Source organism: Papaver somniferum, chromosome 3, assembly GCF_003573695.1.
Source record: "Papaver somniferum cultivar HN1 chromosome 3, ASM357369v1, whole genome shotgun sequence".
Lineage (NCBI taxonomy): Eukaryota > Viridiplantae > Streptophyta > Magnoliopsida > Ranunculales > Papaveraceae > Papaver > Papaver somniferum.
The window spans coordinates 191,282,351-191,354,439 of record NC_039360.1 but is presented as its reverse complement, the minus strand read 5'-3'; the positions used below and the strand labels follow the sequence as shown (position 1 = coordinate 191,354,439).

Here is a 72,089-nt window from a genome sequence, read left to right as displayed (position 1 = left end):
AAAAGTTCATCGATCTTGTATGAATACATGCATATCGACATGTGAAAGAGATAACTTTTGACATCGTATGGGACAATAATAGTTCACGGATGCAAACACACATATCCCATAACATATTGCAATATATAAAACCATAAGGATTAATACTGCAAACATCATCTTTCAAATCACTTTAGAATTTAAATAAATAAATCTAAAAACATTGCAAGATGAAAACGTTGGACATAGCTATGTGTACTCACAATAATGACTATTCGAAATCCTACGTATCCTTCTTAAACAAAAGAATAAAAATTCTCTTAAGAAGTTTCCTATAAAAGAATAAAATCAATTTTCTTTGATGATTTCATACCTTTGAAATGGTCCATCATAAAAGTATCATTGATATCCTTGATTTTCTTGACTGTAGAAACACCATGTTCATGAGTTAGAACGTTAATTTTTCGGTCAACGATGCGGGCAAGGTGCCTGGATTTGATGCAATCAAGGATGACTTTCTTCTGGTTCCTGATCAGGATGTTTTGATTATCAAGAATCTTTGCTTTTCCATCAATAAGATGGTTTATCTGCAATTGTAGGTTAGCAAGCTCGTTCTTTACTTCATTCTGAACGAGAATTAAATCCTTGACAGATTCTCCTATCCAAGAGTTATACTCTTTTCTTTCAAGAATCTTTTTCAGGATTAGATCTTGAGCTGAATCACATCCTTTGAAGTCTTCTTTCATCACAGTGTTCACTTCTTCTTGAGGCTCAATAGAGGTTCCCATATAAATAATTTTCTGGGAAGGGGATAAATACATACTAGAAGTATATACATGTGTAATCAATCAAGAGAGAAACACCTTTAGGTGAAAACCCTAGAGTTTCCTATAGAAGACTTGGACGTTCGTGAGCTCGAAACGGATACCAGAAGATCAAGAAGGACCCAAGAGTAAATACATATTGTTTTTCACAATGTCTCTTTCAAACTGGGCTCAATATCTAACCAGAATAGGTAGATCAAAAAAAGATACATTAGATACAGTGAGAATAATAAACAGAAATCTCAACCTGTAAAACAGACATCAGACTTAGAACAGATGGTAATCGACCTAAGACTTGAGAATCTCATAAACAGACATCCTTGTGACTCTCAAGTTAGACACAAGGATGAGAATACCTAAAGTTAGGTAGTAGGATGAGATATAATCTCACCATGAGTATTGAGAGACGATTTGGGAGTACCACCTGACAGTCCGACTTTTGTATTTCTTACCTCTTTTTGACTGTTTTCAACTCCATAACAAGTTTTTACATCCCTTTTTGAGATTCCATTAAACGGATCTCCTATTAGGATGAGATATAATTTCAAAGAAAAGAAGGAGCAAATGGAAAGAATGAATCCAAAGAAAAAATCCCCTAGTAAGTTTTCTCCTATTAAGCTTGTTCCTGGTAACTTTGCCACTGAAGATGAAGATGGAGAATTTTATGTGGATGGAGATGAAGATATGTTGGGTAATTATGCTTTTGATACGGATATTATGGCTGAAAGTTTTTCCAAGAGCAAATCGTATAGAGTTGGTAGCAGCAGAAATAAATTGAAAGGGGTTGGCTATAAATATAGGTAGCTTCTTTTAATTTTCTAGTTTGAGGTTATTACTTTAATTATTTTATAGAAGTTATTTAGACCCATTTGGTTTATGGGGGTAGGGAGTTTTGTGCTCCAAATTTGTAATTCTTGTAATTACGTTTTTTTGTTATAATAAACTTTGGACTTAACAAAAAAAATACATTAAATGGAGCTTTTTGATAACTAAGTCTATGGCCTCTAGAGATTGGTTCTAGAGGATTTACTGAGATAAGTCTCCACCTTTCAGACTTAGATCTACCAGTCATGTTCTCATAGACACTGGGAAACTTTGTTTTTGTGGTATAGTTTGCACCATGAGAATAAACACGATCCCTCTAAAGATTCTGAATGAGTGATCATTAAACATCTTTTTATGAGAGTTCTGGTTTTCTGTGGGAGTGAAATCCATTGTTGATGCCGTCAGATGATTAACTTGGTTGACGGTAAATAGAAGAAGATTTCGAAGATCGGAGATCTGTTTCTTCCTATCAAAACAATGTTTAGCACCATGATTCCTTTTCCCACAGAAGGAAAAATTTCGTGGAAGAGAATTGTTGAAAGGCATCTGTTTCAAACCCGTATCCCGTTTGGAAGCCTGCCGTTTATTTTCTGCAAGAACTTTCTTTGATGAGTTTTTCTTTATGATAGGAAACTCACATTGAGAACCAGCCCGTGATATAGAAGAATTTCTCACTACAATGTTTTCCTAAGTTAAGGAGATCGACTGTTGTTGGGCAAGGTGAAGAGATACATCAATGTTCTCTGTTTCAACATGAAGGTTGTTAAGATTTGATGAATGTATCTCAATCAAACGTTTTTATCTAATTGTCCCTTATTTAACAGTATTCTCAAGGATACTAATCTTCTCTTGTTGAAGCGTATTTTCTTGAGTGAGTTTTTTAATATTGTTAGAGAAGGACCCAATGATTTTGTAGAGTTCACGTTCTCGACCAAGAGACTTTTCAAATTCATCCAAGAGTTGAGCATGATTGCGAAAGTCAATCGTATCAATTAGTTTTTCTTTATTTCTGGTGACCTTCCTTTCTACTTATGACATTCTGTCAACTGTCTCATTTCTTTCTCTGGATTCATAAGAATCAACTAAGGAGTTATCCTTTGAGGAAGGACCAAGACATTTGACATGGTTAGAAGTATTGGAAGACATAGACTATGCGTAGATAGGAGATACTACTTTTGCCCACAGAATCAGATTGCTACAAACACAAACTTTTGAGGCCTTGAACGTGTTTTCCTTCTCTGATACCAATTGAAAAAGCGGGGTTCTAACAACCTCACCCAATATTTCGATTAGCAATCTGTATGGACTAACTCCAATGTACTTTCTATAGAATCAACTAGACAGTCAGACTCAATTTAGATAAAAGTATATCAAAGGGTCTTTATAAAATACTAGAGAGATAAACTTGGATAGTACCAAAGACCAATATTCAAGTGTCAATCAATTTAAATCAACAACCAAAGGTTGAATATTCTAATTGATTGATCTTCATGCACAACCTGTGATATTTCAATTATATAACAAAATTTAATGCGGAATAGAAATAACACAGACACCAGAAATTTTGTTAACGAGGAAACCGCAAATGCAGAAAAACCCCGGGTCCAAGTCCAGATTGAACACCACACTGTATTAAGCCGCTACAGACACTAGCCTACTACAAACTAACTTCGGTATGGACTGTAGTTGACCCTAATCAATATCACACTGATTCAAGGTACAGTTGTGCTCCTTACGTCTCTCATCCCAGAAGGATACTACGCACTTGATTCCCTTAGCTGATCTCACCCACAACCAAGAGTTGCTACGACCCAAAGTCGAAGACTTTAATAAAAAAATTTGTATCACACAGAAAAGTCTATGATGATAGATAAATCTGTCTCCCACAGACAAACCTAAGAGTTTTATTCTCTATTTTGATAAAATCAAGGTGAACAGAAACCAATTGATAACCCGGACTTATATTTCCGAAGAACAGCCTAGAATTATCAATCACCTCACAATAATCTAAATCGTATGGTAGCGAAACTAGATATTTCGGAATCACAAACGATGAGACGAAGATGTTTGTGATTTCTTTTTATCTTGCCCTATCGGAGATATAATCTTAAGTCAATTATTCAATTGAACTCGTACGATAGAAAATGGAAAGATCAGATCGCTCAACTACAAGAGAAGTAGTTTCGTCTGGCTTCACAATCCCAATGAAGTCTTTCATTCGTTAACCTACAAGGTGTCGAGAAGAAACCTAAGGTTAAAGGAGAATCGACTCTAGCAAAACCAACTAGTATCACACAGGAGGTGTGGGGATTAGTTTTTCCAGTTACTAGATGTCTCCTTTATATAGTTTTCAAATCAGGGTTTGCAATCGAAGTTACCTTGGTAACAAAGCATTCAATATTTACCGTTAGATGAAAAACCTGATTTAACCAAGCTAATATCTTTCAACCGTTAGATCGAAACTTAGCTTGTCACACACAAATGAAATGTATTTCATTTAGGTTTGACTAACCGTACCTAAACGTGTACACTTAGTTGGTTCCAAATATTTTACCAATGGTTAGCCATATGAGCACTTTCATATTAACCGTATTCATCTTCTTCACATAACTAGTTCAAATGACTCATAAGAAATAGTTGAAGAGTTGTTCAATTGCTTAGGTCTTTATGAATAGACACAATTGAAACAAAATCGGTTTGGTTCACTTGAATCAATTCATGAACAATATAGCCACGGTTTGCAAAGATTGCATTCCTTATTGATTTATTGATTAAGTTCATGATCTTCCGATTTGAGAAATATAACCAGCTTGGGTATGCGTACGGGCACGTGTACTATAGCTACCGGATTTGAGTTTAGAAACTCAGCAGAAATTTTCGGTCGAAAACTTCAGTGGGTACGCGTACGGGTATGCGTACCTAAGGTGACTGGTTTAACAGTTTGCAAACTTACAAACTCAGCTGAAGTTTTCGAACCAACCTGTCTCCTTCACCAATACCGTATGCACACATATGCACACACTTGGTTTCTGGCACATGGATCTATACACTAATGTGCGAACACACTATATATGCTTATATCCATAGTTGGTTACATAATTTCAACTCTACATTTCAATCGTTGAAACATTCTTCTATAATGTTATAACAGTCGTTATTCACAACTATCGTCATCAAATCTATTTTCAAGATTGAAACGTCATCATGAATTTTGTCACGGGTTAAGATGAAAAGTGGTTAAAGCGAAAGATTACCAACACATATTTCGAGAAAAGATAGGCGAGTAAACTCGGCTCGAAATAGCAAATGTGTATGTATGAAAACTATCATACTTATACGACTTTGTCTCAAGAGTAGGAGATAGAGTAGATAGACTCTTGAGTTATAGATAAGTTCAAGTCTCCACATACCTTTTAGTCGGATGAAGTTCCACTAGTTCCTTAAGTATTTTTTCGTCTTAGTAAGATGATCGCCATGGAGGCTGGAGCTCAACTACACTAAACTGTCCTAAACCGAGACTTAGCTACAAGTAGTCTAGAAATCAAGACATATAGTTTTGACAACTAAACTTGACAAACATGCTTGAGATAGTAACGCATGCGAGTTCGACCGAGCAATGCTCTAACATGATCCTTTTCCAGCCGAAACAAGTTTTGTGCACACCAAAGATTATGAACCCAAATATCTTCTTTGTATTCAAATCTTCTTTGATCTTCAATAAACACCTATACACAATCAACTTTAATATCTTGTGATCAATCACACACAGAACGAAGTCTGTTAACAATGGATTATCACAAGACGTCTTTAGAACTAAAAACAGTCTAAAGATCCCCGTCGAAACTTCGATCTAGTTTGAGTGAATCATATATCAGAAGAGAAGATTCTCAAGGATAAACAAATTAGGTGCAATCAAAGTTCAATAACCATTAGTCAATCAAATCAATCGAAAACTAATAATAAACTGCAATTATCTAGTTTCCTACCAACGATACTCGCAGAGCTTCCCAATCCCAAAGAAGTCTTTAAAACGAGCGGTCGTAAGAGATTTCGCCTAATTAGGGTACTTTCCTCTCCGAATAGACGACTCCACCAGTAACAACACAACTAGGTAGTTTTGCTGGCTCTATGGATTAGTTTGCTTGAAATGCAAACTTCAATAATTATAGACCAAGGAAGTTTGGACACCAAGGAATTTCCAAAACCGAATATTCTCAAAGATATGCAATAAAGCCAAAAACGGTTTTCATAATTCCTGAAAATGCTCTGTCCAATTAATGACCGAAATCTCAGTAGAAAATCGCCAACTAGTAAATGCACATTACTAATTTTTTTCCTAAAGATATGCATTTTAATTGCTGGAAATGATAAGAGTTACTGCAAATGTTCAAAGTATGTCGACATCTTTACTTTGTAAATCCTTTTTAATATTTACAATCTTGGAACCGATTTGCCACACTTCCAAACATGTTTAGAATTGGTTCATCTGACTTCCAAGAACTATGTGATTGATTATCCTATCAAATCACAAATCATGGGTTTCACGGTTCTACCAAAACAAGTTTCGGTTCTACCTCCATGTGGGTACTAGAATTATTCAAGTTAATTATCAAAACTTGGTTGACTAGGTACTAAGATCGGTTCCCACATATATATGGTATATAACTTGTATTTGTTGCACATGTTCATATGATCGGTTCCCCAATTACTAAAAAATTGTTGCACCTCTTACAAGGATCGATTCCCCTTTTGTGATCGGTTGCACCTCTTACTAGGATCGGTCCCCCAATATCTAGAGTTGGTCATACCAATTACAACAAATCGGTCATACCATCTCAGGTGATTACTTAAGATCGGTTTCACTAGTAAAAGTCACACCAATACAAAAGTCAGGCCTTGTGAATAGTTTTACCAAGATACATAAACAAGTTGTGAGCGATTATACTAAACACACATATTGGTAATACAAAGATTTGCAATGAATAAAAATACCAATAAGTCTAGCGATTTCCCTTTCGATTCATAAAACAAGTTTATGAATTGTACTTCCTTTAAACGAATGTAAAACATTATTTCCTAGGACGAAATCTTCACCCATACCCATACATAATCACAATAACATTCATACGATTATGTCGATGTCTTATATATGAAGCTCAAAAGATAAGCGTTATACTTCATATTGTATTCCTTAATACTATATCTAACTAGAGTATAATCATTCACAGCTTCACAGTTATGTTTTCAATATGCACGACTTGAAAGATACGTTAGAGAATGAAACAGTTCAAGTAAAATATTAGTAACCTCAAGTGGAAGGATGATGTCGTCGTTGTAGCTCCTTACTTCTTCATATTCTTCAAGTCTTCACGTAATACTTGTAATGTCTCATATCATAATACTTTCAAGCCAACCTATACGAAGTTGACTCTAGTAAATAATCAAGCGACTCTTTAAATGAGTTTTGGTTCACTAAAATATGACAACCAAACTTGACATACCAACGCTTGGTGGGTTCAACCGAGCTATGCTCTAACAATCTCCCTCTTTGTCAATTTTAGTGACAAAACTCTTATATCATATGGATAAACAAATTACAAGAATTCATTACACATACACTTTGATTCCCAAATTCAACAGCACAATAACCTGTATACATTCAATTCATAAATGTCGTTGTTGACATTATAATAACAAATCTAATACCCCCCCCCCCCCAAAGGTAAGATAGGTATATTTTCAATCTGCACGTCTTTGTTATTCCCATCATCATATGATATGTTACTCCCCCTTAGTCTATGCTTTATTCTTTTGTTAGATATAACATTTAAGCACCATTGTCCTTTCCTTAGTGATACCAAATCAAAAAAAAATCAATATCAGTATCACTTGTTTACTCCATATATTTCTCCCCCTTTTTGTCACAAAATGACAAAGGTACAAACAAATAAAAGACAAACCGAAAGGATCTTACAAATCTCAAAAGACTTGCAACCTATAAGAGTTAAGCACGAGGGTTCCACATACCATTTTTGATCACCAATATCAAAACCGAAAATACAAAGTAATTTTGTTTTGATATGTTACTGTTGATGGTGGATTTTAGTTAAGGGATAAAATTGTAAAACCAAAAATTAATATGCTGACATCCTGCAAAGGATGAGGCTATCTGAGTGATGAATACTTCTTCACTTTACTAATTCACCTAGAATGGAGCATGTGGCAACAATCCCAGTATTCTGTGAATTAAATACACAAAATTCATCCAGGTCGGAGCATGTAGCAACAATCCCATATATCCTGTGAATTTATAGCATTATTGATTAATGCGCGACCAACCTTGTATTTCCTGTGCTGTTCCCGCAGAACTCTCATTATTAGTGCGGCATGACGACTGAGTATTGCTCTCAGCAGAGTAACACGAATCTCCAAGTGTTAATAGTGAGGCATGCACGAAATACCCGTACATGCTACATCTCTCGGTGTGTTATACTAGCCCGATTGAGCATACATCTCTCGGTGTGTTATACTAGCCCGATTGAGCATACGTCTCTCGGTGTGTTATACTAGCCTGATTGAGCATATTTGAATCTGGACTGTCCATATCAGTCTCTGAAACAATCACGACCACGCAAGTTGGCCGCATGATTTAACCAGCCTAGACGATCCTCAACAGGATCATGCTACCACCTTAATGACCACCAGCGGGCCCGTTTATGCCCTGGTCAATCGAATACGTACCACTCCTCCCAAACAACCACCAAACACCAGCCTGAAGTTGCATGTCCAGGATGCTATGGAGCGGCTTGGAGGAGCTCGTACGAGCAAAGGCTTCCTACGGCAGTCTCAAATCTATCATGTCCGTCCAACTTTACTAGGATGTTTGGACGGCGTGGATCATCCCATGACCGGTTGGACAAGCGTTGTCCTGTACACCGGCGGGCCCACTCTCTCCTTACCTGACATACTTTCTCACGACCTAACTAGGGAGGAGCAAACGCTCGCCCAAAGTTCGTCCGGCGTGATGCTTTAAGGGTCGCAGGAAATTCCACTAAAGGTCTTAAATTGATCACGACCATCCAACTTCACTAGCATGTTTGGATGGCTTAGATCAGACCCAAAGCTTTCAGGCAGGTATTGGCATGTTCACCACCGGCCCAATGTGGGGCCCACATGGTCGGCCTCCCCTAATTAGGGTTTACGGCATAACACATGTGTCGCAAATCAAGCGCGACCATCCATCTTCGCAGGCATAGATGGAGGGTGCAGATGTTGATTCAAAGGGTCCCAAGCATGTCAACACGATCACCGTGGGCCAGTCTACATGCGTGACCAATCATCAAAGGATGACCGTGGATAGATGCCTCGATTTGTGCGCCCAAACTAGGCATGGTCGCGGTTCCAATTGCAAACCGATCTCGACCACTCAACCTTGCCAGACAAATCGAGTGGCTTAGATCACATTTCTATGGGACAGTGAGGTAGGGACGTGTACACCGGCAAGCCGTCTACACGCAGGCCCGGTCGGTCTTTCCAAAAACATCTCCCATGCATGGATTCGACCAAGCTGAAAGTAGGTACTTGCGCACCTCCTAAACCCTAATCCGACGGTCGCAGATGTGGGTCGCAAGTCATCTCGTCCGTCCAACTTTGCCAGCTTGGACGGACAGCCTAAAACAGGAGTTAGGCGACCAGTGAGGCATCACCACGATCACCGTCCACCACTCTTCCACATGGGGTGATCGGACAAATCAGGGATTGCTTGTATAGCCTCCAAACGATCACTCGAACATGGCTGGACGTGATGCTATTTTAAGACGCTTAAATTCGTGACTTACTCCGTTAAGCCTTAAAACAGCGATGCTTCATACATGCTGAATGTATTCGATGCATTACATGCATAGAATACACACGATATTTCATAAATATCGACTTCCTAAATAAGTTATTTAATCTAGCATCACATGCTACTACTTTCTGTGGGTCCCACGATCCACACATTCGAGACATCAAACATGTCACAAACTGGGGGATACTTACCGGGGTATTGGTCTGGTGGTTTTCAGCGTGCAGCGCACAACGTGCCATCACAAGAACGTGTCAGGAAGTCATGGACGGTTAGTGATGACGGGAGAAGTGGGCAAGACCGATCGTGTGGCACTAACACACGACTCCGCTACTCCACTTCCTCCATTTCCCACGAGATACGAGGTTTAGGCTCAATGACTTGTATAAATAGGTTCTCCTCCCTATTTCCAGAACAGGACAAGACAGAAACCAAGTGTTGATACAATCGTATCCAAACACCAGAACTGATAGCTTACACTCTGCAAGCCAGTTCATCTTTCTGATACAAGTCATACACAGCCAACACCTTCACAATCTCAACACCTTCTTCGTTTCCCTCCCTAAGATCAACCCATCTCCTTCACTTTGTGACAGAAGCAAGTCTGGAACAACCATTTCTTGGTATAGGCCAGAGTTGTACAGATTGATTTCTCGAATCACAAGCACTCCCGTGCAGTGCATTTTTTTAGGGTTTAGATTCATTTCTCATCCACACACCCCAAATTACCAAAACCAGCAGCAAAGTTTTCACCCATAAACAGTTACCAAGGAAACAATTTCCCAAAGCAATTTTCCCTAATAGTTTAGCAAACCAAAAATCGACTAAGCACCTTAGTTCCTTTGCTAAACCGATTGCACACATACAATCGCTTGTTCGGTAAGACCAAAATAAAGATCAGAATTAACTCTATTTTTCTCATCAGGCTCTAGTTATTCTCATCAATAACTTAGACCTTTCACTGTTAAACAAGACAAGTACTAGGTTAGTTAAAAAAAAGTTGATAAGTCAAAAAATTGTATTGATCAAAAAATATATTTACAAGATAGCTTGTGAGAAAAGAGGTCACAACAACCCAAAAAACTCACAAAACTATTTAAAACGATAATAAATTACTTTTGGAGATTCAATCAAATTCAAGAAAATAGGGCGCCAACAAAATGCGTCCCCACTCCATTGTCTAAAAAACATCCACGCTTCGCCATGCTATCTGCTGCAAAATTTGCTTCACGAAAAGTGTGCACAAATATAATAGAATCATACAAACTCTTCACATTTGTCCATCTTTGAAGAGCAAACCAAGGGACCGAATCCTCCTCCAAAGCTCTAATAACACTAGACGAATCGGAACGAATCACAATCTGCCTAAACCACCATTGCACCGCCCATTCAAGACCCACAAGAATTACATACAGTTCCGCCAGATAGATTGAAGCTACACCAAGGCCAATGCACAAAGCGCCAACTACTTCACAGCTTGCGTTTCTTGCTACTACTCCAGCTCCCACAACCCCTGGGTTCCCCCTTGAAGCGCCGTCAGCACATAACAAAAGCTCGTTTTGATTTGGAGGTGATCAATAACACTCCTTAGGATATTCAGTCTTCACCTTTCTATAGCTGACGCGAAAGAAATCCAACATCCTTAAATCTTCCATCGTGTTATGCATAAAGTTCTTTATTCTCGCAGAATATTCATGGATCAAATTGAACACCCGTTTTTGAAAGAATGACCAAAAAGGAGTCTTCTTCTCATAAACGTTCTTATTTCTAGAAAACCACAACTCAGATCTCACCACTAAGTTTGCCACCAGCCACAAATCCTGACCATACCACTGCGCCTTGCAGCTTCTTTGTTAGAGATAAGTAAATTGTAATGAGGTTTAATATTGAAGATACCTGCAATCCAGTCCCAGGCTTTTTTCGTAAAGTTAAAGCTCCATAGAACATGCTCTAATGACTCCTCAGTGTTTTGGAATACACAACACTTTGACGCTAACCATATCTTGAATCTACTACGCACCTTGTCTAAGGTAGCACATGCTCCACGGACAAACTTCCAGTTCTGAGCAGCTAACGATGGGTGAACAAGCTTTCTCCAAAGCAATTTCGCCTCCTCCATAATAGGATATTTAGTTCGAATAAGCTCTCTTGCAGACCTGACTGAAAACTTCCCCTTCAGATCCGGCATCCAAATTTTCTTGTCCAGGCCATTGCGAATTCTAGGCAGCTCCTCCAGCACCACGCCAGCATTAGTGAGGTCCTGCAAATATACTCCTTGTATCTGCCACTCACCCTGCACAATGATATCACTAACCCGAGCATTCTTATCCATGTCAGTACGGTTTAAAACTTCCACCAAAGCCTCAGTTCCATACAAAATATCATAAAACAAAGAGGTCGTCCTACCATCACCAATTAACGATTTTGTATTCCTAAGCATATCCTGGTGCACCCAACAAATGCCAGGTAAAATCGTTGATTTAACGCTAGCTAACTTTATACGCCCATCCCTGCAAGTGTATTTAGTTGCCAAGTACCGAGCCCACTTCTTTTGATATTTAACTCCACCAAAGTTTCATTAACAATGCCTTGTTCATAGTCCTCAAACTAGTGAGACCAAGACCTCCACTCTTTCACCGGACTCCAGATCTTATCATAACCCACCACAAAAGCCTTAGAAAGATTCGAATCCCTCGACCAAAGAAAAACGAATCACACTTGACATTGATGGATAAATTTTACTGGCCACTTATAGCCATGTTGTGTATTGAGTAGCTAGAAAGAATAGTTTTTATTAGCACCAATCTATCTTGGAAGGAAAGCATCTTACCTTTGTAGACCGAAGTTGATCCTTGAGCTTGTCAACAACATTGTTGATATGCTCATATTTAACCACACCAGGAATCACTTTAACACCCAAATAACGATCAGGGAAATAAGTGATTCCCATTCCCAAAAATCAGCAATGGATTGTCTCCTAATTAAAGACCCACCACCATAATAAATCTTTCTCTTCTCTCTACAAACACGTTGCCCAGAAGCACACTGATAATCATCAAGGAGCTTCACCAAATTTGTCACACTTTTCATATTTCCTTTGCAAAAAATCATAATATCATCAACAAAGAATAAATGAGTAGGAGCAACACCATTACGCTTTACCATATAAGTCATGTCCTTATTTTGAAAGAGTTTGGTGATGTCTCGACTAAGAACATCTTCTATCAAAACAAAGATTAGAGGCGAGAGAGGATCCCCTTGTGGTAAGCCTCTATTAATATTGAAGAAACCTTCCGGGCTACCATTAAGAATAATAGATATCGAGCTGATTTCAAAAAGATTGTGGATCCAGCACACCAATTTTCTGAAAAGCCATATCTCTGAAACACTCCATAACAAAGGGCCAACTAACTGTATCAAAAGCTTGAGAAATATCCATCTTAAGACCCAAATTACCATCCTTTCTTTTAATGTGAAGCTCATTAACCATCTCGGATGCTAAACTAATGTTTTCATGAATATTCCTCCCTTTCATAAAAGCTACTTGTTCTTCCGAAACCAAGTTCCCCAAGACCTTACCAAGTATAGTAGCAAGAATTTTAGTGAATATCTTGAAGAAAAAATTACTTAGACCAATAGGTCTAAATTTCCTTAAGCTATCAGCTCCTCTTACCTTTGCAAGCAAAAGAATAAGGCTAGAATTATCCCCATTAGGAATAGTTTTATTAGTCCAGCAAAAAATAATATCCTTGAATAAGTCTTGATGAATCAAATCCCAATAATGTCTATAAAAACACCCTGAGAAACCATCCGGACCCGGAGCACTATCCGCTCCTAAATCAAAAACTGCAACTTGAATTTCTTCCAAAGAAGGAACGACATCTAACATCTGGCTTTCCTCCAAAGATATGGATTCATGTTCATACTCAAACAATGCTCACCAATTGGCAGATCATCCCCATTAAATTTAGCCTCAAAATAAGAAACCACATGATCTCTAAGTTGATCCGGCTCAATAATAGTTACCCCATCATCATTCACCATCTATGAAATAGTATTGACACTTCTACGAATATTAATAGTGTTGTGGAAATAAGAAGTGTTACTAGACCCCTCCAAAATCCATTTATTTCGAGATTTTTGTCTGAGCATAATATTTTGTTGCATACGAAAATCTTGAACCTCGACCAAGGCATCATTCATTGCATTCAGTTTAGAAGTATTAAAGGGATCCTCATCAGAATTTCGACTCGCCACTTCAAACTTCAATTGCGCATGTTTGACCCGAGCATTAACATTGCCAAACACCTGTTGATTCCACAATTTCATAACTTCATTCAAACGCTTTAATTTGAAAGGAAAAATAAAATCTGGATTACCATACACCGAAGCATTCCAAGAGGCCTCAACCATTCTCAAAAAATCAGGATGTGTAAACAACATTTTCTGAATTCTGAAAGGAGCACGCCTTGGCCTTGGAGAATTATAAGGAAAACCAATAAGAGTTGAATGGTCGGAAACTTCTCTAGGAAGAGCTTTACACCTCCAATTCGAAAACTTGGATAACCAAGACTCATTAACAACACGATCCAACTTACTGAGAATTCTTCTAACACCAGATTGACCAGTAGACAAAGTGAATTTAGTACCCAAAGAGTCTGCTTCAAAAAAATCATTCTCTTCCAACCAGTCACTGAAATCATTAATACAAGAAGTACGTGGTTCTCTCCCCATTCTTTTCATTCCCACGAAGAAAACAATTAAAATCTCCATAATTAACCAAGGAGTCGTAGAATATACCGAAGAAAGTTGACTCCATAGTATCCTACGAAAAACTTGAATATAACTAGCATGAACAAAAGAGATCAAGACCCCCTCAGTTTTCACCATAATAGCTTGCTCAGTCATATTAATCACCACTGGCTCCTCAAAATCTTCACTCCAAAGAATCCGGAGATTACCCAAAGAGCTTGAAGAAGAATTATGAAGTGCCTTTTTAGTAAAACCAGCTAAATTTAACCTTAGCATTAACTGTCAGAGTACTGAATTTTTGGCTCAGCTATACAAAGTACCACTGGCTTATAATCATGCACTAAATTATGTAACTTCATACCAACCTCCACCTTTGCCACCCCATTGAAATTCCAAAAGAGCACACACATTAGGAAACTGTTTTTGAAGGTTTATTTATAGCTGTTGAATTCTTGGTCGAATTCCTTCGTTCAAGTATTGGAGAGATTCCTTTCCGAACTTTGATTCCAAGCTCATTAATTTCCGTTTCCGAGTCAGACTTGGATTCCGAAAAAATATTAGTTTGCTGATTGTTGGAAAGCCGTACTCTGCCAGGCTTCCTTTTTACCTTAGGTTTGTTTTGATCATCTTGGACTTCACTCCACTTTGAAACCTTGACTCCTGAAAAATCTTGCTCCGACGTTAGCTCCTCATCTGAGCTTTCTTCAGCTTGTTCAGTCGAATACTGCACAGACTCTGACAAACCCAGTTCGTCACTTAGGACATTGAATTTGTTTGGCGAAATAACCACCGTTGTTTCATTGACTGCATTATATATTGGAGTTGGCGAAATCATATCAACCACAACATCAGATTGTTCACCAGTTGCTACAGGAGTAGAAGAAGAGCCAGCATTATTCTTATCAGTGTTTGAGCGATTAGTTCTTGCCAATTCATCACTCGTAACTGACTTAGCTTGTGAAGTTGTAGTTTCACCCACTACCAACCTTTTAGATAATGCTGCTTTCGAAGGCAGGGCCTGTTCAGCTTTCTAAACAGCCTCAGATGCTGCTCGAAGTTGAGCTTCAGAAGAAGCTAGCTCCTCCTCAAAATGAGTGGTTTCCTCCACACCCTCGGCATTCTCCTCAACTGTTAAAGGTTTCTCAGCACCCCCAACATCATTAGAATCCGCAGGAACACGAGCATTCCTACGCTTACGTTGCCTTTTATTCTTTGCTTCTTGCCAACCCTGGGAAGATTCTCCATTAGCTGAAGCATCACCCTTGGTCGACTGCTCTTCTTGCTGAGATTGTTTGCTGCATTCCTTATCAGTGTGCTCAATGATGCAACACTTCAAACAAAATTTAGGAGACTTCGGAATATCAATGTATTTCCAGAAAATACGCCCACCAGCAGTAAGCCGAATCCTATCTGGTATGTGCTTCGCAAAGTCAATATCGACAAGGACAGACGCAAAGTTCCCAAATTCCAAATTTAGGGTTCTTTGATCAACCACTATTGGATTTCCTAGAACTTCCCCGTTGATAACAAATTATTCTCCGTCCATAATTCTGCATGAAGACCTGGTGAACCCATACATTTGCATGAGAATTTTTCTGACATTCCGGATCAAAACCAGGGTATGAATCCATGAGTTTAAGTTCATGTTGATTTACGTACCATTTTTTGTGTCTGAATCTTTCTTTGGTTTACGCATCCTGTAGCATGATAACGAAAAACCCTTTTCTCATCGTCATGAACCTAACAGAATTAGGGTTTAGCTGGCATTGAGAAATTAAACTTTTTTCACCTCCACAAACTTTAATCCTGTGAAGTTTAAACGAGCAATGAAGCTGTGTTCAAAAGGTTTGCATCCTTCTTGGTAGAAGTCCGCAAGAATAATCAAAGATGGTTCTCCATCTACCAAAGTTGGAGTTGGTAAACTGTTAATATCCACGGTTGTAGGCTGCAAAGTTTGTCTCGCCTTAACCTTTTCAGCAAAAGATAGAGTATTGTTGTTGCCATTTGTGAGAAGTAAGATTGGTTCTTCAACCATAATTAATCAAAGATTAAAAATGATGAAGAAATTTGAAAAAAGCAAAACCCTAGAGAGAGCGCCAGAGTTTCTCTTTCCTCATCTTCAAAGCCGTTGAAGTTTTGGTAAGTCTAACTAAGACCAGAATTAACTAAGTTTTGGTAAGCCGTTAATGTTAGTTAACTAGCATTTCTTGTTAAGGAATTCGATTAGACTTGAATAACCGAAACCTCCACTTTGATAAGTCTAACTAAGATCAGAATTAACTTAGTTTCTCTTATCCGGAATCGAATTGGACTAAACAATTCATCCCGAAAACCTTTTATTTTGTTAAGCCATAAACAATTCATACAAACCAAATAAATCAACTTGCATAATTATTTATCTCAACCGGAAGCAATTGAAACAAACATAGACATTAAATTACCGCAATTGCACCGAAATTTCGTAAGCCTAAACAATTGATACCAAACCATAAAGAAAGATAACAATAGTTTTTCTTAACCGAAAAAATTGAATCACGCACACATCCATACATAAATAATGGAATAAACATCAATTGTACCAAAATTTTGTTAAGCAAAAACAACAAATATATGCAATAAAATCAGGCTTTTCTTAAACAGGAAAACGATTAACTAACAAATTCGTTACCTCAAGCTCCGCATCCTCGTCTCCCCTTAATATATATCATTAAACGATCCTCAGCAGGAGCAGGCTACCACCTTAATGACCACCAGCGGGCCCGTTTATGCCCTGGTCGGTCGAATACGTACCACGCCTCCAAAACGACCACCAAACACCAGCCTGAAGTTGCATGTCCAGGCTGGTATGGAGAGGCTTGGAGGAGCTCATACGAGCAAAGGCTGCCTACGGCAGTCTCAAATCCATCACGTCCGTCCAACTTCACTAGCATGTTTGGACGGCGTGGATCATCCCATGACCGGTTGGACAAGCGTTGTCATGTACACCATCGGACCCACTCTCTCCTTTCCTGACCGACTTTCTCACGACCTAGCTAGGGAGGAGAAAACGCTCTCCCAAATTTCGGCCGACGTGATGCTTTAAGGGTCGCAGGAAATTCCACTAAAGGTCTTAAATTGATCACGACCATCCAACTTCACCAACCTGTTTGGATGGCTTAGATCAGACCCATAGCCGTCAGGCAGGTATTGGCATGTTCACCACCTCCCCAATGTGGGCCCCACATGGTCGGCCTCCCCAAAAGAGGAGCGTAGCTTGCCAATTCGTCCAGCCAAAGTAGCGTGGACATGAAACCCTAATTAGGGGTTGCGGCATAACACATGTGTCGCAAATCTGTCGCGACCATCCATCTTCGCATGCATAGATGGAGGGTGCATATGTAGACTCAAAGGGTCCCAAGCATGTCAACATGATCACCGTGGGCCTGTCTACATGCGTGATCAATCGGCCAAGGCCGACCATGGATAGATGCCTTGATTCATGCGCCCAAACTAAGGATGGTCGCGCGGTTCCAATTGCAAACCGATCTCGACCACTCAACCTTGCCGGACAAATCGAGTGGCTTAGATCACATCTCCATGGGACAGTGAGGTACGGACGTCTACACGCATGCCCGGTCGGCCTTGCTAAAAACATCTCCCATGCATGGATTCGACCAAGCTGAAAGTAGGTACTTGCGCACCTCCTAAACCCTAATCCGACGGTCGCAGATGTGGGTCGCAAGTCATCTCGTCCGTCCAACTTTGCCAGCTTGGACGGACAGCCTAAAACAGGAGTTAGGCGACCAGTGAGGCATCACCACGATCACCGTCCACCACTCTTCCACATGGGGTGATCGGACAAATCAGGGATTGCTTGTATAGCCTCCAAACGATCACTCGAACATGGCTGGACGTGATGCTATTTTAAGACGCTTAAATTCGTGACTTACTCCGTTAAGCCTTAAAACAGCGATGCTTCATACATGCTGAATGTATTCGATGCATTACATGCATAGAATACACACGATATTTCATAAATATCGACTTCCTAAATAACTTAGTTATTTAATCTAGCATCACATGCTACTTTCTGTGGGTCCCACGATCCACACATTCGAGACATCAAACATGTCACAAACTGGGGGATACTTACCGGGGTATTGGTCTGGTGGTTTTCAGCGTGCAGCGCACAACGTGCCATCACAAGAACGTGTCAGGAAGTCATGGACGGTTAGTGATGACGGGAGAAGTGGGCAAGACCGATCGTGTGGCACTAACACGACTCCACTACTCCATCACTCCACTTCCTCCACTTCCCACGACATACGAGGGTTAGGCTTAATGACTTGTATAAATAGGTTCTCCTCCCTATTTCCAGAACAAGACAAGACATAAACCCAGTGTTGATACAATCGTATACAAACACCAGAACTGATAGCTTACACTCTGCAAGCCAGTTCAGCTTTCTGATACAAGTCATACACAGACAACACCTTCGCAATCTCAACACCTTCTTCGCTTCCCTCCCTAAGATCAACCCCATCTCCTTCACTTTGTGACCGAAGCAAGCCTGGAACGGCCATTTCTTTGTTTAGGCCAGAGTTGTACAGATTGATTTCTCGAATCACAAGCACTCCCGTGCAGTGCATTTGTTTAGGGTTTAGATTCATTTCTCATCCACACACCCCAAATTACCAAAACCGGCATCAATAGTTTTCACGCATAAACAATTGGCGACCACAGTGGGAGATTAATCTCTCGGTTTCGATCTCAAGATTTTCAAAAGATGGTTGGCCTCAGGGATGATTCTACCGCGACGGATCTCAGCCAGAATCCTTCAAATGGTAATGTCTCTCACTCTCCTCTGAAGAATTCTATTTATAACGAATTTTCATATTTCAATACCCCCATTATCTCTGTCGCTTCAACTGATGGAGAAATCCTAACTCTGGCTGAGCTAGAACGGAGGCAAAAAGTTCTGGCAAGAAATGTGGACCTGATCAAAGAAGCGATAAACGACATACTCGATCTCCTTATCGAGATGACATCAGATACGATCAGTTCTCCTGTCACAGAGATTTCTACACTGGGGACTGATCCTCGCAGCGATCCTTCTCAAGTCAATAGTTTCACTATGAACCAGTGGCCGGTGGATCAGGAAGCGACTTCTTTAGTGGAAATTTCATGCAAACTTTTACACCTATCGAAGAATCAGCGGGCGGAGACGTTTGCTGCAATTAACTAGATAGCCCTGGACGTGCACCTGGCTCCTTCATGCCCAGAAGTCTCGAACGCATCAGAAACATCTGTGAATAATGTTACATTCACAGAGGACGACATCATGGCGTAGGAAGGTCACAACCGGGCCCTACATGTTACTGCACGCATCAAGGATTTAGAGTTCAAGAGGGCCCTCATCGACACGGAAGCGTCTTCGAATGTGATTACTATCAAGACTCTCAGGACATCCAAGGTTCGCCCATGCAAGATCGTACGGCAGCCTACTACAATGACAGACTTTGAAGGAAACCAGACTAGCACATATGGGTATGTCAATCTGAATTTATCAGTAGGGCCCGTTCAGTAGAAAGTGAAATTCGAAGTCATCAAGAAGGAGACGGACTATCACATGATACTAGGGAGACCACGGCTTCATGACAATAGGATCGTCCCTTCAACGTATCACGAATTCCTGAAGACTATGCTGAATAAAGAAGTCGTTCGTATTCCTGCATCATTGTCTCCTTACGCACCAATATGCGGAGTGGAACTGTTCAAACTAAGGGAAGCTCCGCGGGAAGGATCAGAAAAAGTCCATTGCATCCCACTCCCCACGTGGGCGTCAATCCAGGAGGAGGATCGACTTGCATAATTGAGGGCTAAGCCCCACGAAACATCTTTGATGACGAAGCATTTTTCTTTATCCGGTGAAGCCGCGACCCATGTTCACACCAAGAGGGATCGAAGTTTTGTGGCAAGCCGTGACCATAAAGGGAAAACTGTATACCGACGCCGCTGTTAGCAATCAGCAGGGGAGACTATTACCCAGTCTCTCCGCCCAACGGAATGCTACAACAACGACGAGCCACAAGAAGAAGTGCTAGACGCTCCAAGATAGCTGCAACGTGGCACCAACTCCACAACTGATGGGCTCGACGATGAGGAATCTCCTAGGTCTATCTCCATCAGCTCGACCTTGTGTATGCATTCATACAATCTCCGATCCAAGCCGGTCAAACAATCTCTGAGGCAATTCATGCACGAGATCAGGTGTTGCGTGGATTCCAGAGACTTGAACGAATGCTTCCCCAAAGACGATTTTCCTCTACCTAACATCGACCTGTTGGTAGATGCCACCAGCGGACACGGCATGTTCTCCTCCATGGATGGATGTAGCAGCTACAACCAGATAAGTATGTATGAGCATAATCCAAGACTCAAGCTATCCTCACAATGCCGCTACCGTGAACCGTGAAGGAGATCCAAAGCTTCATGGGCAAGGTGAACTACATTCAACGTTTTGTACCTGGGATAGCCTAGCTCGTTGCTTCATTCACTCTCTTGCTGAAGAAAGGAACAAGTTTCGTTTGGACCGCACTACAACAGGAAGCGTTTATGAAGATTCAACGAATATTGCCATCTTCAAATCATCACAAAGGGCTCGCCTAATATGTCAGACCGGACGAGAGCGGACCCGGGACATCTCCAGATCTACTGGAGCCGACACCTCAAGGTGTAATTGCGCATCAATAGGGCGGTACCTTTCAATCATGCTTTGTTAAAAGACCAGCTTTCAGACATCCTCTGAACTCCGTGAAGCTGCTAAACGCTCAGTTGCGACAGCACCTGCCCTGCTATAAACAACAATCCTGCCAGTAATGAAGAGCCTCGCGATGTTCGTGGAAGCATATATTTCACCAACATGCAATACAACCTTCATCCTTTTGTAAGCAGTTTCGCTGAAGCAGTAAGAGGAAAACCACCGAGATACAACATCCTGCGCATCAACTCTAAATCCAGTACCGCATGCACGACTGCCACAATGATGAAACAACGTCCAAGATATTCCATATCTGGCTTGACGGCAACAACATCAATAAGAGACACTTTCATAATTTCGTCTACCGTAGAAAATATAGTTGCGTTACCAAAGGAGATTTCACCTGGGACTTAAGAGACTTAAAGACGACTTCATAAACCTAGCGTGACAACATTTATAAGTCGAAGGCTCAGTGGATACTCGTGGGCGGGAGAATGTCTCCCTATTTTTCATTCCATGAGGAAGCATCGAGGAAGCTATTGGTTCTATCATTAGTTTCTCCCTCTGATGAAGAGACAAGCTCTACCACTATATGAAGACTGCCAATCCCGAGCTTCACCATAACCACTACGACAGAGTCAAGGACTTCTTCAACACAAGAGAGGTGGTCAATCAAGAAGCATGTAATTCGCAAGGGGAAGTTAAACTAAAGCTTCCTCCAGCAGAAGCCGCTTCAACGCTCCCTCCACCAGAAGCCGCTTCAACGCTCCCTCCAGTAGAAGCCGCTTCAAAGCTCCCTCCAGCAAATGCCGCTTCAAGGCTCTTTCCAGAAGATGCTTCAACGCTCTATGCAGGACCCACATTCACATTTGAGCACACAAGGTTCATTTTTGAGGAAATCAAGCACGCGGTGGATCCCACGTTCGAGTGAAGCAGGCAAGTATGGTGTTTGGTCAAGCTAGTTGGGTCGGTGTTTGGCCGAAGTAGCAAGGATGACACTCGAGCAATCACATAAATCGTACGGTCAAAGCAAGCAAGGATGGTATTGGGCCACGTCAGCAAACGAGGCCGGTGTTGCTCAAGTCCGCGAAGATGGTATTGGTCGAGATCGCAAGGCTAATATTCCGTCACGCAAGCAAGACTGATATCACGTCACGCAAGTAGGCTGGTATTGGGTCACGTCATGCCGGTATTGGTCAAGGTAGATCAAGGTCACAAGGATGGTATTAGGCCACGTCAGCAAACAAGGCTGGTATTGGGCCACGTCAGCAAACAAGGCCGGTGTTGGTCAAGTCCACGAAGCCGGTGTTGATCAAGGTCATAAGGCTGGTATTCGAATTAAATAGGCGCACACAACAGGGCCAGTTTTCAGTCGAAGCACAGGGCCGACGTTTGAAGCATGTACACGGTGGACCCGTGTTTGATCGAAGCATGCACATCTGCCCATGTTCGAAGTAAGCATGCTTACATCGGGTCCCACGTTCGACCAAAGCAGGCACACAGTGGACCCACGTTTAACCGAAGCAGGCACAACAAGCCCACGTTCGATCAAGAAGGCGCATGATGAGTCCCACGGTTGAGCGAAGTAGGAGGTCCCACATGCCTATCAAACAGGTGCAACAGGGTGACGTTTGGTCGAAGCATATACATGGTGGGGTCCACATCCGTCCATGGTTACATGCACGGTTTGCTATGGGAAGAGGAGCATACAAGTTCTATTCCCTTCTTGGCTCAAATACCCGAAGGAGGAAACCGGTCCCACCAAGGTTGTCGTCACACCTCGCGTACTCCCACGAACGAAGCAGGCGCAACAGTTCGTCGATTAGGCACAACCCCACGATCGAGAGAAGTAGGCACAACAACCCCACGTTCGAGCGGAGCAAGCACGAAGCAGGCTCTCGACCGAAGCAGACATAGCAAGGTCGAGCGAAGCAGGCATAGCAAGGTCGACCGAAGCAGGCAAGAGCGACATCATGCTAGGGGAACGCTCTCCTGGACGCCTCTTGAACGTGACATGCTCCAAGGACAGGATGACCCGTCTCTCCTGGTAACATCTAACTTTGTCTCATAAGTTTTATCTTTATTTCCCACCATCTAATACCTACCCCACAATAATGCAACCGTTATGTGCTAGGCAGGGGACTTAATGTTGATGGTGGATTTTAGTTCAGGGCTAAAATTGTAAAACCAAAAATTAATATGCTGACATCCTGCAAAGGATAAGGCTATCTGAGTGATGAATACTTCTTCACTTTACTAATTCACCTAGAATGGAGCATGGGGCAACAATCCCAGTATTATGTGAATTAAATACACAAAATTCATCCAGGTTGGAGCATGTAGCAACAATCCTATATACCCTGTGAATTTATAGCATTAATGATTAATGCACGACCAGCCTTGTATTTCCTGTGTTGTTCCCGTAGAACTCTCATTATTAGTGCGGCATGACGACTGAGTATTGCTCTCAGCAGAGTAACACGAATCTCCAAGTGTTAATAGTGAGGCATGCACGAAATACTTGTACATGCTACATCTCTCGGTGTGTTATACTAGACCGATTGAGCATACATCTCTCGGTGTGTTATACTAGCCCGATTGAGCATATTTGAATCTGGACTGTCCACATCAGTCTCAGAAACAATCACGACCACGCAAGTTGGCCGCATGATTTAACCAACCTAGACGATCCTCAGCAGGAGCAGGCTACCACCTTAATGACCACCAGCGGGCCCGTTTATGCCCTGGTCGGTCGAATACGTACCACGCCTCCAAAACGACCACCAAACACCAGCCTGAAGTTGCATGTCCAGGCTGGTATGGAGAGGCTTGGAGGAGCTCATACGAGCAAAGGCTGCCTACGGCAGTCTCAAATCCATCACGTCCGTCCAACTTCACTAGCATGTTTGGACGGCGTGGATCATCCCATGACCGGTTGGACAAGCGTTGTCATGTACACCATCGGACCCACTCTCTCCTTTCCTGACCGACTTTCTCACGACCTAGCTAGGGAGGAGAAAACGCTCTCCCAAATTTCGGCCGACGTGATGCTTTAAGGGTCGCAGGAAATTCCACTAAAGGTCTTAAATTGATCACGACCATCCAACTTCACCAACCTGTTTGGATGGCTTAGATCAGACCCATAGCCGTCAGGCAGGTATTGGCATGTTCACCACCTCCCCAATGTGGGCCCCACATGGTCGGCCTCCCCAAAAGAGGAGCGTAGCTTGCCAATTCGTCCAGCCAAAGTAGCGTGGACATGAAACCCTAATTAGGGGTTGCGGCATAACACATGTGTCGCAAATCTGTCGCGACCATCCATCTTCGCATGCATAGATGGAGGGTGCATATGTAGACTCAAAGGGTCCCAAGCATGTCAACATGATCACCGTGGGCCTGTCTACATGCGTGATCAATCGGCCAAGGCCGACCATGGATAGATGCCTTGATTCATGCGCCCAAACTAAGGATGGTCGCGCGGTTCCAATTGCAAACCGATCTCGACCACTCAACCTTGCCGGACAAATCGAGTGGCTTAGATCACATCTCCATGGGACAGTGAGGTACGGACGTCTACACGCATGCCCGGTCGGCCTTGCTAAAAACATCTCCCATGCATGGATTCGACCAAGCTGAAAGTAGGTACTTGCGCACCTCCTAAACCCTAATCCGACGGTCGCAGATGTGGGTCGCAAGTCATCTCGTCCGTCCAACTTTGCCAGCTTGGACGGACAGCCTAAAACAGGAGTTAGGCGACCAGTGAGGCATCACCACGATCACCGTCCACCACTCTTCCACATGGGGTGATCGGACAAATCAGGGATTGCTTGTATAGCCTCCAAACGATCACTCGAACATGGCTGGACGTGATGCTATTTTAAGACGCTTAAATTCGTGACTTACTCCGTTAAGCCTTAAAACAGCGATGCTTCATACATGCTGAATGTATTCGATGCATTACATGCATAGAATACACACGATATTTCATAAATATCGACTTCCTAAATAACTTAGTTATTTAATCTAGCATCACATGCTACTTTCTGTGGGTCCCACGATCCACACATTCGAGACATCAAACATGTCACAAACTGGGGGATACTTACCGGGGTATTGGTCTGGTGGTTTTCAGCGTGCAGCGCACAACGTGCCATCACAAGAACGTGTCAGGAAGTCATGGACGGTTAGTGATGACGGGAGAAGTGGGCAAGACCGATCGTGTGGCACTAACACACGACTCCGCTACTCCACTTCCTCCATTTCCCACGAGATACGAGGTTTAGGCTCAATGACTTGTATAAATAGGTTCTCCTCCCTATTTCCAGAACAGGACAAGACAGAAACCAAGTGTTGATACAATCGTATCCAAACACCAGAACTGATAGCTTACACTCTGCAAGCCAGTTCATCTTTCTGATACAAGTCATACACAGCCAACACCTTCACAATCTCAACACCTTCTTCGTTTCCCTCCCTAAGATCAACCCATCTCCTTCACTTTGTGACAGAAGCAAGTCTGGAACAACCATTTCTTGGTATAGGCCAGAGTTGTACAGATTGATTTCTCGAATCACAAGCACTCCCGTGCAGTGCATTTTTTTAGGGTTTAGATTCATTTCTCATCCACACACCCCAAATTACCAAAACCAGCAGCAAAGTTTTCACCCATAAACAGTTACCAAGGAAACAATTTCCCAAAGCAATTTTCCCTAATAGTTTAGCAAACCAAAAATCGACTAAGCACCTTAGTTCCTTTGCTAAACCGATTGCACACATACAATCGCTTGTTCGGTAAGACCAAAATAAAGATCAGAATTAACTCTATTTTTCTCATCAGGCTCTAGTTATTCTCATCAATAACTTAGACCTTTCACTGTTAAACAAGACAAGTACTAGGTTAGTTAAAAAAAAAGTTGATAAGTCAAAAAATTGTATTGATCAAAAAATATATTTACAAGATAGCTTGTGAGAAAAGAGGTCACAACAACCCAAAAAACTCACAAAACTATTTAAAACGATAATAAATTACTTTTGGAGATTCAATCAAATTCAAGAAAATAGGGCGCCAACAAAATGCGTCCCCACTCCATTGTCTAAAAAACATCCACGCTTCGCCATGCTATCTGCTGCAAAATTTGCTTCACGAAAAGTGTGCACAAATATAATAGAATCATACAAACTCTTCACATTTGTCCATCTTTGAAGAGCAAACCAAGGGACCGAATCCTCCTCCAAAGCTCTAATAACACTAGACGAATCGGAACGAATCACAATCTGCCTAAACCACCATTGCACCGCCCATTCAAGACCCACAAGAATTACATACAGTTCCGCCAGATAGATTGAAGCTACACCAAGGCCAATGCACAAAGCGCCAACTACTTCACAGCTTGCGTTTCTTGCTACTACTCCAGCTCCCACAACCCCTGGGTTCCCCCTTGAAGCGCCGTCAGCACATAACAAAAGCTCGTTTTGATTTGGAGGTGATCAATAACACTCCTTAGGATATTCAGTCTTCACCTTTCTATAGCTGACGCGAAAGAAATCCAACATCCTTAAATCTTCCATCGTGTTATGCATAAAGTTCTTTATTCTCGCAGAATATTCATGGATCAAATTGAACACCCGTTTTTGAAAGAATGACCAAAAAGGAGTCTTCTTCTCATAAACGTTCTTATTTCTAGAAAACCACAACTCAGATCTCACCACTAAGTTTGCCACCAGCCACAAATCCTGACCATACCACTGCGCCTTGCAGCTTCTTTGTTAGAGATAAGTAAATTGTAATGAGGTTTAATATTGAAGATACCTGCAATCCAGTCCCAGGCTTTTTTCGTAAAGTTAAAGCTCCATAGAACATGCTCTAATGACTCCTCAGTGTTTTGGAATACACAACACTTTGACGCTAACCATATCTTGAATCTACTACGCACCTTGTCTAAGGTAGCACATGCTCCACGGACAAACTTCCAGTTCTGAGCAGCTAACGATGGGTGAACAAGCTTTCTCCAAAGCAATTTCGCCTCCTCCATAATAGGATATTTAGTTCGAATAAGCTCTCTTGCAGACCTGACTGAAAACTTCCCCTTCAGATCCGGCATCCAAATTTTCTTGTCCAGGCCATTGCGAATTCTAGGCAGCTCCTCCAGCACCACGCCAGCATTAGTGAGGTCCTGCAAATATACTCCTTGTATCTGCCACTCACCCTGCACAATGATATCACTAACCCGAGCATTCTTATCCATGTCAGTACGGTTTAAAACTTCCACCAAAGCCTCAGTTCCATACAAAATATCATAAAACAAAGAGGTCGTCCTACCATCACCAATTAACGATTTTGTATTCCTAAGCATATCCTGGTGCACCCAACAAATGCCAGGTAAAATCGTTGATTTAACGCTAGCTAACTTTATACGCCCATCCCTGCAAGTGTATTTAGTTGCCAAGTACCGAGCCCACTTCTTTTTTGATGAATTTATACTCCACCAAAGTTTCATTAACAATGCCTTGTTCATAGTCCTCAAACTAGTGAGACCAAGACCTCCACTCTTTCACCGGACTCCAGATCTTATCATAACCCACCACAAAAGCCTTAGAAAGATTCGAATCCCTCGACCAAAGAAAATTACGAATCACACGTTGACATTGATGGATAAATTTTACTGGCCACTTATACATAGCCATGTTGTGTATTGAGTAGCTAGAAAGAATAGTTTTTATTAGCACCAATCTATCTTGGAAGGAAAGCATCTTACCTTTGTAGACCGAGAGTTGATCCTTGAGCTTGTCAACAACATTGTTGATATGCTCATATTTAACCACACCAGGAATCACTTTAACACCCAAATAACGATCAGGGAAATAAGTGATTCCCATGCCCAAAAATCAGCAATGGATTGTCTCCTAATTAAAGACCCACCACCATAATAAATCTTTCTCTTCTCTCTACAAACACGTTGCCCAGAAGCACACTGATAATCATCAAGGAGCTTCACCAAATTTGTCACACTTTTCATATTTCCTTTGCAAAAAATCATAATATCATCAACAAAGAATAAATGAGTAGGAGCAACACCATTACGCTTTACCATATAAGTCATGTCCTTATTTTGAAAGAGTTTGGTGATGTCTCGACTAAGAACATCTTCTATCAAAACAAAGATTAGAGGCGAGAGAGGATCCCCTTGTGGTAAGCCTCTATTAATATTGAAGAAACCTTCCGGGCTACCATTAAGAATAATAGATATACGAGCTGATTTCAAAAGATTGTGGATCCAAGCACACCAATTTTCTGAAAAGCCATATCTCTGAAACACCTCCATAACAAAGGGCCAACTAACTGTATCAAAAGCTTGAGAAATATCCATCTTAAGACCCAAATTACCATCCTTTCTTTTAATGTGAAGCTCATTAACCATCTCGGATGCTAAACTAATGTTTTCATGAATATTCCTCCCTTTCATAAAAGCTACTTGTTCTTCCGAAACCAAGTTCCCCAAGACCTTACCAAGTATAGTAGCAAGAATTTTAGTGAATATCTTGAAGAAAAAATTACTTAGACCAATAGGTCTAAATTTCCTTAAGCTATCAGCTCCTCTTACCTTTGCAAGCAAAAGAATAAGGCTAGAATTATCCCCATTAGGAATAGTTTTATTAGTCCAGCAAAAAATAATATCCTTGAATAAGTCTTGATGAATCAAATCCCAATAATGTCTATAAAAACACCCTGAGAAACCATCCGGACCCGGACCACTATCCGCTCCTAAATCAAAAACTGCAACTTGAATTTCTTCCAAAGAAGGAACGACATCTAACATCTGGCTTTCCTCCAAAGATATGGATTCATGTTCATACTCAAACAAATGCTCACCAATTGGCAGATCATCCCCATTAAATTTAGCCTCAAAATAAGAAACCACATGATCTCTAAGTTGATCCGGCTCAATAATAGTTACCCCATCATCATTCACCATCTATGAAATAGTATTGACACTTCTACGAATATTAATAGTGTTGTGGAAATAAGAAGTGTTACTAGACCCCTCCAAAATCCATTTATTTCGAGATTTTTGTCTGAGCATAATATTTTGTTGCATACGAAAATCTTGAACCTCGACCAAGGCATCATTCATTGCATTCAGTTTAGAAGTATTAAAGGGATCCTCATCAGAATTTCGACTCGCCACTTCAAACTTCAATTGCGCATGTTTGACCCGAGCATTAACATTGCCAAACACCTGTTGATTCCACAATTTCATAACTTCATTCAAACGCTTTAATTTGAAAGGAAAAATAAAATCTGGATTACCATACACCGAAGCATTCCAAGAGGCCTCAACCATTCTCAAAAAATCAGGATGTGTAAACAACATTTTCTGAATTCTGAAAGGAGCACGCCTTGGCCTTGGAGAATTATAAGGAAAACCAATAAGAGTTGAATGGTCGGAAACTTCTCTAGGAAGAGCTTTACACCTCCAATTCGAAAACTTGGATAACCAAGACTCATTAACAACACGATCCAACTTACTGAGAATTCTTCTAACACCAGATTGACCAGTAGACCAAGTGAATTTAGTACCCAAAGAGTCTGCTTCAAAAAAATCATTCTCTTCCAACCAGTCACTGAAATCATTAATACAAGAAGTACGTGGTTCTCTCCCCATTCTTTTCATTCCCACGAAGAAAACAATTAAAATCTTCATAATTAACCAAGGAGTCGTAGAATATACCGAAGAAAGTTGACTCCATAGTATCCTACGAAAAACTTGAATATAACTAGCATGAACAAAAGAGATCAAGACCCCCTCAGTTTTCACCATAATAGCTTGCTCAGTCATATTAATCACCACTGGCTCCTCAAAATCTTCACTCCAAAGAATCCGGAGATTACCCAAAGAGCTTGAAGAAGAATTATGAAGTGCCTTTTTAGTAAAACCAGCTAAATTTAACCTTAGCATTAAACTGTCAGAGTACTGAATTTTTGGCTCAGCTATACAAAGTACCACTGGCTTATAATCATGCACTAAATTATGTAACTTCATACCAACCTCCACCTTTGCCACCCCATTGAAATTCCAAAAGAGCACACACATTAGGAAACTGTTTTTGAAGGTTTATTTATAGCTGTTGAATTCTTGGTCGAATTCCTTCGTTCAAGTATTGGAGAGATTCCTTTCCGAACTTTGATTCCAAGCTCATTAATTTCCGTTTCCGAGTCAGACTTGGATTCCGAAAAAATATTAGTTTGCTGATTGTTGGAAAGCCGTACTCTGCCAGGCTTCCTTTTTACCTTAGGTTTGTTTTGATCATCTTGGACTTCACTCCACTTTGAAACCTTGACTCCTGAAAAATCTTGCTCCGACGTTAGCTCCTCATCTGAGCTTTCTTCAGCTTGTTCAGTCGAATACTGCACAGACTCTGACAAACCCAGTTCGTCACTTAGGACATTGAATTTGTTTGGCGAAATAACCACCGTTGTTTCATTGACTGCATTATATATTGGAGTTGGCGAAATCATATCAACCACAACATCAGATTGTTCACCAGTTGCTACAGGAGTAGAAGAAGAGCCAGCATTATTCTTATCAGTGTTTGAGCGATTAGTTCTTGCCAATTCATCACTCGTAACTGACTTAGCTTGTGAAGTTGTAGTTTCACCCACTACCAACCTTTTAGATAATGCTGCTTTCGAAGGCAGGGCCTGTTCAGCTTTCTAAACAGCCTCAGATGCTGCTCGAAGTTGAGCTTCAGAAGAAGCTAGCTCCTCCTCAAAATGAGTGGTTTCCTCCACACCCTCGGCATTCTCCTCAACTGTTAAAGGTTTCTCAGCACCCCCAACATCATTAGAATCCGCAGGAACACGAGCATTCCTACGCTTACGTTGCCTTTTATTCTTTGCTTCTTGCCAACCCTGGGAAGATTCTCCATTAGCTGAAGCATCACCCTTGGTCGACTGCTCTTCTTGCTGAGATTGTTTGCTGCATTCCTTATCAGTGTGCTCAATGATGCAACACTTCAAACAAAATTTAGGAGACTTCGGAATATCAATGTATTTCCAGAAAATACGCCCACCAGCAGTAAGCCGAATCCTATCTGGTATGTGCTTCGCAAAGTCAATATCGACAAGGACAGACGCAAAGTTCCCAAATTCCAAATTTAGGGTTCTTTGATCAACCACTATTGGATTTCCTAGAACTTCCCCGTTGATAACAAATTATTCTCCGTCCATAATTCTGCATGAAGACCTGGTGAACCCATACATTTGCATGAGAATTTTTCTGACATTCCGGATCAAAACCAGGGTATGAATCCATGAGTTTAAGTTCATGTTGATTTACGTACCATTTTTTGTGTCTGAATCTTTCTTTGGTTTACGCATCCTGTAGCATGATAACGAAAAACCCTTTTCTCATCGTCATGAACCTAACAGAATTAGGGTTTAGCTGGCATTGAGAAATTAAACTTTTTTCACCTCCACAAACTTTAATCCTGTGAAGTTTAAACGAGCAATGAAGCTGTGTTCAAAAGGTTTGCATCCTTCTTGGTAGAAGTCCGCAAGAATAATCAAAGATGGTTCTCCATCTACCAAAGTTGGAGTTGGTAAACTGTTAATATCCACGGTTGTAGGCTGCAAAGTTTGTCTCGCCTTAACCTTTTCAGCAAAAGATAGAGTATTGTTGTTGCCATTTGTGAGAAGTAAGATTGGTTCTTCAACCATAATTAATCAAAGATTAAAAATGATGAAGAAATTTGAAAAAAGCAAAACCCTAGAGAGAGCGCCAGAGTTTCTCTTTCCTCATCTTCAAAGCCGTTGAAGTTTTGGTAAGTCTAACTAAGACCAGAATTAACTAAGTTTTGGTAAGCCGTTAATGTTAGTTAACTAGCATTTCTTGTTAAGGAATTCGATTAGACTTGAATAACCGAAACCTCCACTTTGATAAGTCTAACTAAGATCAGAATTAACTTAGTTTCTCTTATCCGGAATCGAATTGGACTAAACAATTCATCCCGAAAACCTTTTATTTTGTTAAGCCATAAACAATTCATACAAACCAAATAAATCAACTTGCATAATTATTTATCTCAACCGGAAGCAATTGAAACAAACATAGACATTAAATTACCGCAATTGCACCGAAATTTCGTAAGCCTAAACAATTGATACCAAACCATAAAGAAAGATAACAATAGTTTTTCTTAACCGAAAAAATTGAATCACGCACACATCCATACATAAATAATGGAATAAACATCAATTGTACCAAAATTTTGTTAAGCAAAAACAACAAATATATGCAATAAAATCAGGCTTTTCTTAAACAGGAAAACGATTAACTAACAAATTCGTTACCTCAAGCTCCGCATCCTCGTCTCCCCTTAATATATATCATTAAATGAGAGTTCACATTAAAACTCTCCCCCGTTGTGTTGTCATCCTCTCGCAAAACAAAAGAACAACAACAACCAACCTTTACCAGAGAAAGTTTGAAAACCGGTTTTAACTAATGCAATGCAAAAGTTGAAACCCCGAAACACATCTGCTTTTATGCTAAACCAAACGATTCAACATATTGTGACTTTTCACATATTGTTTCAATCAGAACCCCTCATGATCCTTTAATAAAGCCTACCAACATAGGATAGAACTCAATCCCGCTAAATCAGAAAGTCACCCAAACCATAAGGGTTCACACCATATGAGATCGAATATTAAGGTCATGAAAACCGAAATCAAACATCCCATAAACATACATAGCAATAATATAAAGCATTCAAGCATATTTTTTATTTTGCTAAGTCCAAAAGTTTATTAGAGAAAAAAAACGTAATTACAAAGAAGGGAGGCTCAAGGGCCCCCCCACCCACATAAACCAAAGGGGTAGAAAATATAAAAAAAACTAACCTCTAAAGGCTACTAACTGAACGAAAACAATAATAAATAAATAAATAAATAAATAAAAGGAAAATAAAAATTATTTTCCCCCTCTAAATTTCCTTCTTCGATTAGAAGATTTACTCTTTGAGAAAATAGTATTCATTATGTTCATATCTTCATATCCATCCAAAAATTCTCCTTCCTCATCCTCATCCGAAGTAATATTACCCGGAAAAAGTTTAATTGGAGTTTGATTGATCTTCCCACTTTTTGTAAGCCTATGAGACCTACCAAGATGAGCCTTAAGACCCATGGTATTTGTAAACAGATCCGGAGAAGCTTCTAGCTCGGCAAAAATGGCTTTGCCTTGTAAAGACACCTCCCTTTGTTCTTTCAAAATTCTTGCACGTTTTTCCTTTTCTAATTTCTTGATCCGCAGTTGTTGTAGGCCCATCCAATTTGTCCGGCTTAACAGACCTTGAACTGCCCATATCCAAATTTGTAACCGCTCCAAACTTCTCTTTAGCCGTCACTACATTCCTAACTGAATCAGGATTGTCCATAACCAAATTTTTAGGAGTCCTAGATTTTTCATCCACTAAAACACGGCCAGGGGATTCCATATCCTTCCCATTGCTATCCAAATATACCCTGCCAGAATCAGCGTTATCTTGAGCTTTGCGATCTGCATAGGCTATGTAAATGAAAACTATCACAAGAAAAATTATAACCTAATAATTTTATTCATAAATAAGATAGTCTTATTCATAAATAGACCTTATACAATATTGAAAGAAATCAAAAACTGATGTCTATTTTTTTGGGATTAAGTATTATAGCATATAACTTAATCTCTAGTGGTGCTCTTGTTGTTCACCGAGGTTTCTTAAGTGTTCAAACTTTTGAAGCATGTCTAAAAAGACTTGTCTGCAACCACTTCTTGTTTCTCAAGTTTTTCTACCTGAACCTTCATATCAGCAAGATCAACTTTTGTCTCCTCAATTTTATCTTTGAGCCAATCTTGATTTCGAACCATCATTACGAGGTTGGTTCTTAGTTCTTCAAAACCTTGGATATAGTCAATAATACTATCAGAACGAATCCACTTGGTTTTGGTTGGATCTTGTAAATTGTAAGACAACAGACATGACTCATCTTGTGATCCAACTGAACTATCAGAATCATAATCAGACATGATTTTTTGATATGTTTTTCTTCTTCCTTTATGTAATGATTTCTTGACAATCCTTAACCTTTTGAGCTTCCTCCTTATTAGCCTTTGTGACACTGCGAGTTATTGGAGGCATGCTCGGTTATTTAAATAGGGATTGATCAGGGTTTCAGAGTACAAGCAAGAGATAGTTTCTCTTTAAGAAGAGACTACTTTTTGACCGAAAATATTACAAAAATATATTCTGTTTCCTTTGTCCGAACTTCTCATGCTGGAAGGTTTATTAAAATTTGAAAATTCTAAATAAAACCTATTTTTGGAAGATAAAACCTATTTTTGGAAGCAGTCATCCATACAATGTCACATATTTTTCTGATAAACAAACAAAAAAAATGTGCTCTTCATTTTATTGTGCTTTTCTCATCCATAATTAAGAGCACGGAAGAGGATGAGAGTGCACAATTTATATATAACTAACTTGTATCTGAGTAAGCTTTTTCTAGCTTACAATGAGTATCAGAACCATAGTTCATGTTTCTCCTTGGGAATTTCTGCCCAAAATATTTTTCTCCCAGAATAATGATCTTTTCTAACTTTGAAGATATGATCATGTTGAGAAGATGTACTGATGTGAGAATTTTCATAGATAGATAAATATCTCTTAATTTTGTCAATGAGATTTTCATAAGATTTTCTCATTCTACGGATTTCCTTATGATTCACATCAGTATGATTATCTGAAACAATTATGGGAAATTTCTGATTGTTTCCTTTGGCAGATATTCTCTCTTTCCCTTTCTCCTGGAATCGTTCTTCATCAAAACAATAATTGTTTCGATATGGGTGAGGAGGAACCTTTTTCCAGAAGAGATTATCAACTCTTTCTTCTGATTCTTTTGAGTTGATCTTATCGGGTAGTGGTATATTCTTTCTTTCTACTGAGGAATGGTCTTTCAGTTTTTTAAGACAAGAAACTTCTATCAATATCTTTACCACCGTATTTTGAAGAAGTATAAGTTTCCTGTCAAGTGACTGAAAGTTGTATTCCTTAAGATCACGTTCACGGAATCGGTTCAAAGTTTCCTTTGGACAAGATTTCGTCTGATCATCAGTAGATGTAGAAAATGGTTTCTCGTCCTCTCCTGACTTGATGTAGTTAGGCAAACTATCATCATCTTGATCTGTTTCATATGTGACTAAACCGGTTTTATCGCAGTCTGTAAAAGTCGAGCAAGGACTTTTAGTGTCCTCAAAACCAGAAGAAATCACAACAGTATCATTAGTCAGAGTCATAGGATGTGTCTCTTTATCTTGAGTAAGAGATTTACCAAGAGCTTATAATTTGACAGTGAGATCCATATTCTCTTTGGCTAGAAGATTCAGTTGAATGTCTTTATCTCTGATCTCATTCTTAAAAATGTTTGACTATGTCTTTAATATCAACACTTTTGTAGACAGAGATTTTATAGGCTTTAGGAGTTTTACCAACTCTTTATCAGCATCTTTTTTTCCATCAGAGAACGACACAGATGTTTTCGGAACTCTTGGATCATGAGTTAACGAAGTCGTAACATCTTAAACTTTTGACTATTCATACTCTTGCATAACGTTAACTGAATCAGACATAGATCCAATTTCTTATAGGTTGGGTCGCACCAAACAAAAATTATTAGATTTTTTTCGTGTTTTCCTGCTCTGATACCAATTGAAAAGACGAGGGTACCCAAACATACCTCAATCTAAAACTTTTTCCACCTATAAGTACTTTCTCCGAAAGTGATTGTCTATGGACTGAGTCGAGACAATACAACTAATTGGTTCACACTTCGTGTGATCGTCTATGGATGCAAGATCGATACAATACAACAACAAGATAACTTGTGTAATTGACTATGGATACAAGATCGAGACAATACAACAACGAAGTATGTTTACTTGATAAAAGGTCCAGACTTAACCAAACACAATAGGATTGCTATCAAGTAAATAGGAATTAACGTTTGTGTATTTTACTTCTAATTATAATAAAACAATTATAATTGCGGAAATTGAAAAGTAAAAGACACAACAAGATTTTGTTAACGAGGAAACTGCAAATGCAGAAAAACCCCGGGACCTTGTCCAGAATTGAATACTCTTAGGATTAAGCCGCTATACGAAATATAAACCAACATAGTATAGTTGAGACCAAGCAACTAAACCTATAGTTCACCTAGTTTTGTATGTATCCCTGCGCCTCCAACTTGCAATAAGTCACCCACTTGGAACAATTCGTTTGGTACGTATTCCAAACAGTAAAAGAACAACAAATCTGTTCGGTAAAAACTCTTTTCAATCAACATGATATAAGTTTGAAAAAAGGCTCTTCCGTTTATCCAAATAAACTCCTTTGTCAGGTCCTTAGATCTATCTTTTCAACAATTACCAAAGTAATTGTTAGATTATGCAATCAATACTTTTAATCACAATGAATTGTATTGATGTCGATCTACTCATCTAATCAATCATATCTATCACAAAGATAAACCGATTATAGTTGGATCCGTTTCCCGCCGAAACAAGTTTTGATCACACCAAAGATTATGAACCCAAATATCTTCTTTGTCTTCAAATCTTCTTTGATCTTCAATAAACACCTGCTCACAATCAACTTTAATCTCTTGTGATCAATCACACACAGAATGGAGTCTGTTAACAACGGATTATCAAAAGACGTTTTTAGAAATACAAACAGTCTAAAGATCCCCGTCGAAACTTCGATCTAGTTTAAGTGAATCTTATATCAGAAGAGAAGATTCTCAAGCATAAACAAACTAGGTGCAATCAAATTTCAACAATCATTAGTCAATCAAATCAATCGAAAACTAATAATAAACTGCAATTATCTAGTTTCCCACCAATGGTACTCGTAGAGCTTCCCAATCCCAAAGAAGTCTTTAAAACGAGCGGTCGTAAGAGATTTCGCCTAATTAGGGTACTTTCCTCTCCGAATTGACGGCTCCACCAATAACAACACAATTAGGTAGTTTTGTTGGCTCTGAGGATTAGTTTGCTTGAAATGCAAACTTCAATAACTATAGACAAAGGAAGTTTGGACACCAAGGAATTTTCAAAACCGAATATTCTCAAAGATATGCAATAAAGCCGAAAACGGTTTTCATAATTCCTGGAAATGCTATGTCCAATTAATGACCGAAATCTCAGTAGAAAATCTCCAACTAGTGAATGCACATTACTAATTTTTATTTTCTAAAGATATGCATTTTAATTGCTGGAAATTAAAAGCATATAAAACTAAAAACCTTAATTAAAAGATTCTCAATTTATTTCGATCCGAGATTCTCCTTTAGCTATTAAGGAATATCTTTGAACAATAAAAGATAAGAGTTACTGCACATGTTCAAAGTATGTCGACATTTTTACTTTGTAAATTCTTTTTCATATTTACAACCTTGGAACCGATTTGCCACACTTCCAAACAAGTTTAAAATTGGTTCATCTGACTTCCAAGAACTATGTGATTGATTATCCTATCAAATCACAAATCATGGGTTTCACTGTTCTACCAAAACAAGTTTCGGTTCTATCTCCATGTGGGTACTAGAATTAGTCACACTAGTTATCAAAACTTGGTTGACTAGGTACCAGGATCGGTTCCCACAGATATATGGTATCTAACTTGTATTTGTTGCACATGTTTATAGGATCGGTTCCCCAATTACTAAAAACTTGTTTCATTTCTTACAATGATCGATTCCCCTTTTATGATCGGTTGCACCTCTTACTAGGATCAATCCCCCAATGTCTAGAGTTGGTCATACCAATTACAACAAATTGATCATACCATCTAAGGTGATTACTTAAGATCGGTTTCACTAATTAAAGTCATACCAATACAAAAGTCAGGCCTTGTGAATAGTTTTACCAAGATACATAAACAAGTTATGAGCGGTTATACTAAACACACATATTGGTAATCCAAAGATTTGCAATGAATAACAGTACCAATAAGCCAAGCGATTTCCCTTTCGATTCATAAAGCAAGTTTAGGAATTGTATTTCCTTTAAACGAATGTAAAACACTGTTTCCTAGAACGAACTCTTCACCCGTACCCATACATAATCACAATAGCATTCATACGATTATCTCGATGTCTTATATACGAAGTTCAAAAGATAAGTGTTATACTTCGTATTGTATTCTTTAATATTATGTCTAACTAGAGTATAATCATTCACAACTTCACAGTTATGTTTTCAATATGCACGACTTGAAAGATACGTTAGGGAATGAAACAGTTCAAGTCAAATATTACTAACCTCAAGTGGAAGGATGATTTCGTCGTTACAGTTCCTTACTTCTTCACATTCTTCAAGTCTTCACGTAATACTTGTAATGTCTCATATCCTAATACTTTCAAGCTAACCTATACGAAGTTGACTCTAGTAAATAATCAAGCGACTCTTTAAATGAGTTTTGGTTCACTAAAATGTGACAACCAAACTTGACATACCAACGCTTGGTGGGTTCAACCGAGCTATACTATAACATATACAAACCAAATAAATCAACTTGCATAATTATTTACCTCAACCAGAAGCAATTGAAACAAACATAGACATTATAGTACCGCAATTGCACCAAAATTTCGTAAGCCTAGACAATTGATACCAAACAATAAAGCAAGATAACAATAGTTTTTTTTAACCGGAAACAATTGAATCACACACACATCCATGCACAAATAATAGAATAAACATCTATTGTACCGAAATTTTGTTAAGCAAAAGCAATAAATATATGCAATAAAATCAGGCTTTTCTTAAACAAGAAAACGATTAACTAACAAATTTGTTACCTCAAGTTCCTAATCCTCTTCTCCCCCAAAGATATATCATTAAGCACAAGTTCACATAGAACTCTCCCCCGTTGTGTTGTCATCCTCTCGCAAGACAAAAGAACAACAACAAAAACCAACCTTTACCAGAGAAAGGTTGAAAACCTGTTTTAACTAATGCGATGAAAAACTTGAAACCCCGAAACACATATGCTTTTATGCTAAACCAAATGATTCAACATATTGTGACTTTTTCACATATTATTTTCAATCAGAACCCCTTATGATCCTTCGATAAAGCCTACCAACATGGGCTAGAATTTAATCCTGCTAAACCAAAAAGTCACCCAAACCATAAGGGTTCACACCAAATGAGATTGGATATTAAGGTTATGAAAACCGAAATCAATCATCCCATAAATATACATAGCAATAATATAAAGCATTCAAGCACAGGCTATGTAATCGAAAACTGTCACAAGAAAAATTATAATAATTTTATTAATAAATAATAGATAGTTTCATTCATAATATACCTTATTGAAATAATCAAATACTAATGTCTATTTTCCTTGATTAAGAATTACAACAAGTATCTTAATCTCTAGTGGTGCTCTTATTGTTTACTGGGATTTCATCAGTACTCAAACTTTTGAAGCATGTCTCAAGAGACTTGTCTGCAACCACTTCCTGTTTTTCAAGTTCTTCAATTAGAACCTGGAGTTCAGCACAAACACTTCTTGTTTGATCAATTCTTTCGTTGAGCCAATCCTGATGTTGAACTGTCATAATGAGATTGGTTCTCAGTTATTCAAAACCTTGGATATAGTGAATCATACTATCAGAACAAGTCCACTTAGTTTCGGTTGGATCTTGAAGGCTGTAAGCCAACAAACATGACTCATCTTGAGATCCATTCGAACTATCTGAATCATAATCAGACATGATTTTTGATATGTTTGCCTTTTTCCTTTATGTATTGATTCCTTGACAATCCTTAACCTTTTGAGCTTCCTCCTTATTAGCCTCTGAGACACTGCGAGTTATTGGAGGCATGCTCGGTTATTTAAATAGGGATTGATCAGGTTTTCCGAATACAAGCAAGAGATAGTTTCTCTTAAAAAAGAGACAACTCTTGGACCAAAAATATCAGGAAATTCCGAAAATATTAAAATAATATATTCAGTTTCCTTTGTCCGAACTTCTCATGCTGGAAGGTTTATTAAAATTCGAAAATTCTAAATAAAACCTACTTTTGGAAGATCATGATAAACATGAACAAATTTTAGACAGATATGGATTCGCAGTCATCCATAAAATGTCACAGTTTTTTAATAAACAAATACACACAAAAAATGTGCTCTCGTTTTATTGTGCTTTTCCCATCCACAATTAAGAGCACGAAAATGGATGAGAGTGCACAATTTCGATACAACTAAGTTGTATCGGAGTAAGCTTTTTCTAGCGTAGAGCGAGTATCAGAAACATAGTTCATGTTTCTCTTTGGGAATTTCTGCCCTAAATATTTTCTCCCAATATAATGACCTTTTCTAACTCTAGAGATATGATCATGTGGAGAAGATGTAATGATGTGAGAATTTTCAGGGATTGATAAATCTCTCTTAATTCTGTCAATGATATTTTCATAAGATTTTTCATTCTAAGGATTTCCTTATGATGCACATCAGCATGATTATCTGAAACAATTATCAGAAATTCCTGATTGTTTCCTTTGGCAGAGATTCTCTCTTTCCCTTTCTTCTGGAGTCGATCTTCATCAAAATAAGAACTGTTTCAATATGGATGAGGAGGAACATTTTTCCAGAAGCGTTTGTCAACTCTTACTTCTGATTTTGAGTTGACTTTATCGAAATATGGTAAATTCTGTCTTTCTACTGAGGAATGATCTTTCAGTTTTTTAAGACAAGAAACTTCTTTCAATATCTTTACCACCGTATTTTGAAGAAGTATAAGTTTCCTGTCAAGTGACTGAAAGTTGTATTCCTTAAGATCACGTTCACGGAATCGGTTCAATGTTTCCTCTTCTGACATGATATAGTTAGGCAAACTACTATCATCTTGATCTGTTTCAGATGTGACTAAACCATTTTTATCACAGTCTGTAAAAGTCGAGCAAGGACTTTTAGTTTCCTCATTATCAGAAGAAATTACAACAGCATCATTAGCCAGAGTCATAGGATGGGTCTCTTGATCAAGTGTAAGAGATTTACCAATGGCTTCTAGTTTGACAGTGAGATTCATATTCTCTTTGTCTAGAGCATTTAGTTTAATGTCTTTTTCTCTGATCTCATTCTTAAGAAGATTAGATTATGTCTTCAATATCAACATCTTTGTAGACAGAGATTTTATAGGCCTTAGGAGTTTTACCAACTCTTTATCAGTATCTTCTTTTCCATCAGAGATAGACACAGATGTTTTCGCAACTCCTGGATCATGAGTCAACGAAGTAGTAACATCTTCAAAATTTGAGTATTCATACTCTTGCATAACGTTAACTGAATCAGACATAGATTCAATTTCTTATAGGTTGGATCGCACCAAACACGGATTGTTAGATTTTTTCGTGTTTGCCTTCTCTGATACCAATTGAAAAGACGAGGGTACCCAAATATACCTCAATCTAAAACTTTTCCACCTATAAGTCCTTTCTCCGAAAGTGATTGTCTATGGAATGAGTCGAGATAATATAACTAATCGGTTTACACTTCGTGTGATCGTCTATGTATACGAGATGGAGACGACAACAAGATGACTTGTGTGATTGACTATGGATACAAGGTCGAGACAATACAACAGCGAAGTATGATTACTTGATAATAGGTTCGAACTTAACCAAACACAATAGGATTGCTTTCAAGTAATTAGGAATTAACGTTTGTGTATTTTACTTCTAATTATAATAAAAACAATTATAATTGCGGAAATAGAAAAGTAAAAGACACAAAAAGATTTTGTTAACGAGGAAACCGCAAATGCAGAAAAATCCTGGGACCTTGTCCAGAATTGAGTACTCTCAGGATTAAGCCGCTATACAAAATCTAAACCAACTTCGTATAGTTGAGACCAAGCAACTAAACCTATAGTTCACCTAGTTTCGTCTGTATCCCTGCGCCTCCAACTTGCAATAAGTCACGCACTTGGAACAATTCCTTTGGTTCGTATTCCAAACAGTGTAGGAAAAACTCTTTTCGGTAACAAGTAATCCATATTTTTATATTTTAAAGGTTGTTCCATTGATATAAGAAATAACTTGGACGGTACCAAAGACCAATGTCCAAGTGTCAATCAAGTTCTATCCAACAAACAAGGTTGGATTTATCAACTAATTAAACTACGCACAACCTGTGATATTTCAATTATATAAAAATATAATGCGGAAAAGAAATCTGTTCGGTAACAACTCTTTTCAAACAAGTAATATGAGTTTGAAAAAAGGCTCTTTCGTTTATCCCAATAAACTCCTTTGTCGGGTTCTTGATCAATCTGTTAACAACTACCAAAGTAATTGTCTAGATTATGCAATCAATACTTTGAATCACAAAGAATTTGATTGATGATGATCTACTCAACTAATCAATCAAGGTTATCACAAAGATAAACCGATTATAGTTGGATCCCCAGCCGATCAAGTTTTGTGAACACCAAAGATTATGAACTCAAATAAGAAATTTTCTTTGTCTTTAGATCTTCTTAGATCTTCAATAAACACCTGCACATAATCAACTTGAATCTCTTGTGATCAATCACACACAGAATGGAGTCTGTTAACAATGGATTATCACAAGACGTCTTTAGATCTACAAACAGTCTAAAGATCCCTTGAAACTTCGATCTAGTTTGAGTGAATCTTATATCAGAAGAGAAGATTCTCCAGCATAAACAAACTAGGTGAAATCAAATTTCAACAACCGATAGTCAATCAAATCAATCAAAACTATTAATAAACTACAATTATCTAGTTTCCCACCAACGGTACTCGTAGAGCTTCCCAATCCCAAAGAAGTCTTTAAAACGAGCGGTCGTAAAAGATTTCGCCTAATTAGGATACTTTCCTCTCCGAATAGACGGCTCCACCAGTAACAACACAACTAGGTGGTTTTGTTGGGTCGAAGGATTAGTTTGCTTGAAATGCAAACTTCAATATTTATAGACCAAGGAATTTCCAAAACCGAAAATATTCTCAAGATATGCAATATATTTCCAAATTCGGTTTTCATAATTCTTGGAAATGCTCTGTCCAAATATTGACCAAAATCTCAGTAGAAAATCTCCAATTAGTATATGCATATTACCAATTTTTTATTATCTAAAGATATGCATTTAATTGCTGGAAATTAAAAGCATATAAAACTAAAAACCTTAATTAAAAGATTCTCAATTTGTTTCGATCCGGGATTCTCCTTTAGTTATTAAGGAATATCTTTGAACAATAAAAGATAATAATTACTGCACATGTTTAAAGTATGTTGACTTCTTTATTTTGTAAATCCTTTTTCATATTTACAATCTTGGAACCGATTTACCATACTTCCAAACGAGATTAGCATTGGTTCATCTGATTTCCAAGAACTATGTGAGTGATTACCCTATCAAATCACCATTAATGGGTTTCACGGTTCTACCAAAACACAAGGCTTCGGTTCTACCTCCATGTGGGTATTAGGATCGGTCACACTAGCTTTCCAAAAATTGGTTGGCTAGGTACTAGGATCGGTTACCACATAATTATCGTATTTAACTTGTAATCGGTTGCACAAGTCATAGGATCGGTTACCAATTACTAAGACATGTTGTACCTCTTACAAGAATCAATTCCAGACGCTTGTGATCGTTGCACCTCTTACTAGGATCGGTTCTCCAATATCTAGAGTTGGTCATACCAATTACAATATATCGATCATACCATCTTATGTGATTACTTAAGATTGGTTTCATTAATAAAAGTCATACCAATACAAAAGTCAGGCATTGTGAATAGTTTTACCAAGATACATAAACAAGTTATGAGCGGTTATACTAAACACAAATATTGGTAATCCAAAGATTTGCAATGACTAACAATACCAATAAGCCTAGCGATTTCCCTTTCGATTCATAAAACAAGTTTATGAATTGTAGTTCCTTTAAATTAATGTAAAACATTGTTTCCTAGGAAGAAATCTTCACCCATACCCATACCCATAATCACAATAACATTCACACGATTATGTCGATGTCTTATATACGAAGCTCAAAAGATAGACGTTATACTTCGTATTGTAATTCCTTAATACTATGTCTAACTAGAGTATAATCATTCACGGCTTCGCAGTTATGTTTTCAATATGCACGACTTGAAAGATACGTTAGGAATGAAACAGTTCAAGTCAAATATTACTAACCTCAAGAGGAAGGATGATGTCATCGTTGTAGCTCTTTACTTCTTCACATTCTTCAAGTCTTCGAGTAATACTTGTAAGACTCATATCCTAGTAACTTTCTAGCTAACCTATACGAAGTTGAATCTAGTGAATAATCAAGCGACTCTTTAAGTGAGTTTTGATTCACTAAAATATGACAACCAAACTTGACATACCAACGCTTGGTGGGTTCAACCGAGCTATGCTCTAACAGAAGTTCTTCCAAACACAATTGTATAAACATTAGCACATCTTTTTCTTCTTCATCACTAGAAGTATCCAAATATATACCATGTTTAATTCTCATATAAGCATGCATTAGACTCATTTTGTACCAACAATTATAGTATCAATTCTGTATACAAGTGGACCTTGCGCTAAGAGTCTAACTACTGGGATCAACCTAAGTTCACATAGCTTAAAGCTTCCGATTGGGTTACACCTTGAGTGCGCTACTACTTGGTAGTTCTGTTGGATAGAGCTTGATATGTGAGCGCTTCGGTATCCGGTTACAAGAGGATCTTTGGGGATAGTACTGCTCTAGCTGCTTTCCTACGATTGGTGATGAATGGTTCTAACGAAGATAGATAAGTATACTACAGAGTCAATGTTTGGTAATGGCGAAGGACTCCTTGATCATCTTTATTTTATTTGTTATTCTTTTTATTTTACTTTTATTCAACCCCCCTTTGTGTTTCCTTTATTTTGCTAATATAAATAACCTATCAATTACACAACTATTTGTGGGAACGATCCTTACCACCGCTATGTTACCAGCTAATTAGTGGGAAACATCTCGATTAATTTGTTGTAGTTACGACACGCATCAAATTTTGGCGCCGCTGCCGGGGAGCAGTTGCTAATTGATTTGTTATTAGTTTAGCTTGTTTTTATTTTTGTTTTCAGATTTTTCTTTTGATTTTCTCTTTATTGTGAGTCATCATGTTTCCTTAGGGAAATAACATATACGGAGCACAAGACCAATCAACACATAATAGTGGTAATCAATATGGATTTCAATCTCATTCATATAACAACTACCAACCATACCTTACAGAGGCTTATGGATACTCTCATACATATCAACAATATTATGACGGGTATTAAGTGAGCAATCACAGGGATGGGAGGATAGTTATACTTCTGATCAGTTGTTTTCTAGTAATGTGCAAATGACAGAGAGTTTGGAAATACCTACTCCTCTTTATCATGTTCTTTCTTCAATTACGTAGAAAGAAGAGATACGGTCTGAAAATTCCACCGTGAATAATGGCGGAAAACATATTAATATCAGAAATCTTTCTAAGCAATATGATCAGTTAGAAGAAGCTGGAGCATCAGAAAAGACTCTCGAAGAAATTAACAAGGTAATACGAGTGGAACTTCAACATCATTGGGATATTGAAGATTATGAGGTTGACAAAGACTCCGATGAAGATGAGCAACCTTTGGAAAATCCTTGCAATAATGGTAATGTTATTTCAACTCTGGATCATCATAACTATCACTCGCCTATTCAAAAGTAGGAGAACGGATATGGCATAACCGTTGTTATCAATGGTGTAACATACAAAAGTTAAGATTTTAGGATTTGCACCAATGAGCTTGAGGTAAATTAAGAGTTCGATAGAGGACCACAATATGCTTGAGGTAAATAATTCACTAGAAATAAAATATGAGGATCTCGAACAAGGTTTGTCTAATCCTTTGCATAAATTTAAATCTATTGATCCTTTCCATCCATTGAAGGAGCTTCTCAAAGAGTTATTAACCCAACTTTTAGGATTTTTTTTTTTTTGCTAAGTCCATAAAAATGACCAAAAGAATGCGCATCCAGGGAATCGAACCCTGTTCAGTACCGTGGGAGGGTACTATGATACCACTACACCAGATGCGCTGGTAAACTTTTAGGAAAATACCTCACCTAGGATTAGAGTTATGTGCTTCCAAAGTTTGACGTATTATTTTGCTTCTAAGTATCCACCACTTGATGTGTTTGATTCTAGTATTGAGCAGGTTCACCAAGCTAAGGAGCCTTTTAAAGTTCCCGAATTTTATGTTCTATATCCACTTTCGAGTGTAGAAAGGACTAAGTGTGGGGTAAACTTCCAAGCTATAACAATTTCATTATTCATATATTATGCTAATCATTGTGTAAAGTTGTTATTAGAATTGCATATTATTTTCTGGATGGACTATCAGATTTTCAGATTGTTGGTGTATGGCCGATAACCAGAAGGTTAGGCTAAGGACGTTAAACTAAGCGCTGCATGGGAGGCAACCCTTGGGTTTTGTATTTTATATCATTTTTGTTTTTAGTTTTCTTCTTTTGCATATCATATTAGGATTTACCACCTTGACTTTACTTGGGATGAGTCAATTACATTGAGGACCATGTAAAGTTTAAGTGTGGGGGAGTGTTTGGATATTTTTCATATAGAGTTTTTATTTATTTTTTTAATGTTTTTTTTTTTTGCATAAAAACCTCCAACTTGTAAAGATTTTAGAGTCACTAGCAAACTTCTAGGTATGTTTACATAGAGAATTCTGACCGACACAACTGAACTTGGAAGTGTTAGGGAAATACGTTCGGATTTCTTATTTGTTAGAGTGTTAAATAATGGATTTAATCATGTCGGTGATGCAAATAAAGTGCAGGAGGAATGCATTATTAGAGTTGTTGATCAATCATTAGTGGAGACTACCTATTTTCAAATCAACAGAGGCACCAAACCAAATTTTCTTTATAGCTGACTAAAGAGCTTTCTTTTGAGTGTGTGTCACCGTACGTTAATTCCGGGGAGAATGGTGAGCTACCCAACCTCCCACCAATAGAAGCACTACTCTTTGATCTCTTGAGTGCTAATTTTGTCAATCATAAGGGTGAAGTCTATAGATGAAAACCACCTTCTTGTAGTTTGATTTGAAGTTAGCACCATTCTCTCTCTCGCCAACAACAGGTCCATAGAAACACATCATCATCAACAAGTGGAGCGACATCAAAATCTACAAAAAAATATGAAGACGTTTGAGGTTTACAAGCAACAATTCAAGGAAAACCAAAATTTCATATCCAAGTAAAGCAACATACAATGAGCCGATTTTTATATACATGTTGAAGACTTACAAATAAGGAGCGGAATTCCATATCAAAATTGAAGATTTAAGTACAAGAGTGGAGAAAATCAAAAGATGAAAGTTATTGAAGTTTATGATACGAGACAATACAAGTTCTGAAGAATCAAGCGGTAAAGTACTTCACCATGGCCATTTTCATTGTTATTTTTGTATTATTTTTCTTGTCTTAAAAAAAATGAAAGATAAAAAAAAAAAAAAAAAAAAAAATGAGACAAGAAAAATTTATTATATTGTTTTTATTTATTTAAGAAAGTCGTGGAGAAGGAAGAAAAATCTATAAGAGAGTTTCAAGCAACAAGGTGTTAGAGCACTGCTCGGTCGAACTCTTGTGCGTTTCTATCTCAAGCATGTTTGTCAATGTTAGTGATCAAAACTTTAAGTCTTGATTTCTAGCCTATCTATAGATGTCTCGGACTAGGACATAGATTGTGTAGTTGAGCTTAGTTTTTACGGCGTTCATCATTTGAAGACGAAGAACTACTAAGGGGAGCTTGTGGGACTTCATCGACAAAAGGTATGTGGAGACTTGAACTCATATATCACTTGGAAAGTCTATCTCTACTCTATATCCTATATTGAGACATAAGTCGTATTACGATATAGTTTTATATATACACATTTGAGATTTCGAGCTGAGTTTATCTCGCTTACATATTTCTAGAAATATGTGTTGGCAAGCTTTCGCTTCGAACAAGTTCATCTTATATCATGATAAAATTGTCGAGTAACATCTTACATGCTTTGTGGGATACAATCATTTGGTGTAGACTTGGAATGTTTCGATAATGATTATTTCAATATCTTGAAAATTGCTTTGATGCTAATAGTGTGTGAAAACGGCTATTGTCATCCTCTAAGTTTCTGATGAGTTTGAAAAATAAAACAAACTCAAATCCGGTTACTTAAGTACGCATACCCGTACGCATACGTAAGTGGTTGCTTTCTAAAATCGATTGTACATGAACCTAAACATTTATAAAAATAAGGCATGCAGTCTTTGCAAACCGTCTCTATAATGTTCATGTATTGATTCGAGTGAATCAAACTGATTTTTCTTCAATTATGTTCTTGTATACTTCTATTAGAATATAGAAATTGAATCTCTTTAACTAGTTTCATTTGAGTCATTTGAACTAGTTATGGTTAAGATGAATAAGGTTGATATGAGAGTAATCATATGGCTAACCTCGGTTAACTATTTGTGAACCAACATGGTGTACACGTTTAGGTACGGTTACATAAACCTAAATGAGGGTACATTTCATTTGTGTGTAACAAGATAAGTTCGATCTAATGTTAGCTTGGTTGAATCAGGTTTTTCATCTAACGGTGAATATTGAATGCTTTGTTACCAAGGTAACTTGGATTGCAAGCCCTGATTTGAAAACTATATAAAGGAGAACTCTAGCAAGTGGGAAACCTAATCCCCACAACTCCTATGTGTTACTAGTTGCATAACTAGAGTCGATTTTCTTTTAACCTTAGGTTTCTATCGAGACCCTGTAGGTTAATAACTTCAAAGACTTTATTGGGATTGTGAATCCAGACCCAACTATTTCATTGAGTACAATTGAAATAATTGACTCGAGATTAATTTCTCCGATAAGCAAGATAAAAAGTAATCACAAACATCTTCGTCTCATCGTTTGTGATTCTGCAATATCTAGTTTCGTCATCATACAATTTAGATTTTTGTGAGGTGATTGATAATACTAGGTTGTTCTTCGGGAATATAAGTCCGGTTTATCAATTGGTTCCTGTTCACCTTGATTTATCAAAAGAAAAAAAAACTCTTGGGTATTTCTGTGGGAGACAGATTTATTCAATCCTATAGACTTTTTTGTGTGAGACAGATTTGTTTATCAAGTCTTCTACTTTGGGTCATAGCAACTATTGGTTGTGGGTGAGATCAACTAAGGGAATCAAGTGCGTAGTATCCTGCTGGGATCAGAGACGTAAGGAGCACAACTGTACCTTGAATCAGTGTGAGATTGATTAGGGTTCAACTACAGTCCAGTCCGAAGTTAATTGGTAGTAGGCTAGTGTCTGTAGCGGCTTAATACAGTGTGATGTTCAATATGGACTAGGTCCCGGAGGTTTTCTGCATTTGCGGTTACCTCGAACAAAATTTTGGTGTCTGTGTTATTTCTTTTTCGCATTATATTTTTTCATATAATCGAAATATCACAGGTTGTGCGTTAATATCAATCAATTAGAATATCCAACCTTTGGTTGTTGATTTACATTGATTGACACTTGAACATTGGTCTTTGGTACCGTTCAAGTAACTCCTCTTATATTCAATCGGGCTCGCAGATTTCTATTTGCTGATTGCGGATTGAATTAAGAGTTAGAGATATTTAAACTCTTTGATATACTTTACTCTAGATTGAGTCTGACTGTGTAGTTGATTATCTAGAAAGTGTATTGGAGTAAGTCCTCTTAGATTGCCAAACAAATTGTTGGGTGTGGTTGTTAGACCCCCGCATTTTCACAAGGAATAGAGGAAAAGAGTTACAGTTGTCAAATTTTTATGAAGTTCAAGAGTTTATCATCAACAGTTGAAAACCGAAGACCATCAGAAAAAGAAGATGAGCTGAAGACTACGTTTCTATTGGATGCTGTGAGAGTGGTGCTTTGGCCACTGCCGATTGGATGTGAAAGTGGTAAGTACTCCCATCCTTGCAAGTGGTTGATTTCCTTTCTTAGAGATCATCATAAAAATCTTTAATTTCCACAATTTTTGTGGGGTCTCCAGAAATAATTCGTAAGGTTTCCTTCCCACCATTCAACGTGTGTAGGATTTCTCTCTTCATTCCTACCTGCACACATGTGAGACCCATAAAAAAGTCGTCTTATTGAGTGCAATTATCAAAAAATCCTTTTAAGTGAGGCAGAGTCGAGGCGAAATGCTTATTGATCGCTCTCAAGCATGCGTTCTCTCATTATGGTGTGGTTATTTCTCACTCAACATTTAAGAATGAGAATATGTTCTTTGGTATTTCTAATTTCTTATTACTAGCATACAGAAACTCTATGTCCTCATAGTTCTTTGGATGCTTAGGAAGCTGAAACGCTTTGAAGTTGGAGTAGGCTTTTGTACTGTTCTTAGTAAGATCGAGTGTGAGTTTAACGGAAACGAACTGAGATTGGACGGAAATTGAACGGATAATAGAAACTACTGCCGCAGCAACCCAAACTTCATTAATTCATTCTTAAAATCACCTATAGGGTTTCATTACAACATAAATACTAAAATGATTGGATAATAAAACCCTAATGTTGACTAATCTAAAACAGGCGTGTGTCCCAACCCTGGACGACAACAATCCTCAAATGAGTAGTAGACACGTCACTGATTATTAAGGCAGACAAACGATTATTCGGGGAAGCCACTAAGTAAGCTAGAGAAGTAAAAGGTATATGACAACACCCTTCCCATCAGAAGATCCTTGTCCTCAAGGATTGAATTTAGGGAAATGGTGAGCAATATGTTTGGCATCCTCCCAAGTAGCATCTGTGGGTGAAGTATTAGTCTACTAAATTAGTAGTTGAGGCACAGAGAGACCATTACACAAAATTATCCTGGAAGCAAGAGAATCTGCAGGAATGACAAGAACTTGGCCATCTGTATCCAATGTAGGCAGTGTAGGATAAGGAGTGTGAGTTGTACCAATTTGTTTCTTCAGTTGTGATACATGGAAGACATGATGAATTCTTGCCTCTGCTGGTAGTTGTAGTTTGTAAGCAGTTGGACCAACCTTCTGAATGATGTCAAAAGGCCCATAGTATTTTGCAGCCAGCTTTAAGTTTCTTCTGAGAGCCACAGATGCTTTCCTGTATGGTTGGAGTTTCAAATAAACCTTATCCCCTACAGAGAATACCCTATCATTCCTCTTATGGTCAGCATAAAAATTCATTCTCTCTTGAGATTTATGAAGAGCATCCTTGAGTAAGTCCAACACTGCATATCTTTGCTTCAAATAAGACTCAACCTCAGCAACAGAAGTTGCAGCAGTGGAAGGAAAAACCAAATGTGGTGGAATATACCCATACAATGCTTGAAATGGAGACATCTTCAAGATGGTGTGATAATTGGTGTTATACCACCATTCTGCAAGTGGAAGCCAAGAGTGCCATTTTTTTGGTTGGTGACCACACATGCATCTCAAGTAACTCTCAAGACAAGAGTTTACTCTCTCAGTTTGACCATCAGTCTGTGGATGGTAAGCTGTACTGAGATGCAGTTGAGTGCCAAGGGGTTGAAAAAGGTCTTGCCAAAAGTTGCTTGTGAAGATTTTGTCTCTGTCAGACACAATGGAAGATGGTAGACCATGCAGCTTGAAAATCTGTGAAATGAATTCCCTTGCAACAGAAGAAGCAGTGTATGGGTGGTGGAGTCCAATGAAGTGGCTATACTTTGTTAATCTGTCAACAATTACCAGAATAACTGATTTCTCACTCATTGTTAAGCACTCAATGAAATCCATTGATATGTGTTGCCAAGCATGATCTGGAATGGGAAGTGGCTGCAGTAAGCCAGCTGGAAATATATTTTCCCCTTTATTCCTTTGACATACATCACAAGAGGAGACATATAATATGATATCTTTCTTCATGGCAGGCCAAAAAAAATAAGATTTAGCTCTCATATAAGTAGCCTGCATACCAGAATGGCCACCAACAGCTGAGCAGTGGAGAGAGTGAAGAATGTTGGATTTTTTTGTAGAAGAGCTGCCAACATATAGCCTGTTTTTGTACCTCAATACTCCATTTGTATATGAATAGGAAGTGGTAGAGTGGGGAGTAATTGTGAGCTGAGTGATAAGCTTTTGGTCTTGAGGATCATCAGTATAGCTAGCAATTAGTTCTTGTGCCCAAGCAGGATGTGATAGTGATATGGAGTTGCATGAAGCATCCAAATGAGGTCTTCTAGAAAGGGCATCAACTACTTTGTTCTCATAACCCTTTATATACTTGACTTCATAATCAAAACCTAAAAGTTTCATAAGCCATTTATGCTGCAAGGTTGTAGAAATCTTTTGCTATAGGAAGTAATGTATGCTCTGATGATCAATATTAATAATGAAATGCTGACCTTGTATGTATTGCTTCCATTTAGTTACTTCTTGAACAATTGATAAAATCTCCTTCTCATAAATGGATAAGGCAGCAGATCTAGGACCAAGTGGCTTGATGTAAAAAACTATAGCTCTACCCTCTTGCATAAGTACAACATCAATGCCCAAGTCACAAGCATCAGTTTAAAGGATGAACTGCTTAGTAGAATCAGGCAGGGCTAAAACATGAGTAGTTGTCATTGCCTTCTTGAGTTGAAGAAAAGTTGTGGTTGTTGCAGGAGACCAACTGAAAGCATCCTTCTTCAAAAGATCAGTAAGTGGTCTGCTAATGAGGCCATAATTCTGCACAAATTTTCTATAGTACCCTGTAAGGCCCAAAAATCCTCTCAAGGCTTTCAAGTCAGTAGGAATGGGCCAATCCACCATTGCAGATATCTTCTCAGGATCATCCATAACCCCATTGCCTGTAATAATGTGTCCCAAATATTCAACACTAGATTTGCAAAAGGAGCATTTTGAGAAGTTTGTTGTCATCTAATGTAGTCTTAGAAGCTCCATTATTATTTGTAAGTGTAACAAATGATCTTCCAATGAAGGACTATAAACCAGAATGTCATCAAAAAAGACAAGAATGAACTTCCTAAGATGTTCTTGAAAGAATTTGTTCATTAGAGATTGAAAAGTAGCTGGTGAATTAGTAAGACCAAATGGCATTACCTTGAATTCAAAATGCCTATGATGAGTCCTGAAGGCTGTTTTGTGGATGTCAGAAGGAGAGACCCTGATTTGGTGGTAACCAGTCTTTAAGTCAATCTTAGTAAAGAAATTAGAGCCATGCAATTCATCCAACAACTCATCAATAATTGGTATTGGAAATTTGTCCTTAATAGTGATGATATTCAACTTCATGTAATCAACACAAATTCTCCAAGTGTTGTCCTTTTTCTTGACAAGTAAAATAGGAGAAGCAAATGGACCATGACTTGGTTGTATGATGCCAAAATGGAGCATTTCAGTTACTAAATTCTCAACAGTGGACTTTTGGATATAAGGGGATTTATAAGGTCTGAGATTCACTGGTTCTGAATTAGGCTTGAGAGGTATTTGGTGATCCAAATTCCTCTGAGGTGGAAGAGTTGTTTTATCAGTGAAAACATCAGAGAACTCAGTGAGTAAGTTGTCAATTGGTGGTGGGGTGGTGAGGGGAATAGTGGGGCCAGTAATGGAGAATAATTGTCCCACAATTCCATGACTATGTTTCTGAAAAAATTTCTTGAGTGCAGAACCACTCATCATACTTAGTGAAGTCTTCTTCTGAATACCAGTTAAGGTGATTTTTTTACCTTTGTGTTTGAAATAAATGCAGAGTTTTGATAAGTTGAATAGAACATCTCCCAAATTCCTCAACCAATTTGCATCCAAAACAATGTCACACCCACCTAGAGGAAGGAGTCTCAAATCACCACAAAACTTGTGGCCTGCATAGTCCAATCCAACCGAGAGAAAACACCAGAACTCACAGATTTATCACCATTTACTACTGTGACTAATAATTTACCAGTTTGAGTAATAGAACACTGTAAGCTTGCAGCTAAAACAGAATTTATAAAACTGTGTGTGCTACCAATATCAATTAATATGGAGATGGCTTTCTTCTTAATAAAACTAGGAATTCTGATGGTGTCCCCTGAAAGATTACCAGTCAAGGCATGTAAGGAGATTTCCATATTACTCACTCTCAAGTGAAGGGTCCTCATCAGTTTCATGTGTAGTTTCTCCTCTAGTGTCATACATTTCTTCAGCTTCCTCCCCTATAAGCACACATAAATATTGTTGTTTACAAACATGGCCTATGTTGTAAGCTTCATCACAGTTGAACCATGACCCTTGAGCTTTCCTAGATGGTACCTGTTTTGGAGTAAGTCTCTTAAAGGGTAACTTATGGATGGTTTTAGGTGGGGGGGGGGGGGGGGGGGGGGGGGGGGTTGGAAGTGGGACCCGTGGGTGGAATAAAAGGAGATTTCTGTGAAGTGGTGGCAGGAGAATATGATTTGGTGGTAGAATTTGAAGGGGAGATTAATTTGGGTGTAGGTTTGCTGGATTTATGTTGCATGATAATGGTTCTTTCTTGCATTCTTGCAAGTGAAAAGGCATGTAGTAGGGTTTTTGGATCAAACATAATAACTGAGCTTCTGAGCTCCTCCGTTAAACCTCCAATAAAGCTATCAATGAAATAAGACTCGGGAAAGTCATGGTGAACACCCAGTAATAAGGCCTTGTAATATTCAAATTCTTCAAAATAAGCATCAACAGTAGTAAGTTGTGACAATTTATTCAATAAGCCAACTATATTATCCTGCGCAGGATTCTCAAATTTGGCACAAACGTTATCAAAGAAAGATTGCCAAGGAATATCAACTTTGTTAAGACAAAAGTTATCATACCATTTAGTTGCTTTTCTGTCTAGATGTATAGCTTCCATCCTAGTTTTGTGTAGCTCATGGGTGTTGTGCATCTGGAAGTAATACTCACATTTTTGGATCCAGTTCTTTGGATTATCACCATCAAATCTAGGAAAATCGAGCTTGGGCATTCGATGAAATTGATTAAAATCTCGACCCCCAGTGTGAAATCCACCAGTATTTGAGCCCGAAGCATCGTTCGGATGTTTGTTTAGATCTCGATTAGAAAAAAAAAATTCCAGCTGAGATTGAAAACTCTTTTCAATTTCTGTCTTCATCGACTGTAGATCCTCTTTAGTGGACATAGTACTGAGTTGCAGAGCTAGATTGTTCACCTTAGAATGTAAGGTATCGATCTCTTGTTGTTGTCTATTGTTCGTTTCTTGGAGCTCCTTGCAAGTTTGAGCCACCATGATTCTAGGACGAAACGGCTCTGATGCCAGTTGTACTATTCTTAGTAAGATCGAGTGTGAGTTTAACGGAAACAGACTGAGATTGAACGGAAATAGAACGGATAATAGAAACTACTGCCGCAGCAGGCCAAACTTCATTAATTCATTCTTAAAATCACCCATACGGTTTCATTAAAATTTAAATACTAAAATGATTGGATAATAAAACCCTAATGTTGACTAATCTAAAACAGGCGCGTGTCCCAACCCTGGCCGACAACAATCCTCAAATGAGTAGTAGACACGTCACTAATTATTAAGGCAGAAAAACGATTATTCGGAGCATCCACTAAGTAAGCTAGAGAAGTAAAAGGTATATGACAACACCTTTCCCATCAGCAGATCCTTGTCCTCAAGGATTGAATTTAGGGAAATGGTGAGCAATGTGTTTGGCATCCTCCCAAGTAGCATCTGTGGGTGAAGTATTAGTCTACTGAATTAGTAGTTGAGGCACAGAGAGACCATTACACAAAATTATCCTGGAAGCAAGAGCAGCTGCAGGAATGACAAGAACTTGGCCATCTGTATCCAATGTAGGCAGTGTAGGAGAAGGAGTGTGAGTTGTACCAATTTGTTTCTTCAGTTGTGATACATGGAAGACATGATGAATTCTTGCCTCTACTGGTAGTTGTAGTTTGTAAGCAGTTGGACCAACCTTATGAATGATGTCAAAAGGCCCATAGTATTTTGCAGCCACCTTTAAGTTTCTTTTGAGAGCCACGGATGCTTTCCTGTATGGTTGGAGTTTCAAATAAACCTTATCCCCTACAGAGAATACCCTATCAGTCCTCTTTTGGTCAGCATAAAAATTCATTCTCTCTTGAGATTTATGGAGAGCATCCTTGAGTAAGTCCAGCACTGCATCTCTTTGCTTCAAATAAGACTCAACCTCAGCAACAGAAGTTGTAGCAGTGGTAGGAAAAACCAAATGTGGTGGAAGATACCCATACAATGCTTGAAATGGAGACATCTGCAAGCTGGTGTGGTAATTGGTGTTATACCACCATTCTGCAAGTGGAAGCCAAGAGTTCCATTTTTTTGTTGGTGACCACACATGCATCTCAAGTAACTCTCAAGACAAGAGTTTAATCTCTCAGTTTGACCATCAGTCTGTGGATGGTAAGCTGTACTGATATGCAGTTGAGTGCCAAGGGCTTGAAAAAGGTCTTGCCAAAAGTTGCTTGTGAAGATTTTGTCTCTGTCAGACACAATGGAAGATGGTAGACCATGCAGCTTGAAAATCTGTGAAATGAATTCCCTTGCAACAGAAGAAGCAGTATATGGGTGGTGGAGTCCAATGAAGTGGCTATACTTTGTTAATCTGTCAACAACCACCAGAATAACTGATTTCCTTTCACTCATTGTTAAGCCCTCAATGAAATCCATTGATATGTGTTTCCAAGCATGATCTAGAATGGGAAGTGGCTGCAGTAAGCCAGCTGGAAATATATTTTCCCCTCTATTCCTTTGACATACATCACAAGAGGAGATATATAATATGATATCTTTCTTCATGGCAGGCCAAAAAAAATAAGATTTAGCTCTCATATAAGTAGTCTGCATACCAGAATGGCCACCAACAACTGAGAAGTGGAGAGAGTGAAGAATGTTGGATTTTTTTGTAGAAGAGCTGCCAACATATAGCCTGTTTTTGTACCTCAATACTCCATTTGTATATGAATAGGAATTGGTAGAGTGGGGAGTAATTGTGAGCTGAGTGATAAGCTTTTGGTCTTGAGGATCATCAGTATAGCTAGCAATTAGTTCTTGTGCCCAAGCAGGCTGTGATAGTGATATGGAGTTGCATGAAGCAGCCAAATGAGGTCTTCTAGAAAGGGCATCAACTACTTTGTTCTCAGAACCCTTTATATACTTGACTTCATAATCAAAACCTAAAAGTTTCATAAGCCATTTATGCTGCAAGGTTGTAGAAATCTTTTGCTATAGGAAGTAATATATGCTCTGATGATCAGTATTAATAATGAAACGCTGACCTTGTATGTAGTGCTTCCATTTAGTTACTTCTTGAACAATTGATAAAAGCTCCTTCTCATAAATGGATAAGGCAGCAGATCTAGGACCAAGTGGCTTGCTGTAAAAAACTATAGCTCTACCCTCTTGCATAAGTACAACAGTAATGCCCAAGTCACAAGCATCAGTTTCAAGGATGAACTGCTTAGTAAAATCCGGCAGGGCTAAAACATGAGTAGTTGTCATTGCCTTCTTGAGTTGAAGAAAAGTTGTGGTTGTTGCAGGAGACCAACTGAAAGCATCCTTCTTCAAAAGATCAGTAAGTGGTCTGCTAATGAGGCCATAATTCTGCACAAAAATCCTCTCAAGGCTTTCAAGTTAGTAGGAATGGGCCAATCCACCATTGCAGATATCTTCTCAGGATCAACTATAACCCCATTGCCTGTAATAATGTGTCCCAAATATTCAATACTAGATTGGCCAAAGGAGCATTTTGAGAAGTTTGTTGTCAGCTGATGTAGTCTTAGAAGCTCCAATATTGTTTGTAAGTGTAACAAATGATCTTCCAATGAAGGACTATAAACCAGAATGTCATCAAAAAAGACAAGAATGAACTTCCTAAGATGTTCTTGAAAGATTTTGTTCATTAGAGCTTGAAAAGTAGCTGGTGCATTAGTAAGACCAAATGGCATTACCTTGAATTCAAAATTCCCATGATGAGTCCTGAAGGATGTTTTGTGGATGTCAGAAGGAGAGACCCTGATTTGGTGGTAACCAGACTTTAAGTCAATCTTAGTAAAGAACTTAGAGCCATGCAATTCATCCAACAACTCATCAATAATTGGTATTGGAAATTTGTCCTTAATAGTGATGATATTCAACTTCCTGTAATCAACACAAAATATCCAAGTGTTGTCCTTTTTCTTGACAAGTAAAATATGAGAAGCAAATGGACCGTGACTTGGTTGTATGATGCCAAAATGGAGCATTTCAGTTACTAAATTCTCAACAATGGACTTTTGGATATAAGGGAATTTATAAGGTCTGAGATTCACTGGTTCGGAATTAGGCTTCAGAGGTATTTGGTGATCCAAATTCCTCTGAGGTGGAAGAGTTGTTTTATCAGTGAAAACATCAGAGAACTCAGTGAGTAAGTTGTCAATTGGTGGTGGGGTGGTGAGGGGAATAGTGAGGCCAGTAATGGAGAATAATTGTCCCACAATTCCATGACTATGTTTCTGAAAAAAATTCTTGAGTGCAGAACCACTCATCATACTTAGTGAAGTCTTCTTCTGAATACCAATTAAGGTGATTTTTTTACCTTTGTGTTTGAAAGAAATGCAGAGTTTTGATAAGTTGAATAGAACATATCCCAAATTCCTCAACCAATTTGCATCCAAAACAATGTCACACCCACCTAGAGGAAGGTGTCTCAAATCACCACAAAACTTGTGGCCCTGCATAGTCCAATCCAACTGAGAGAAAACACCAGAACTCACAGTTTTATCACCATTTGCTACTGTGACTAATAAATTACCAGTTTGAGTAATATAACACTGTGATCTTGCAGCTAAAACAGAATTTATAAAACTGTGTGTGCTACCAATATCAATTAATATGGAGATGGCTTTCTTCTTAATAAAACCAGGAATTCTGATGGTGTCCCCTGAGAGATTACCAGTCAAGGCATGTAAGGAGATTTCCATATCACTCACTCTCAAGTGGAGGGTCCTCATCAGTTTCATGTGTAGTTTCTCCTCCAGTGTCATACATTTCTTCAACTTCCTCCCCTATAAGAACACATAAATATTGTTGTTTACAAACATGGCCTCTGTTGTAAGCTTCATCACAGTTGAAGCATAACCCTTGAGCTTTCCTAGATGGTACCTATTCTCGAGTAAGTCTCTTGAAGGGTAACTTATGGATGGTTTTAGGTGGGGGGGGAGGGGGTTGGAAGTGGGACCAGTGGGTGGAATAAAAGGATATTTTTGTGAAGTGGTGGCAGGAGAATATGATTTGGTGGTAGAATTTGAAGGGGAGAAAAATTTGGGTGTAGGTTTGCTGGCTTTATGTTGCATGATAATGGTTCTTTCTTGCATTCTTGTAAGTGAAAAGGCATGTAGTAAGGTTTTTGGATCAAACATAAGAACTGAGCTTCTGAGCTGCTCTGTTAAACCTCCAATAAAGCTAGCAATGAAATAAGACTCGGGAAAGTCATGGTGAACACCCAGTAATAAGGCCTTGTAATATTCAAATTCTTCAAAATAAGCATCAACAGTAGTAAGTTGTGACAATTTATTCAATAAGCCAACTATATTATCGTTCGCAGGATTCTCAAATTTGGCACAAACGTTATCACAGAAAGATTGCCAAGGAATATCAACTTTGTTAAGACAAAAGTTATCATACCATTTAGTTGCTTTTCCGTCTAGATGTATAACTGTCACCCTGGTTTTGTGTAGCTCATGGGTGTTGTGCATATGGAAGTAATACTCACATTTTTGGATCCAGTTCTTTGGATTATCACCATCAAATCTTCGAAAATCGAGCTTAGGCATTCGATGAAATTGATTAGAATCTCGACCCCCAGTGTAAAATCCACCAGTATTTGATCCTGAATCATCGTTCGGATGTTTGTTGAGATCTCGATGAGAAAAAAAAAATTCAGCTGAGATTGAAAACTCTTTTCAATTTCTGTCTTCATCGACTGTAGATCCTCTTTAGTGGACATAGTACTGAGTTGCAGAGATAGATTGTTCACCTTAGAATGTAAGGTATCGATCTCTTGTTGTTGTCCATTGTTCGTTTCTTGGAGCTCCTTGCAAGTTTGAGCCACCATGATTCTAGGACGAAACGGCTCTGATGCCAGTTGTACTATTCTTAGTAAGATCGAGTGTGAGTTTAACGGAAACAGACTGAGATTGAACGGAAATCGAATGGAAATTGAACGGATAATAGAAACTACTTCCGCAGCAGGCCAAACTTCATTAATTCATTCTTAAAATCACCATACGGTTTCGTTACAACTTAAATACTAAAATGATTGGATAATAAAACCCTAATATTGACTAATCTAAAACAGGCGCGTGTCCCAACCCTGGCCGACAACAATCCTCAAATGAGTAGTAGACACGTCACTGAGTATTAAGGCAGACAAACGATTATTCGGGGCATCCACTAAGTAAGCTAGAGAAGTAAAAGGTATATGACAGTTTTGTAGGTATACCTCTCGTAAGACCTCATGAGACTATTACTCGTCCACTAGGGATGCCTAGGGGTTTAAATGCATGTTGCATTTGCTAAGTGCATCCGTATCGACATGGAGTTGTTGTAATTTAGGTAGTTTGCTCGAGGACTAGCAAAATCTAAGTGTGGGGAAATTTGATAAGTGCGTAATTTACATGTTTAGAATGTCAATTACATACTTGTTTTAGCTATAATTCTTGCATATTACTTGTTATTATGATTATTTTCTAGTTTATTGATAGACGCATTTATGTGTCTAATATATCTCAATTGTATATAGTGTTAGTGCTCGATTCTATACTTATTTGGTTATTTTATTTATTTGTAGGTGTTTTTAGAAGAATAAGGATTTGCGGCGAAATTGGCTGAAAATGCGGCGTTTGGACCTCCGTTGATAGAGTGCCGGAAGCGCCCCAGAAGTGTACCGGAAGTACCCCAGAAATACCCCGGAGGAACCCCGAAAAAAGTGCGGAAAATGCCCCAGAGGACACTTTCTATACGGACCCTTGATTTTGGATAAGGGGTAACCTAATTACTAAGGGGTGACCCATTTCCAGGCAGCTGCTAAAGGGACACCAGGACTGGTTAGGTGGTAACCCATCTTCAACATTTGAAACGTAAAATTTGGCGGGAAACTAGTTCTCACGCCTGGAAGATTTTCGATATAATTGTTTGGGTAGTTTTAAGGAGATTAAAGGGCTGGAAATGTTTGGGCTTATTCTATGGACTTATAGGAAGCTAACAGGGGTGATTTGAAGGACCAGAATTGATCGTGTGGATCAAAACAGATCCGTGAGTCATTACGGGTTCTGTTTGATTTTAGCTATAGAAGTTACGTGGCCAGAATATCTTGTATTGGATTGCTGCTCTATCTTAGGGAGTTTTACAACCAACAGCCGCGTAGAAGAGAGTTTGACAGGAAAAGAAATACCAGAAAAAGACCGTGACCTGCAGAGAAAGAAAGAGATATTTCCTTGAGATTTAACCGTGAGGTTACATATAAATAGACTCGGGATAGGTCAAAGAAAAGGGATCAAGAGTTTTGGGGTCAATAGAATCGTAGAGAGAGGCTGCAGGAGGAAGAACAAGAAGCCGCAGGAAAACTTTCCTGCTGCTGCTGCCATTAGAGGTGCTCAAGAACACGAGAACAGACGCTCCAGAACCGTCGTTCTTCAACAGTGCAAGCAGTAGCAGCAATCTGTGTTCTACAACAGCAGCAGAGTACTATCGTTCTTTTCTGGACGTGTTTTGTGAGTCTCAGAACTACTATTTTATAACTTTTGACTCTTTTAATCACACTTTGAGCTTTGAATTAATATGTTGAGTGTGTGATTGATATGAATAGCTAAACCCCAATACTGGGATGATGGAGGAAACCATTCTTTATGCATGAATAATTTTTTATTTAATTCTTTTATGACTATTTGCATTATTATGAATTGAATTATGATTTTTCTTAATTATTTGTGATTTCATTTGATGGTTTATGCTTGGGACTAATCCTTTTGATAGGCCATGCTTAATATTTACACTTAATATTTTTAAAATCTATTTTGGCAAATAAAGAGTCGATGTTTAGAAGCTATAACTGTTTAGAATAAATACATGAATCGCATGAGTATAAGAATTGGTGAAATCCTGAGTCCTAGTATCTCTTGATCCTGTGACAATTTTGTATATATTTTTGTTTTTAAATCTATTCAAGTCCGAGCAACAAATCCGTATTTACCGCAATCAAATTTAAGACTACAACAAATTGGCGTCGCCGACGCGGACTTGTATATAGATTTGTTTTTAGGTTTAATATTTTTTTTATTTATTATTATTTGTTCCTTTTTATGTTTCTTTTTGTGTCTTTGATTTACAGGTTCGAAGTGGAATACTAAGGACTTGGGAACAAAAAGCTTAAAGCTAAAAGCTAAAAGAGAAGAAAAAAAAAATAGACATAATATTTTTTTTAGGATTTAATTTTTATTATTATTTTTTTTTGTATATAGCTTTTATTTATTTATTTTAGAATTTGTAAATAGGCTTTATTTGTCATAATTTTTGTAATTTTTTGGACTTTTTTTATTTGGACTTTATTCTGGACTTTGGACATTATTTTTAAAACCCTACGGAAGGGTTATAAATTAAAAAAATAAATAAATACAAACTGTTTGCAGGGAAGGACGACGATTACTATATCGTCTCGGCCCCTCGGGTTCGCACACGGCATAGGAGTCGTGGCCCGAGTCGACGACAACGGTTCATCGCCCGTCTGGTACGGGAGGTAAGTCCAATCGAAACACCCGCGAATCTCCTGCAAGCGGGTTACTGTCTGCCTTAAGGTGATAATTGTTTGAGGACGAACTGGACTGTCTTTATTTTCCTAGTAAAGGTCAAGGCCTGGCCTAAACAAGATAAGAGTTCGGATTTCATCACCGTTACCTTCTTGCCCGCCTTAGGAAAACAAAACCTAATGCGAACCCAAGATTAAAATTTGGAATAGAACGAGACCGATAGGGTAACGAGCTTAAATAGGAAACTCGTTCGAAAAATACTGGTTGCTCTTTAAGCACACTCCAAAGTTCATGATGGTTTCTGTGAGTTGAATGCGTGACTGCGCCGCCTTGTGATAGCGGTGAGGCCTTGGGTATCAAAGCTCCACTGAGCTTCCCTCGCCTCAATTCAACTTACTTTGACTCGGATTGATTCCAGAGAGGTCTGCTCAAATTGCAACGAATTCTTTTTCGAAGGAATAAAAGCTGGTCTAGAAACAATCTAAGTGGAGCCATCATGCTTTTTGTTTGCTAGAAATCTTTAGGTTTTCTTTGGTGGAGTCGAGTCGGCCTTGTTTGTGATTGCGTAGAATTCCCCTGCAATTAAGAATGTCGAACTGGTATGATAGAAGCCAATACAATGAATATCGACCTGAATTTGAATATGGACATCATCAGTATTATGACCATAGTGAGAATAGTGGCTGGGGACGCCAACCTTTTCAAGGTTATGGTTCATACAATGGTGAGCCCAATTACTATCCGCACGTGGATCAGTCTTACGAGCAAGAAGATTATAGTACTAGTTCTTCGTCTCTAGAGGATACAATCAAACTATTGAAAAGTAGTCCTTTTTATGATCCTTCTGATAATTCCTCTTTACTAGAGTCAACATGTAAGTTAGCTGAGTCGACGCGTAAGTTAGCTGATATGAATAGTATAATTATAGACGACAGAACTACAATAATGAGTGAACCTTCTTTAGAAGACCACCTCAAGCGGATAGCTGAGACGAACGAAAGAATTGCTCGAAATTACTTGAATTGCCAATATAATGTATCCAATAATACCCTTGAGAATGAAGATAGTTATTTACATAATCAAGATAACAAGGTTAGAATTGGTAGCACTACTTGTTTTGATGAGGTTCGATCTTTTTCATGTTATAATGATGATTATGATAAAGATAGTATTGATGAAGAACATGAAATATGTAGGAATAGTGATCAGGAAGCTAGTAATCCAATTGAGCTTTATAATGATTATATTATTTCTAGTTCAAATCCAAATAATTATTATGATTATTCACCTATTCAAAAGGACGAGGATTTGATTAGGGATTCCACAGTTTTAGACGATATAGTTTTTCCTGTTTACGAATCCGATAAAGGTTTAGAGGAACCGGTTTATCTTGAGACTACTGTTTTCGAGTCGAACGATTTAGAAACTGTAATCGATGATGGTTTCGAGGAACGGTTTTAACCTGAGAATACTGTTTCAGAGTCGTACGATTTAGAAACAATAGTCTTAGATGAACTCGTAGAGATTAATGAGGATACACCGCAAGATTACAACTTAGAAGAATCAATTTCCCATTTTCAGGAATCTGATGACCTAGAAATTAGGGAGATTGTGGCTAGTCTAACTAGAGACACTGAAAACTCTAAGTTTGGGGGTGATTATCACTTTCCTAATGCTTTACCTTTAACTCTCAGAAAGTCGCCTCACATAGGACTTGATATCCATGCCTCAACCATCTTACAAGATTATCTTCATACTAGGTTTCCCGAACCTAATGATGTCATGAAAAAAGTTCAGTCGTTAGAAACCCATCCTCTGGTTGATGTGGTTTTCCCAGGCTATGATCCCCAGATTGACTTTGTTTTCCCACCAAATAGTTTTCTTCCAACTTTGGGAACGTTTAGATTTCAAATGTGTCACTTATTAAGTTCTAAGACTAAGCCTAAGTACTTTAGGAAATTAGAATCGACACATTTGCTTCAGAATGACCACTACTCTGACTGTGGTCAACTATGTAAGTCATACCTAATTGACTTAGAGGATCCTAAATTATTTAGGTTATTTTGTGATTCCAGGTTCTTATCTGAGTTTTTCCAGACTCTAGGACCTAATAATTTGGATCATACCTATGAGGAAATGCATCCGAGGAAAATAGTCTACTTAGACCCCTTCATAGAACCTGAACCTGAACCGCAATTAGCGATAGTTATCCAGAAACTAGGTAAGGGCATGCCAGTATTGTACATTTTCTTGGTTTACTGCAGTTTCCTTTTGTCAGCTCTTTTTGGTTTTAAAGACCCACAGTTATTCCGGCTACTGCTATACGGTTCGAGTTGACTAAACCTTTTCTATGTCTGGCTGAAGACTTTAAACTTAACACTTCTTGGGAGGTAACCCAAACTCATGCAACCAGGTAATATCTTTCCTTAACTCTTTTGCTTCGAATGGTAATAGTTTCTCCTTGTTCATGTTTTTAATTTTATCTTTAGAACATTGAGGACAATGTTAGATTTAAGTTTGGGGGTATGGGAGAAACTTTTTAGTTGCAATAAATAAACTCCAGAGCTTAGAAATTATGCCTATTGAGGATTGCACTAACTAATCTAAGTGGATGGAAGCATTTTGATTGTAGGAGTTTGAGGAACCAATCTGATTAGATGGAAACATCTAAAGAGTCTATTCATAAAAGCACAGAGCTCAGGTGTTAGAAATAACATGATAGTTTCACCATATCTCGTTGAGTCCTTTTCACTTCTAATTTTATTTTATTTTATTTTGTTTTTAAACTATGTTACTCTAAGTGATTTGGTGGGGCCCACGATTCAAGTTGTTACCAATGCTAGGGTGAATTAGAGTGATTGAGATACCAAAAAAAAATAAAAAAGTTGAAAAAGAGAAAGAAAAAAAATTGAAAAACAAAGAAGAGATGAAAAGAAAATGGTAGTTACCAAAAAAAAAGAAAAAGAAAAAAAAAAGAAAAAAAAAAAAAAGAAAAGAAATTGAGACCAGACCATTTGACCAAAAGGAATAAATTCAATAAAGTTGACCACTGGTACCCTTGTATATGACAGTTGTGTTGACCTAGAGTTAGGTTATCGACCACTGGCACCCTTGTATATGCCAGTGTGTTGATATTAGTCAGACTAGTATCTCAATCCATTAGGATAGGTTCATTTTGGCGGAGGCCTTCAGACAGATATGGGAAACGTCGTTCACTTAGTAAACATCAAAACCATATATGTTTTTCTATATCCATCTTCTTGATCTATCCATGTGATTAGTTTTGACTCCGAATATGATGTCTAGAGTGCAACTATCTGAGTAGAGCTCTGTCACTTTATATGAATTTTTAGTATGCTTGAGTGCAAACTCGTGTACATCAATTGGAATTTCGCATCAGGGTACTTCTTCCTGTAGTCAATAAGTATGCCAACCAAGGAGATTCTTTAGTGCCTTCCAAGGTTCTGCGTAGATAGCTAAGGTCTGGAGTACAGGTTTTGTGGGTATATCTCTTGTAAGCCCTCCCGAGACTATAACTCGGCCACTAGGGACACCTAGGGGTTTAAAGGCTTATTGCATACGCTAAATGCAATCGACGATGCCTGCGACAGTGAGTTAGGATTTTATTTTGTAGTTTTGATTTGCTCGAGGACTAGCAAATAATAAGTTTGCGGGTATTTGATAGACGCATTTATGTGTCTAATATATCTCAATTGTATATAGTGTTAGTGCTCGATTCTATACTTATTTGGTTATTTTATTTATTTGTAGGTGTTTTTAGAAGAATAAGGATTTGCGGCGAAATTGGCTGAAAATGCGGCGTTTGGACCTCCGTTGATAGAGTGCCGGAAGCGCCCCAGAAGTGTACCGGAAGTACCCCAGAAATACCCCGGAGGAACCCCGAAAAAAGTGCGGAAAATGCCCCAGAGGACACTTTCTATACGGACCCTTGATTTTGGATAAGGGGTAACCTAATTACTAAGGGGTGACCCATTTCCAGGCAGCTGCTAAAGGGACACCAGGATTGGTTAGGGGGTAACCCATCTTCAACATTTGAAACGTAAAATTTGGCGGGAAACTAGTTCTCACGCCTGGAAGATTTTCGATATAATTGTTTGGGTAGTTTTAAGGAGATTAAAGGGCTGGAAATGTTTGGGCTTATTCTATGGACTTATAGGAAGCTAACAGGGGTGATTTGAAGGACCAGAATTGATCGTGTGGAGCAAAACAGAGCCGTGAGTCATTACGGGTTCTGTTTGATTTTAGCTATAGAAGTTACGTGGCCAGAATATCTTGTATTGGATTGCTGCTCTATCTTAGGGAGTTTTACAACCAACAGCCGCGTAGAAGAGAGTTTGACAGGAAAAGAAATACCAGAAAAAGACCGTGACCTGCAGAGAAAGAAAGAGATATTTCCTTGAGACTTAACCGTGAGGTTACATATAAATAGACTCGGGATAAGTCAAAGAAAAGGGATCAAGAGTTTTGGGGTCAATAGAATCGTAGAGAGAGGCTGCAGGAGGAAGAACAAGAAGCCGCAGGAAAACTTTCCTGCTGCTGCTGCCATTAGAGGTGCTCAAGAACACGGAGAACAGACGCTCCAGAACCGTCGTTCTTCAACAGTGCAAGCAGCAGCAGCAATCTGTCGTTCTACAACAGCAGCAGAGTACTATCGTTCTTTTCTGGACGTGTTTTGTGAGTCTCAGAACTACTATTTTATAACTTTTGACTCTTTTAATCACACTTTGAGCTTTGAATTAATATGTTGAGTATGTGATTGATATGAATAGCTAAACCCCAATACTGGGATGATGGAGGAAACCATTCTTTATGCATGAATAATTTTTTATTTAATTCTTTTATGACTATTTGCATTATTATGAATTGAATTATGATTTTTCTTAATTATTTGTGATTTCATTTGATGGTTTATGCTTGGGACTAATCCTTTTGATAGGCCATGCTTAATATTTACACTTAATATTTTTAAAATCTATTTTGGCAAATAAAGAGTCGATGTTTAGAAGCTATAACTTTTTAGAATAAATATATGAATCGCATGAGTATAAGAATTGGTGAAATCCTGAGTCCTAGTATCTCTTGATCCTGTGACAATTTTGTATATATTTTTGTTTTCAAATTTATTCAAGTCCGAGCAACAAATCCGTATTTACCGCAATCAAATTTAAGACTACAACATTTATATGTCATATCAGGTGAATCATCCTAAGAAGAGTGAAAAGGGATACAAAAGATCTATAAAGTGAAGTTCTCAAAGATCCAAGTGTCTAAAGCCGAAATAAGTGGAAGAAGTGCGACGAAAAGGAGCAAAGAAGGTCGAAAACATAAGAAGGAATAGAATACCAAGTTCAACTTATCCAAATTCAGGAATTCTTATCACCATCTTGAAGACAATTCAATTACTAAGTGAACGGAGAAAGAATGAGATCATTCCGAGTTCGGACGAAGAAGTTACGGACAAAACAGTCGAGACGAAAAACGGCGATCTACAACACAACTTTCGGAATTGCTAAAGAAATACTGAAAGTGGCCATATTTCAGGCAGAGAAGGTGTATTTTAGACCCCCAACTTTCGGCATTGCTTTGAGGTATTCGACAATGCCGACTGAGACAAACCTATTTGGTCCCTTTTGACGTATTTTGACTTCCAAATCAAGGAAACACGATCCCGGATGGATTCCAATACCTAGATCTCATGAAAACTATATAAGAGGAATTACACAACAATTATAGGGGATCTCATATCATCTTTTACAAATCTCTTATACTCATATCATAACTTCTACAATTCAAAACCTAGGGTTAACCCCTTTAGGGGGAAACCATCCATTCTTCCATCTTCACCATCTTTGTAATATGAGTAGCTAAACCTTTGATTGGTTGAGGATGAATTCAATGTTCTAAGCGTGAATCTTTATTAATTATATAAATCTGTTTGGAGTTCTTATCATCATTGTCTGTTTTCACCATTTATAGGGTTTATGATTGATTAATTAGATCGTTTGAAGTGCACGCTGGATTAATCTATTGATCATTCTATTGCTAGTAAAGGGTTAGGATATCCATGTAATTGTTAAATAATCCTTACACAAGTAGAGATCGCGAGACCTTGCAGAGGGATTCTGTGGAGCAATCTTGTGTGAAGACAACACTTGTAAGTGGACCTTGCGCTAAGAGTCTAACTACTGGGATCAACCTAAGTTCACATAGCTTAAAGCTTCCGATTGGGTTAAACCTTGAGTGCGCTACTACTTGGTAATTCGGTTGGATATAACTTGATATGCGACCGCTTCGGTATCCGGTTACAAGAGGAACTTTGGGGATAACACTGCTCTAGATGCTTTCCTACGGTTGGTGATGAATGGTTCTAATGAAGATAGATAAGTATACTACATATTCAACGTTTGGTAAAAGCGAAGGACTCCTTGATCAACTTTATTTTATTTGTTATTCTTTTTATTTTACTTTCACTCAACCCCCCTTTGTATTTTCCTTTGTTTTGCTAATATAAATAACCTATCAATTACACAGCTCTTTGTGGGAACGATCCTTACCACCACTATATTACCAGTTAATTAGTGGGAAATATCTCGATTAATTTGTTGTAGTTACGACACGCATCAGCACCACAGACAAACTGCAACATTAATCCAATCTATGGTTCAGCTTAACGAGCATTAGTGTCCAAAAGTCTGAATAAAGAACAACAGTAATATGACCTGCAAATACACCAATTCAGAGTTAGCCTAGACCAAGCGATAACAACTCCTAACTGGTCACTTGCTTGATTAGCTTAGCATCCTATACCTACACCAAAACAAACCCAAATTTAATTGAAACCATGAAATCCCTAATTACATATTCACAGATGGTTCACAAGATGCACTCAAGAATCAGTACCATAGATGTTTTATGGTTCATGTAATAATATCAATATACAAGAACCAAAAGAAAAGTTTATCAAAAAAAAAAAAAAAAGGAGACGGAAAATATCCACTTATGAAGATGGCACATCAGGCACGTGAGAAGGGTAAAAATCTATTCCCTCTTCTCAGCAGTTGCAAGAATCTGGGCGGAATAAAAGTAAAGAGTGTTCCCAAGCATACGCTCCTTTAGCACATGTAAAATTAATATGTTGCTAGTAGCAATAGGGCCATAATAGTTGTGAAATTTGTAACAACAGTATGATGTGGCAAAAATTTAGTAACAGCAATTCGCAACAGAGTAAAGCTATTGCGAATTTGACTTGCTAAAACCTGAATTTGGTGTAGTGGATAAGGAAAATTGATGAACTTCATTGTGAACTATGTTAAGAATTATGATCTTCGAGAAGGATCTGAAAGAGAGGGGTTTTTCAAAAAGGATAGGATGATCAAATCCGCATAAACGAGGAAATTGTTGTCATGTTAGCTGATTCAAAGGCTGTCTTGGCAAAAACCATTGAAGATTTGAAATCTCAAAAATAAGCATCGAATACCTCGAAAAGTCTGAATCCTCCATCTCTTGATTCTTTCTTTAAGAATTATCGACGATCAGGAGATAAACGATGTTGGCTTTGTAAAACCTGATATGACTCAGATTTCCTCGAAATGACCTGATGCTATAGCTCTCTCATTAGTTTCCTCCTATATGTTTTATGGTTAATGTAATCCCTATCAACATACATGTAAGCTATTTCGACAAAAGATAAAGATTTCTATTACTCTTCATAAAAGAGCTGAAAAGTTTCTTTCTAATGTCAGGAGACTTACAAGAATACCGAAAAGATATCCTAAGAAAGGGAAAAGTAATGTCAGTATGGGAGCCTTTGCTCTAAAATCCACCTCACTCTTGCAGTGGTTTCTCGATAGTGGATGTAGTCGACACATGACAAGTGAGCTTTCTTGGTTCATGAATGTGGACGATTTTAAAGGATGGCCTTTGACGATTGGAGATTGGAGTTGTTCCTACATAAAAAAAAAAGACGATCAAACTTCATGGAGTTCCTCAAATTCATGTTGTTGTTTACGTCAAAGGTATGAATGATAATCTTCTTTATGTTAGAAAAAATCCATAAAGTTGTCTTAAATGCTGAAGGATATGACATTGAGGAAAAGTCTGGAAAATTAACTTTTCATAGCATTCATGGAAAAATAATTGTTATCTTTTAGATATTCAGTTTAATATTTGTTACAACTTGACCAAGGTGGAATACACGCACCTTTGGTATGAGCGTTTTGATCACATCAATTATTACTTACTTGGAAAAATTGTTAATAAAGAACTTGTCAGGGAATACCCAAAATAAATGCCAAGGTCGATAGTGTCTGTGGTGCTTGTCAGAAAGGTGAGTAAGCTAGAATTCCACATAAGTCATCACAAGACATTGCCACCAAAGCTCCTATTAGTTTAATTCATATGGATCTCTTTGGCCCAATCGAACAACCTAATAGTGAAAGGAAGAAATATGCTTTGGTAATGGTTGATGATTACACCAGATTCACTTGGATGGCATTCCTAGCTCAAAAGAATGATACCCTAAGTGATTTTATGATTTTTGTTAATAGCATCCAGAATAAATAGGGTCACAAACTAAAGATAATCAGGAGCGTTCGTGGAATAGATATCAAGGATACTAAGGTATTTGAGTTCAATGACACAAATGGGTATTATTAAACAATATTATCCACCTATAACTCCAAAAGCTAATGGGGTTGCAGAAAGAAAGAAAATGAATATCCAAGAAATTGCCAGGGTAATGTTCCATAACAAGAACTTACTATTAAAGCTTAAAGAGAAGTTGTGTTTACAACATGTTACCTAATTAACAAGGTATACTTAAGGTCACGTACCCTGAATACTCCATAAGAGTTACGGTATGGTAAGAAACCTAACTTGAGTTATCTTTGTGTGTTTGGAAGCAAGTGCTTCATCTTGAAGGATCAAGCACAAAAAGGGAAATTTGATACCAAAAGTGACGAAGGAATATTCGTTGGGTATGCCTCAGATAGTCGTGGGTTTCGAGTATACAATCTCTGAACCAATGTCATGATGGATTCAATAATGTTATTATTGATGATTTAATAAACTTTCATTATGATGACACTTCTATTGAATTGTCTCCTATGGAGACGATTGAGAAGGTTAAGTAAGCACCAATATCAGTAGAAGTTATACCAACTGTTAAT

The 72,089-nt window shown here is 38.3% G+C and overlaps 1 protein-coding gene and 1 non-coding gene across 2 annotated transcripts; both read right to left on the bottom strand.

Annotated features, from left to right (window-relative positions):
* Positions 1-46,095: 46,095 nt before the first annotated feature.
* Positions 46,096-46,166, bottom strand: TRNAG-CCC. Its single transcript has one exon. It is a non-coding gene; the product is annotated as a tRNA-Gly (tRNA).
* A 6,505-nt stretch (positions 46,167-52,671) lies between these two features.
* Positions 52,672-53,022, bottom strand: LOC113360458 (uncharacterized mitochondrial protein AtMg00860-like). Its single transcript, XM_026603967.1, has one exon. The coding sequence runs from the start codon at positions 53,020-53,022 to the stop codon at positions 52,672-52,674; it is 351 nt and encodes a 116-aa protein (XP_026459752.1).
* Positions 53,023-72,089: the final 19,067 nt, after the last annotated feature.

Coding starts and splice junctions, on each gene's coding strand:
- LOC113360458 (XM_026603967.1), bottom strand. CDS start 53,022: ATGACAACAAACTTCTCAAAATGCTCCTTTTGCAAATCTAGTGTTGAA.